The 72,089-nt window shown below is 43.0% G+C and overlaps 2 protein-coding genes across 2 annotated transcripts in view; both read left to right on the forward strand.

Annotated features, from left to right (window-relative positions):
* Positions 1-45,750: 45,750 nt before the first annotated feature.
* PENK (proenkephalin) lies at positions 45,751-49,469 on the forward strand (the record flags this gene model as incomplete). The annotated part of the gene is made up of 2 exons (XM_084260736.1): positions 45,751-45,888; positions 48,804-49,469. The coding sequence occupies 2 exons, from the start codon at positions 45,751-45,753 to the stop codon at positions 49,467-49,469; spliced, it is 804 nt and encodes a 267-aa protein (XP_084116862.1).
* A 15,270-nt stretch (positions 49,470-64,739) lies between these two features.
* The window catches only part of LOC311188769 (epidermal retinol dehydrogenase 2-like), a gene marked incomplete at both ends in the record, with an annotated part of 11,097 nt that continues 3,747 nt past the window's right edge, over positions 64,740-72,089 (forward strand). Inside the window, 3 exons of the mRNA XM_084260273.1 lie at positions 64,740-65,069; positions 70,164-70,295; positions 71,704-71,803. Coding sequence (XP_084116399.1) covers positions 64,740-65,069; positions 70,164-70,295; positions 71,704-71,803 — 562 coding nt within the window. The remainder of the gene's footprint in view (positions 65,070-70,163; positions 70,296-71,703; positions 71,804-72,089) is intronic.

Raw genomic sequence — 72,089 nt, forward strand, 5'->3', positions numbered from 1 at the left:
TCTTACACCCACACTGTAGGTGATGAAACTGGTTAGGTGATCAGGTTTTTCATGCTGCCGTAAGCAATTGTCTGATTTAACATCCAGAGTTCCTAGATCAATTCCCTGTTATTTCTGCAGGCTGCTTTGCACCTTTTCCCCTGCAAAAGCTTAACAAAGTCTCGTTGGCTTCACATTGCATGGCTTCACATTTCTGTTTGTGGCAGAGGATTAGAGGTTTATCTTCACATACAGCAGCTTGTAATCGGTTTTTGTAATCTGATGGCTATTTCACCAGACGTCCATTCATCTAAAAGACTTCCTGATAAACTGTGTGCTTTCCCTGATACATGAAGACTTTCCACGTGATTGAGCTAACTGAGCCACAAGACTAGCCAGTGTAACATGTAGAAAAGCAATTTCATTCTATATTGCCAGGGGACTCCACAAGAGAAAGGTCTGCCAGATGAAGAGCTTTGTCAAGGATTTCCAATTACTGCCTTGGTTCTGATGATGTGTACCACCACCATGCTGGGTGGTACCAACAGGGGCTTCAAAGCAGGTGCTTGGGGAAAACTGAGGATGAAGTAATACATTTACAATTGATAGTGAAAGAAACTTTTTCAAATTAAATGAAGATTGCATTTAAAACATTGGATGCATTTACTTGTCCAGTATGTATATCTTGTCCTTATTTTGGCTGGCTGCTAATCATACTGAGGTAAATCTCACCCTGCATGTAGCCCTCCGGAAACAAGTAGGAATACCCAGCAAGGTGTCACTCACTGCCAGTAGAAGCACCAGCTTTTGAGGAACATTTACATGTCAAAACATTTTCTTTTTGTTGTCAACGAGGGCATTTGCAGTTTTTCCAGGCAGAATGGACAGTCTGTCATCCCAAGGGGAGCACAATCCAGCCTCATCTGGGCTTTGATCTGTGCTGCAGGAGAAACAAAGGGAGAGAGTTGGAGCTGCTTCAATTGCTTCTCCTGCCAGGGGAGGAATGTACCTTGAGATCTGCAAATGGATGCCCAGTCATCTAACATAAGGATTTCCCTTATTCCACAGACTCTGTTGGCAACTTCAGTGACCCTAAATGCAGCCCATTACTACATTGTATGAGATACAAAAGCGACTGAGCAAGTAAGGAAAGACTATGACATAGAACCGTATTTTTGTGGATTATGAGCTGAATAATTAAAGGGTACGGGGATAGTTGCTATCTGGATGCAAATTAAACACCTTTTCTCCAAGAAGTGTAGCTGTGAAGTAGCATACAATCTGCCTGTCTCAGCTCATACAGGTGGCAGGAACATTTTTGAGGGAAAATCCCAAGAACTACCAGTGGGATTTGCAAACTGTTGAGGAAAAGGCCTGTTCAGATCAGTTAATCTGTGCCCAGAATCTATTAGGCAACATCATTTCTTGTTTTGACAGAACTTGATTTCAATTAAGTCATGAAATGAATGCAAAGCCCTATGTTCCATTATCCCTGAACAAATCCACAGCAAATATTTTTAATTAAATTATAAGGAGATTAAAATACCTTAGAGATGGTATAATTATGCCTCAGTGTTTGGCATGCACTTGGGGATTTAACAAAAAGCTGAAAAAAACAGGCAGAAACCTTATTGCTCTGTGATGAAAAAGAAAATACACTTGAAGGCAGATGATGAAGATCTGAAAACCATTAGACAAATCAAATCAGATTGAGAAAATGAAAATTCATAGGGATTCTGCAATGGAGCTGAAAATATAAGATTATGATAAAGCACTTGCTTTCTGCCAACAGCTTTCATTTTTAGCATTTTAATGATATTATTACATGAAGGTTCTCTTCATTATGAGGAAAATATTTAAACACCTAAGCAAAAGTTTCTGAACTTCCAGCTATTTATGGAAAGCTATACTGATAATATACACTCCTGTTATATTTAACACATTTATTAGCTGGATCTAACCTAACTCCTGCCAAGGCAGAAGGTGCACACAGTGGAAGTTGTCCTGGTTGCTTAAGACAGGGCTTTGGTATCCTGCAGGAGTAGTTACATGAACTGTAGCAAACTTTGCAAGTCTACACTTCCAGAAATTTGAAAGTTTACATTTTCCAGTGGGTCAAGACAGAAGACCAAGGACAGACCTTCAGGAGTGTCTGTCTTTATCTGGGTTTTAGTCAAGAGCTTTCCCTTTGGAAAGGGTTTATTGTTAATATTTCTAAGCCTAAACACTTTGGAAGACTGCTTCAATCATAATTTTTCTTTTCAGTCTTTCAATTTAGTTTTAGTTTAGGTCTGAATTCTGTTCCCATAAAGTATAATTAATTTAGGATAGGAGGGATGCCTTTGGTAGTCACAATTTGCAAAGCATTTCTTGACATTATCTTAGCTTACAGGCCTGGGGACCTCAGGTCAGAACCTTTCCTGGGCTCCTGGGGTCCCTTATAGAAGACCCCAGGGATCACTGCCACCCCCACACAGTGTGTACGATGTTGGCTGTAAAGGCCAGGGTCAATGAGAAAAGTAATAGTGTCATCCATTGAACAACAGTGAGCTTTTCAGTCCTTATACAGAGCAAAGTGTGTGTGGGAGACAACGTTTATCTTACCTATGTCAGCACACAGAAACCTAGGAAACTGCCCATTTTTGCCAGTGCTTAGGCAAAGGCCGTGTCCCTGCTGTTTGGCAGGCTCCGCCAGTGCCAGGACCAGATTCTCAGCACCCTCAGCAACAGGGCCACCCAACCCTTACTCACATGCCAGAGGGATGATGAAGGCCATCATGACACATTTCAGCTCTGCAGCCTTCCTGGGAAGAGCACTCTGTACCATCACTGAGCTGCTGGGAGCTGGTGGGACAAACCAGTGCTGTACAGGCTGCCCAGCACTGGCTCAGATAGTTACCACTGGAAAGCCAGGCGCAGCTGATAACCCAGAGGATCTTCTTTCATTCATTCCCACTGTCCTCCACTCATCTTCTGGCAGACAGTTATAAAACCCAGCAAATTCTCCTAATACAAGGTGTGGATGTAGGGTCTTGGGCAGAGCAAATAGCTGGGTGTGGGGGCAAGAGTTACCCTGGAAGTATCTCATGTACAAGGAAGTGAAGCCTGGCAACCTGCGCTGACATTTTTGAGGTTTCTTGCTTTTCTAATAGAATATCACCCACCAGAAATGAATGCTGGGATTTACCCTGAAGACCATGAGTAGCAAAGTTAGTGCACCATGTGTACTGGGAGAGGGAGAAAGAGTGCAGCTCAGGAATACCACAAATGATAATTGTGTTCCAGAGTTCTTCCACATGTATGGTTACAGGAAAAACCTTAGAGAAATCCACCCTGGATTTTAAGATTACAAGTGTTCCATTAAACAATGAGAAATAACCTCAACAGGATAATACCACTGACAAACTGTTAAGTTATTCTTATATTGCATAACTAAATTGCTATTCATAAACAGCAGGAATCATTAAGGGTCTCTGCATGCAGCCCACTGATGTGACTGCTTTGGTCTCACCAATATCATATTTCAAATGTTCATTTCACTGATATTTCTTCTGAAGGTAGAGAAAAATATAATCCTCATCAAAGGTTCCCTTATCGTTGCCAAGGCACAGACACAGCATCAGCTCTATTCTTGCTAAGCTTTAACATAAAATTATCATCTGCAGTGGTACTCGGTGATTAAGTGTCTTAGTGCATCCGTAGCCAAAACCCCCGTGGTCAAACTTATTACGAAATGAGTACCAATAGCTATTAGTACTGCTTTGAAATTATAATCAGTGACTGATGGCTCAAAAGATAACATAAACTCTCCCTGTAGAGTAACTTCAGAATATATTTTTGTAGAGGGGAAAATTATCATTTTTAACTGACATTGAAGCATAGGAACTACTAAGAAAATGTGCTGCATTCGTTCTTTTCACTCTGGGAACTTATTTCTACACCCTCTTTCCATTTAAAACAGGACTGAAACAAATTAACTTACAATTTGAACCTGTTCATGCAGGGCAATGTCAGATGACCATTGCTCTTTCTGGAAAAATTAGAACACGTGTGATCCGAGGAGCAAAGTTACACATGCACATGTTAATGTTTCTGACCCTTTCTGGAAAAATTAGAACACATATGTGATCCAAGGAGCAAAGTTACACATGCACATGTCAATGTTACTGAAAATACAACTGTGACCACAACTGAAGGGATGTCAGGAGAGGTGTTCTGGGAAACAAACAGCCCCAAATCAGCAGTGATCCACATGGCCAGTGTGACTTTTAGATAACAGAAAAAAACCCAGAGCTACAACAGTAGCTGTAAAACAGGGACAAGATGTTATTTTCTTGTGTCCATGCTAGCTCTTCGTGACAAAGAAAGTCTATGTTAATAGAATAATTCAGCACAGAGCCAACTGTGGCCTTAGCATTCATGTAGAGTTTGTGTCCCCACTAAAAAACAAACGGAAAAGAATAAATATCAGCAATGTAACTAATCTTTTCTTAAACCATTGTTTGGTATTTGTAAAAGGATTGACCTAGTTGTGTATAGCATAACTAGAAGAGCTAACACTTTGTTACCAATAGGCGCAGTCTTAATCCTTCTGAAAGCAATATAGGTTTTCTATCATCTTTGGTGGAGATGATTTCAGCCTCCCTCAGGGCTATGCAATGTGCAAGTTACCTAACACAGGCTAAAAGGATAAAATTAAAGTGCATTACCAGAAAGCTGGAATCAAATCATAGCTGATTCTTTGATTACCACTGAAAAGCAACACTTTTGTCCATAGGAGGAAATATTAGTTCCTGTTGCATAGTATTGCTATCCATCTGAGAAATTTTTATTGCATTTTATAAATAAGGGAGTATTTTGAGCTTCACTGTAGTGTATAGTTTCACCAAGAATAATAGATAAAAACACTTTTACAGTTTCTGGTGATGGAAGTATAAAAATAAATCTTTATTATTATTATTACATGTAAAAAATATAATGTCAAAGAATTATTTCCATCTTGATTTAGACACATGTCAAAATCTTGAAAATACTTATAAAAATAATCTTGCCAAAATTCATATAAGATCTGACAAAATTACCTGTCTTAAATAATTTAAAAATAGTTTATTTTGAGTATGTCCTTTAAAGGTTTATCTTACCTTTATCAAAATTGTGCAGTCCAAAATATAGTATCAATAAAACACAGAACTTCCCATTTTTAAGACATCTGAGAAGGATAATCTGGTTATTTTGGAAAATTCTACAAGTGTGAAATACATAAATACTGAAATTTCCTTGTGGAGCATTCTGATTTAAATAAAACAATGTTTTACCATAATGAAACATTACTTCAGAAAATTCCTGAGGGCACATGGAAATGTGGTGATGTAGGGCAGGGAGAGAAACTCAGATGGCAAAAAAAAATCACTTTTCCAGGGCAGAATTCAGTTCAGCCATGGTTGGGAGTGCAAAGTGGTAGGATATCATCACTTCCCGATTAATTTCTGTAGATGTTCAGCACGGCCTACAGATTGGAGTAATATAACATAAGTCATTGGTGATTTTACCCTGGCTGGAGGCCAGGCGCCCACCCAAGTTGGTCTATCATGCCCCTTTTCAGCTGGACAAGGGAGAAAATTTATATTGAGAGGCTTAGGAGTCGAGATAAAGACATGGAGAGATCATTCTGCAATTAGTGTCACAGGCAGAACAGATTCAATACAGAGTAAAGGAAAGAAAACTACACTACACACCCACTGAAATCAGAGTCAGATAATGAGAAGTGCGACCAGATCTTAAAGCACCTTCCCCCACCCCTCCCTTCTTAGCAGACTTCACTTCAGTCATGATTTTGCTCCCTTCTTCCCCCCCTTTTGTTGCAGGGGGAGGGGCAGGGAATGGGGGAATGGGGGTTTCAGTCAGTTCCTCATGAGATGTTCTCCTTAGATGGCAGGGGAAGCATTCCCCACAACCTTCCCCAGCCCCAGAGTGGGGTTCCACCTATGGGAGACAGTCATCCATGAATTTCTCCAGTGTGTGTCCTTTCCCATGGGGCTTCAGCTCTTCACCAACTGCCCCAGCGTGAGGTCACTTCTATGAGGTGCAGTCATAAATCACAGAATGTCTCTCAGTCTCTCAAGCCCAGACTGCTCCAGCCAGTTCCCCCATGGAGTCACAAGTTCCCCCAGCAAACCCACACCAGCATGGATCTCTCTCTCTCACTCATCTCTGTGTCTCTGCGTCTTTCCATGGGCTGCAAGCGCTGGCACAGGCTTCCTCCAACGCGGGTCACAGAGTCTTCCATATGTCTCCACCAGCTCCAGCATGGGGTGTATCCATGGTGGGGGTCTCATCCTTTTCCATGCGCTGTGGGGGGACACCCACTCCACCATGGGTTTCTCCATGGGCTGCAGGGACATCTTTCTCTCTGGCACCTGGGAAGTCTCCTTCCTGCCCCCCTCACTGGCTTTGGTGCCTGTGCAGTTTCTTACATCCTGTCATTCCCTTCTCTGGTGGCAAAAAGCAGCTGCTTGTGGTTTTTTTCTCCTAAATGTGATTCCCAGAGGCACTGTGACCATCGCTGATGGGCTCGGCCTTGGCGAACAGTGGCTGTGGCCTTGAGCCAGCTGGTGTTTGCTCTGTGGGGCCTGCAGAGAGCTTCTGGCTGCTTCTTTCAGAAGCCACCCTGCAGCCCCACATTCTCCACCAGAACCCAGCCACGTAAAACTACAACAGTCACAAAGACCAAGGCCACTTAAAACCAAGACCAATTAATACAAGAGAGAGGGTGCAGCAGTCACTGCATTGGTGCAGAGCATCCTGTCTCATATCTTGGTCTTGTACTTATGATGTCTTCTACTCAGCAAAATAAATCCCCCATTCTTGTTGAGGTTTTAAATTCTTTGCATTTCTGAAACAGAGTTTGAGTAACACTACTTTTCATGGAGCCTATTTTTGAGTCAGGCTCTGAGCAGATGTCTGCAAGAAGATATGATGCATTTTATAGGGACTTAATGACAACAAAGTAGCATAACAGTGCATGGAAGATTTGGAAACTAGGAAGCTAGATGCATGCCTTTATTGTCACACAGTGAAAGACTTTTGTCACAACAAAGCTTTTAGCATCCAGCAGAGAGTTTATGGATAGTCTAATTTCATATTAATCAGGAAAGTGCCTGTTACATTATTGAGTGAAGTGGGGTTCCAAAAATTAACACTGTTTAATTGCCCAGCTTGAATTGTAAACAGTTATCAAATCTGACTGTTAATGTCACAAATCCATCTTTAACGTGGATTATCATGCTTCATCTCGAGCAGGGTAAAAATAAAAGCTGTGTTTGACTGTAGAAGATAAACACTCAGTCAAATGGCTGTGATTTCAGTGCTGTTCATCTGGATAATAGTTCTGCAGATGTTGAAATAAATAAGGAAAATATCAGATTAACAGGGAGTGAAAAGCTGAAGGAACTTGTTCTACAGTTTTCTTGTTAGACTAGTGCTAATCCCATTGATCCAGTTCTCCTGCTGCACTTGAAAGTGGTTGATACTTTTCTCCTTAGGTTTCATAACTTGAAAACATGGAGTTTATGTTTGCTTGTGTGGGCTATTCTCACATAGAGGCATGGCCTTCAGTTTGTGTCTTTTTCTGAACTGGACGACAAGAGATGTGAGATCAGGGCTAAAATGTAGAGCTGATTTTTCAAAAAATAATTACTTGAGTCCACATACTAAGAAGGTACAAATTGTTCTCATTCTTATTTTGAAAAACAGCCTTTGCTGTTTAGCTCAGAATCCCTTCCTTTTAGGGCAATGAAATCTAAACAGGTACTTCCCTTTTCTTAGTTCTCAAGAACAGAGAGAGAAAAGATACATGGAAAAACTACAAGTATTTCAAAACTGTTACAAAATCAACATTCAGAAGCAAATCATGATTTTTTTTCCCAAGTGAAAATGCTTTTGTTGTTGTTGTTGAATATCCTCTTTAAAAAATGTTGACTATATAATTTCTTAAGATCCCAAAAGAAGTGAATTCAAAAATTGCCCCAAGAAAGAGGACAGTATATTATTCAATTCTCACAGTTACTAGTTTGAAGGTTCCTTGTGGCTTAATTAAGATTCTCCTAAATTAGTCAGCAAAAATTTTGCCAAGGGGGCGTGGACCCATGTCACAAGCAAAAATTCCAGCACTCCAAATATTGCTTGAGATGCAATCCAGATTTTGAAACAAGAATACTGTGAAACATTTTTCACATCCCAGATACTTTGTTAATGAAAAAAGGTGAAGTGTGGCATTTTTATTAGAATTGTTTGTGCTTTAAAATCGTACTTGAAAAATGTTAAAAATCTTGGAATAAGTTTAAAACAAAAAAAGAAAAAAAAAAAACAAAACCCAAAAAAACCCAATCCAAACAAAAAACCCATCCCAAACCAGCATCCACGGGATTGTAGGATCCATGAGATGGGTCAGGTTTTGTGAATCAGGTCGTCTATCACTAATGATCAACCCCTTGTACCTCAAACAGGCCAGATTTTTTTGTATCTATGCCAGTTTACAATTCCTATGGATGCTCCTGTCCATGTTCCTGTTAGTCAATCCCAATGTGACACCAGAACCACTTAGGCAAGAGACATAATCATATTACCATGATTTAAGAAAATCCCAGAAGAAGGAAAATGTAAGATAAAATTTGTTAATACTTTATTGAAATAGTAGGTATCATTTGAAGGACAAAATTGCATCTCAATACACTACATCCTAGTTTTTAACTGCTTTCATAAGGGGAAAAATATTGGTTCACCAATGCTTTCCTAATTATCTGCATTACAGGCATCCAAGTTCTTCATATAGCACTGTTGCAATCAAATTAAAAAGGAAAGAATTATGTATATGCTAAATGACATACATATATTTTAAATTACAATAAAAACTGAGGCAAGTACCTACACAGTAATTTTAATATAGCATTTCTGAGTGAATTGGCAGTAAAGAAACAATGACACATGCTTTAGTACAAGATTACAACTTTGATTCTTATCCAGGATCCTCCTTTTTCAAGGGGAAAAAAAGCCATTGAGTATGGCCCAAAGCATGGTCTTTTACTTGCCTGTGGTCACTCAGCTGGGAAGAGGTGGAAGGCTGGTCTTTAAAAATGTTTGTCTGCCTGCTTCAGGACTGCAAAGGGAAAACTTCTCTTTTCCCCCCATAACAGGAGGGTCAAAGAATTTGCTTTCTTTCCAGCTAGGAACAAAAACAATAATGGAAGCTCTTCAAACTAATGTTCAAAAGAGGAAAAGAGAGCCAACAGATTATTAACTTCTCAGCAGGGAAGATGTTATTACAGTCAAAAGACTTCAAAACCCCCTTTCTTATGTGATTCATTAACAGACTTTCAAACCTCTTTGTCCTCCGAAGAAGAGCATATATATTTCTTCAGTGGTGTGTCTTTTGGGGAGTGGAGGCTAAGAGTGCAAAGCCTGCTGGCCAATTATTTGTCTCTAAATATGGCACTTTTGTAAATGTCAGTGCTAGATGGGTATTAAAGTCATCCATCTGTACATGGACTCTGAGCTTTGCTAAGCAATAAAAGAAAATTATATCACTGCACTCTGGGAAAAAAAAAAAAAAGAGGTTTCTAAATCTTTGACATTTCTTCACTACCCAGCACATTAAGCAAATATCCAATGCAGATTCTGCATATTAATGTGACTTCTAATACTGAGTTAATGGCAAATATGAAAATAGAGGGGGAAAAGAAAAAAAATCCATCTCCTTTCCATCCCAAAAACGAGGAACATCTGTCAGAAACTGCATTAATTTTACAATACTACTGTAGTTTCATTTGTGGAACGTTGTTTCCTTTTTTTGGATGCATTTTACTTTCAGATAAAAATATGTCTCCAGGATCAGACTTGGACTGTAAGTGCTTTATTACACTATCTAAAATTATCTTACACTAACAAGCCTGTCATTGTCACTTAACAAAGATATCCTACTAACTTCATTAATAACTCTGTTATTAATTAACAAGCGAGAACACTGATGGAATTAATTTCCTGAGACAGCAAATACCCGCTGAATATTTGCAGCAAGCTCAGGCTCACAGCTATGAAGATTCTTGCTAGAACTTTATTACAAATTACACTGACCCGAGTGAAAAAAAGAAACACGTAAAATGTGCTATAAATACAATCCAGCTATAAATTTAAAATATAAATACATGTAACACACGGGAATGAAGACCATATCATTAATACATTTAAAGAAATCATGATGTAACTAAAATCACACAGAAATACTGACTGCATTCACACAAGCCAATAGAGGAAATCGCTGTATTTATGGTATGCTTAAACATAGCAGATTGATTACCTTAAATACAAAAGTGATGAAAATGCATCCTCTAGAGCTGACTCATTCTTTAAACCATTAATGGCATAACTGCTTGCCTGACACTGTATCCACTGACTAAGAAGACATTTAAAATGTGTGGATATTTTACGCAATAGAAAAAGACAAAGTAGAAAAGAAGTGAATTTTGAGTGACTGTATGCCACAAATAAATCATTCTTCCTGATACCCAGGATAGTATACAATGTTAGCACATTCTGTAGTGCTCAGATGTGTCCCAGTTTTGTTTCCTACAAATAGATAGTTCCTCCTAGAAACCATGTCCAGTACATATAATTTATGATTTTCAAATTAAAAAACAAAAATTAATAAACTGAAACCATAGTCAAATGTATTTATGAGCTCAAAATGTATAATTCCACATAATGAATGTAACCAGACTCCATTTTAAAAGTCTTAATTTAACTTCAATTACATTGCAGAACAGGAACTTTTCTGGTCACTCAGATTTTTTAATGGTACCGTGTACAGTATGGAGACTGATACTTGAATGACCACAATAAGCTCATTTTGGTATTGCTGCACAAGGCTGAACTTGTTTGGTTTATAACATCTCTGTAAATATTTTTTAAACATTCAGGTTTATAATGCAGAAAAAATACTCACTGCTTTGGGGAAACATCCTCTCACTGAGAATTTTGTAATTTCTGAGTCATAGTTAAATCCAAAGGTTTAAACCTTCTCACAAGAAACTTTTAGAGACAAAGGCTAACTTCTGATCAATGGAAATACTATCTTTCAAATTTCCTTTTATTTTGATGCCTTAATTTTTTATATCGTGCATTTAAATTGGATGAAGCCATCATTTCAGAGTCAAAAGTTGAAATGCTTCTTACTGCTCTGGAGACATGAACATTCTCATAAATCTTCCACAGGCTTTTCTTGCAAACAAATCTTCAATGAAATCAAAGTTTCATTTAAAAAGAAGCCTTCCAAGAGCTCCATCCACTGTAAGAAATCAGGCTTGTGAGGTGTTCTTAATTTCTGTTACCTCTCACCTGAAACCTTTTTGTCTGCAGACCATCTCTCATTTAAAACACCCTGAGCAGGCCTTTATGAACCATAAAAATTAGCCACCACCTAAGTAACAACTCTCATAATAAAATAATGTTTATCAGCATGCACATATCCGCCATTATCTGCCCATCACCCAAAATGTCAATTTAGTAGAAACATAAAACTTTTTCCTCCTTCACTTCTTGCTCAGAAATTGCAATATTTGCAGAGCAGCACAGTGTAAGGGTACATTTAGATCCTCACCTGCACCAAAGCGGATCACGGAGCTACACTCAGTACCCTCCACAAGTATGTATTCTTCAATCTAGACAGGCTTATTCTCAGTTACAGTTATTTTTACTCTTTACCTTTCCCTAGGTGCAACACATACCCTGCTCGAAGCCAAACCCATCAGGCAGTTTTGACCCTAATTTTGCCTGGGTTTTAGCTTGTTCCATGTTTTTTTCCACGTTGTGTGAAACACATACCCCATTTGAGATTAAAGTCATGAGAAGAGCAACAGTTGTGCCATTTATTCTCTGAGTCCAGAATTTCAAGCCTTGTATTTCATTACAGCCCTGTGTTGCCATCATTTTGTTCCCAAACAGGGGATGGCTGCACGAGGTGTCTGGCATCAGCTGCGGGCTGCATTGGGCACTCACAGATGGAGTCACAGGCGAATGAGGCGGTTTCATGAAATAGTCTTCTGCCAGTCTACCCATCTCTTTTCACTTACCACATGATGACTACATGGAAATCCAGAAGCAAAATGGACAATTACTTAACATCTGTTTTTCATTTCTCTTGACAAAAAATTTAAGCGCTCTCAGTTTTTAGAAATCTGCAGTGAAGTGAGATTGTGTAAGTCGTTTTCTACAGCTGCTAATCAAACATTAAGCAAGCGTTCGGGAAATCATGAAGGCAGAAGATACTTTCTAAAAAAATAAAAATAAAAAATCAAAATTCACCTTGGCAACAGCCTGCTGCAGCCCCCACAACGCCACACTGCAAGCTCGCTGGAGGCAAACAGGCTGCAGGGCCTGCTACCCTAGCAGGTTCAGAACCAAAGCAGAGAAAAACAACCAAATTTCTGAAGCTCTGTCCTGATTAATCCTTTCCCTTCTCCATTATTCATCTCTGTCTCTTGTTCGCTGGAGAGAGGCAAAAGTGTCTTGTGCAACATGTGGCACATGGAGCCACAGAAAGAGCAGAGAGAGAAGCCTCCCTTCACGCTCTGCACCACGGTCTACACAGACTTCAGAGGCCTTTTCCATGCACTTACAGGAGTACTGTAAAAATAACATCTCAGGAATGAACCACCAGAGTTGTTTCATAATTAGCCTCCAACTATAGATAGCAAGAGGTGAGAGGAGATTCCCTCAGACGCAGGAGCTAAGGGAGCTCCCGCTGGCATCTGTCTCGGAGGTACATATGCTTGCATTATGTGATAAGATTACGGTTGTGTGGCTCAGCTCTCTCCCCTGCCATCAGCCTAGGCCCGCATCACCCCTGAGGTCAATAAACAGATGCAAAAGAGCGTTAGAAAATGGAGGATTTCGTTGGAGGGAAGGCAATAATACAGCCTCGGCACTACTAAATGTTTGATCGCGTTATAGTTTAGAAGCTTTAAAAACTCATCAAACTTAAGTCTGAATTCCTAGTCCCATTAATGTATTCACACAGAGAATACATTAAATTAATTTCTAATATAGTTTTGAGTTTTCCCGTGCCTGTGCTAACAGGACATTGCACAGGGCTACAGCAAACTAGGACGCGTTCTATAAGAAGCCTTTCCTTATCACCTCCAGGCTCAGTGAGAGAGTCAAACTGGGTATTTTGGAAGAAAAAGAGCTAGGGACAAAAATCACACAGTAGCATGCATTGAGCTGAGCACTGGAAAGAAAGAAAGGTACTTTGGGGTAGGTTAAAAAAAACCCTGGAAATAAACCAGTGGAAAAAATAGTTCTAATGTTATAGGAAAATAATATCTAAAGCAATATCTAAAGCAAGTTTGTTTTCTAATCTCATGGTCATCTTTCCTTACAGTGATAAAACTAGTAAAAATTCCCATGGCTCTGCTATTTAACATGCTGATGTGCTGTCAACTAAGTCAAAAGGTCCTACATGTCTGACTGGGTGGGGATGCTGTCCTTCACCCTCTCCAGGCTTTATCTAACTGGGTTGAATCTGGAGGGAAGGGGAGCTGTGGTATGGATGGTGGACCACAAGGCGATGGTGGAGTAGGTCTGCTTTCCTCCAGCTCCCTCCTCAATTATTTCCACATTTGTCTGTGTCAGCAGTTTCTCTCTATACACTCCACAGAAACCTTCATAAGCAGAGGTGTCAGACACACATCAGTGCAGCTTTCCTCCCATCAGAGCACTGCCCTGATGCAGAAGAATGAAGCAGACACACTTTAAATTAGCATGCAGAGAATTAATTTTGTAAAGTTCAGGGGACCTGACTGAGGCACTCTTACACTGTGAAATTATAAATAGAATAAATTTATAAATTATAAATTGAACAGACATTATGCAAACAAATGCACATGAATATTATGTACTTTAAATTATCCAGAAGATGGAAGAGTAACCAAACATCTGCAGAACAGCTGTGATATAGAATCATTAAGGTTGAAAGGGGCTTCCAAGATCATCTAGTCCAACCATCCCCCTACCACCTATATAACTTACTAATATATAGAGACTGTGTCTTCAGCTGGTCACAGAAGCTTACAGGGGGAGATAAAAATATACCATCTAATCATTACCACAACAATAAACAATAATATCTAACAATTCTCAAGGCAGACTGGAAAGAGTGTGGGCCTTCCCTACCAAAGACACTTAGAGGCTAGTCACAGCAGAAAAGGCAAACTTGTGGGGCCAGTTCATCTTTGCACGTAGGCTAAGTGCAAAGGAGCCAGTAAATTTACGTGTGCAAGGTGTAAAACGTGGGTGAAATTAAAAGCAAGGAATTTAAAGAGAGGCATGTATGCCAGAGAAAGAGGAAGAAGAACCACTGGGGCATTACATTTCATTCTCCTGTTTTAATCGTAATCATGCAATAAAGGAGAGCTTGAAAAACAGAGAGCAAAATCAATCTTAATGCGATAGTAAATGTAAAGGAATTTTGATAGCTTATCTAAAAGAGCTTCAAGGTGAAAAAAATCAAATTACCAGTCTCCTGTCAGCTTTGAAACACCCCCCTCTCACTTCTAATATCAACATCCATTATTAAAATCACTGTTCATCGAATCCTGGGATTGAAACTGCTGTGATATCCTTGTATTTGTTCGGTCTGCCAACTGTCTCTGCCTCTATCCATTTTTCTGCACTGACAAAGGATTGAAATGGGTAAGAAAGCTGTTTTCAGGGGGTTTTACAGTATCAAACCCAGCATGGATGGTGAGGGATGCTACACAGTGACATACGGTCACAGCATGCCTGGGGGCTTGAGGCTGGGACTGATGCTTCCTCGCCGTGAACAGGTGCGAGATAAAGAGGCTACAGAAGATTTTAAACCCAAAGGTTGTCAAGTAGAGATTGTACGTGTGGGGCTGTCAGCCCCTCTACTGCCAACACGAAGGTTTCCAAAATCATGACTCAGGCTCTGTGAGTCAGGGGCTGTAAAAGTACAGCTCCACAAGCAGCGTGCTCATGTAACTAACGGTCCTTGCTTCCTCTGGCTGGTTACTCTTTGCCCACTCAGCACCACTGCAAAACTTCTTCTCTACCTAGATATGCTCTGGTACTTCACCTTCAGAGCAGCACTCATGCTGGCCAGCCAGGGGTGACTGACAACTGGATGATAAGAAACAGCTTTAACAACTGCCTCAATTCTTTTTTTCCTTCTTTTAAGGGTTTTTCTATTGCACAGAAGTAGTGAAGAATCACATAGTGTACACATGGTTTGCAAACTTACAGAAAACAAATAAATGATCACTTCTGCTTCCTTTACTTAGGAAACCAAGCTAAGGCTGGTAGAAGTGAAATTCTTTTTCTTTTCCTCTGATTGTGGATATTCTGGTGTTTACTTTTCAGGTTTTTCTCTTTGTCACTAAGACAGCTAAAATGATACACTCCTTTTTGTTATAGGTAAGCTGGGAGACTCACATTTACATCTCTGCCACAAACCAGAGCTTTAATAAACAGCACTCAGAGACTGGTGTTGCAATGGCACACGTTGACAGCACTGCTGTGTTGCATCCCCACAGCTCACCTGCTAAAAAGTACTTTTGCAGAGGAACAATATCATAGGCATGGTGGGGACTGTGAAGGGGATCAAACTTAAGTGCCTGATGCACGGAATGAACTGGGGGAAACTGAATATGTATTTATGCAAGCAGTTGTAAAACTAAGTATTTTATGCAAGTGCAAACTATGCAGCAGGCGCAGAATACGACAGAAATGGAGAAGGAGAGATCTCAAACTAAAAAAAAATGAAAATTGTGCAAAGGAGCACAGGGCTGGTGACCTTTACCATGTACGGCTCAGCCTGCAAAGGCAGCCAGTGCTCTGCAGCAGGAGCTGTCCTTGCAAGACATCCTCTTCAAGACAATGAAAGAAGAGCAAACAGCATCGTGAACCTTTGGTACTTCCACTCATGTCGTCACTTACATGACAGGTTAATTGGGAATATGTGAAAGAGAGTGGGCTCACAAAACAAACATTTGAGTATGGTCAACTGGAAGATAGCAGTACCTGAAAATGCAACCCTGCACTTACCTTTCACTCTTGTTAGGTCCCATCTGTCTTCATACTGTTACTCAGTGAATAATCTGGAGAAATGTACACAGGGATGATTCAAGTAAATCCTTGCCTCCAACTGGTGGCTTCCCTGGGCAGCCTGTTCCAGTACTTGACTACCCTTTCTGTAAAGAAATTCTTCCTCATACCTAACCTAAATCTCCCCTGGTGCAATTTTAAGCTATTTCCTCTCGTCCTATCGCTTGTCACTAGAGTGAAGAGACTGACCTCCACTTCTCCACACCCTCCTTGCAGGTAGTTGTAGAGAGCAATAAGGTCTCCCCTCAACCTCCTTTTCTCAAGATTAAAAAGTCCATTCCCTCAGCCTCTCCTCACAGGACTTGTGCTCCAGACCCTTCAGCAGCTTCGTTGCCCTTCTCTGGATGTGCTCCAGCATCTCAATGTCCTTCATGTAGTGAGGGGCCTGAAACTGGACACAGTACGCAGTACTTGAGACTTTCTGGCTATAAACTTTAGACTGTAGGTGAATAGACCTATAAAAGATAATCCAAAGAAAATAATTGTTGCCATAAACGGGTAGAAACAGATGGATAGTTGTGAAGGCAGTGGGGCTGCATTCACACCAACTCTTTTAATTCCTTTGTTCAGAGATACTGGAATTACCAGTCTTGCTGTTAGAAGTTATGTTCCCTTATGTGTCTGCCTATTTTTAAAAATTTATTATTTAACATCTCTTTAAGGACCAAGACAAACAAAGAAATCTGAACAAAGGTGGATGTTTTCAAGTGCACCTGGACAGAAACCTTGCTGCTATGATCCTGTCTGGTCGCTGTGTGTGGTAAACAGGCAGCACTCTCTTTGTGCAAATCGCTTCTCAGTTATCTCCTTTCATTTCATATATTTGAATTATGTTTTGTTAAAGTGATTTCTAGCAATTTATGCAGATCTTGAAAAGCTGATCTGTGAAAGCCGTGTGATGCCATTTTTATTAGCAGAACCTCTTATCCCTTCATATCATCAGATACTACTATAACTAAAGGTGCCACTTCATTCAAGGTACGCTTCATAAGAAGGATTAAAACACTGTTAGAAACAATGATAACAGACAAGAGCAGCTCTAGGGAATTCCTTCATCACTTAATCCATCCTACAAGTAGTTAAGATTTTTCTGGGTATTTTCTCCATTAAAAAAGTTCTGGGTTTTGCTAGTTAATTATTACTAAAAAGATCCAGAGGCAATTCTGCATAATTGAGGAGGTAAAGATTAAGTACTTAGACATTTGTTTCCAATTTCCACGATGAAATTAACCACTCTCACAGTGCAAATGTCTGGGCACCCACTGGGGTGCCTAAAATGATGGGGTGAAGAGAAGGGGCTCGGCTGATCTCACTGAAGGTAGGAGGGAGCAGACACAGCACGGGAGCACAGGTTGGACCAGCTAGGGCTTGCGTGGGAGGTTACACCTGCATTTCTTTTCCAGTCTGTCTTGGGCCTGGAAGGCAGCACAGCAGCATCCTGTTTCAGTTTTTAAGGCAGAATATGAAAAGCTCTCACTTTGTCTCAAGTGTGCCTAGAGACATTTAGCAGTCTTGCATTTACATGGCATCAGCACTGCAGTCTACAGCAACCCCCTTCTAAAGGTGCACCGGCAACAGAAGCTACACCGCGTGTGTGGTCGAGACAAACAGTGCGGTGGTGTCCGTGTCGGGAGGTAACCTGCAGGCTGGAACAGACCAGGACCTCTGGTCAGAACAGAGACTGATTTTAATCAGCCTTGCCCAGGCTATCACACAGTGAGGGCGTTCTGGACAGGAAATGCCCACATTCCCCAGTGAGCATTAATCTGACTGCTGAGCACGTGAACAAAGCATTTCACCCGCGAAGGTACGAGGGGTGCACCTGCCTACAGGCGGCAATGATCTAAAGGGGGATGTGATGTGCTAAGGACAAGCAGAGAGCAAAGGAGAGTTTACCATCATGCTTTGGCCAGGGGGGTTGGGCCCGATGATCTCTTGAGGTCACTTCCAACCTTCTATGATTCTGTGACAAAATGCGGTAGGTCTCGGCAACCTTCCCCTTCTGCCTTGTATGGTCACCAGCACTGCTGGCTGTCCTACCTCCTTCATAAAGCATCCTGAGCAGTGGATTGAGCAGAAGGAGGCAGATCCCTGGGATGAAAGGGACAACGGTTTGTCCCAGTAAGGCAGGTGGGCTTGGGAAGGCACATCCAACAGTGGAAAGTACCTCCAAGGTCTGTCTGCCTCTCTTATGTGAACGTTCAAAGGAATGTGCAAGGGTTTGAAATAAAACAGCTACACATATTTTTGGGATGCTTGTGTATTTGTTTCACGATGCATTAAAACAGAGTGCCTAAATTCATTTCTTTCATCCTACAGCAGAAAAAGTGCAAACAAATGCATTTGGGCAGTAGGAGGAAAAGGGATTTATATTGAGCTTTACTGGTCCTTAAAGGGCTGAGATTTTGCAAAATCTGAAGGCATCATAGGAAAAGATGGTAACATATCATTTGGCCAATAAATAATTAATAATCTTTTTAACTGAAGATCTAATACAGATCAAAGCAAAAAATCCTGATGTAGAAATGGAACAATTTAATGTGAGTATGAAATACAAACTGTACGTGACCTTTCCAGGGAGTTATTCAAAAGAGAAATTGATGAACATTTCATTTTCATCATGAAAATGGCAATACTCATATTGAATTTCAAGAAAATACCAGGTCACAGTGGGCCTGGACATTGAGTTTTACAAGCCATTCACTCTGCAGATTTTCCCACTCTGCAGTAAACTGTACAATCAAGTGTCAGATAATGCCATATAACTGCAAAGCCTCAGGGAAACGCTGATTATGACTGCTAGTGTCCACATCCCCAAACACAGTAGACTTTTCAATTACACAGATTTGTATTAAACATACAATTGACTTCCCACTGCAGTCTAAGGAGCATTTGCCTACAGTCTGTGGGGAGCTGGCTGACCTTCTTTTTCTGCAGCTGCCAAACTGTATTAATGGATTAAAAATCATACACAAAAGACATTCCCAATAATATTTGTCAGTAAACAACAGCAGTCATGCCACAGAGGTGTTATGCAACTGAGAGTGCAAGCCGTGCTATCATTTCCACATTAACAAGAGTCCCATACACTTCAGTGTCCCAGAACCACAGAACAGAGTGGAAAGCTTTGTTAGCTGACCTTGGTTCTCTATACTTTCTCTCCATCTTCCTTTTTGTTCACACCCCAGTCAAATCAGCAGATTTCCTCACAGCCCACACTAGCACCTGTCTTTCATGAAAAACCTGGTGTAATGTTTACCATTAACATCTTTTCGTTCCTAATATTTTCAGGTTAAATTGAACACATCTAGTCCAATCAGAAGCCAAATCTTTTTTTTCCCATGACCCAGGGTACATGACTTGAACTGGAGCATCACCCCACCTCCCTACTAAACAGAGTGCTACCTACATGCTGGTCCATCACAATGAATTAGTCTGCTCCTTCCTAAGTGAGCCAAGAGACTGACAAAGTTCGAGGCTCTGTCAAAACTACTCCAAAGCCCCATTTCTACATTCCCATGAGAAATGCCCCAGTGTCATCCTATGTGTCTCTACCTACCAAAGCTGGACTGTCTGGAAATGATGCTAAAAAAAGTTTCTTCAGGGTGCTGAGTGACAGAAATCCCATGGGAATTATTACCAGTCTCTGACTGTGCCCAGTCCACAAAGGGACTTTATTAGCCTAGCTGTGACTTCTAAGCAGCAAATTTACCTCAAGCAACCGTTCACATGCAAAATCAATCACCATAAGCACATAGAGCTGAAAGGGGGAAGAGCTTGGGGAATGAATACCAAACTTAAAAGAAAAAAATCCTGCATCACAAGAGTGAGAACAACTGGAGCAGGCAGCCCAGACAGATTATGCCATCTCCATCCCAGAGAGTTTCAAAACTTGACTGAACAAAGTCCTGGGGAACCTGATCCAGCTTTGAGCAGGAGTCTGAACTACATAGCCTCCAGAGATACCTCCCAGCCTACATTTTGCTGTGAATCTTTATTCTCATGTGTATTATTGTCTTGAAGGACACTACCCATGTGGGAGCAAATACGACACATATGTATAAAAATGTATGTTTAACATGTCACATCAAAATGTAACATAACAACTTTATAGTAATCCCCACAATAAATTAAATTTTTACTTTCTGAAGGAAAATCATGTCTTTTCACAGGAAAAAAAAAGTGTTTGTTAGTGGCAGAGAAAAAACAAAATTATGTTTATCCAATGAAATACAGTTTTATGGAATGTGAATCAGGGCAATAATTCATCTTTCTTGCCATTGCTTTTACACATTAGTCACTGACACAAGGTTTTCATCCCTGCAAATTACATCCTCCCGAATCACTACACTGAATCACAGATCTTTCTGATTAGCTGCCTTTATTTAGCCGCCCCATAATCATTTGATTCTCTCCATGCAAGTCAAAAACAGAGCTGTGATCCATCTGTTAAGTTATAGACCATAAGTTCCCATCTGTCATCTATGGACCAGTGGTAGTCCCCAGAGCACTCTCTGCCCATCTGCAGGGAGCTGGCTGCTCTCCTGGTGCTGCCTTCTCCTTATCTCCAGCTGTTAAATCACATTAAAAGATGGGTAAGGAAAAAAAAAACCCACAAAAAACCACAGAAGAAAAAAAAATGGGAATAACATTGATTTTCCATGTAAACAATTGCTTTAGCTGCAAGAAGGAGGTTATACAATTGTGAAAGAGCGGGGAGGAACCTCTGAGCTGCTTGCCTTTCTCAGCAGCAGCTTTGCCAATGCCAGGTCCCTGCCAGTGGCTGCAGCAAGGGCTCTGGAGTGGGGTGGGCTGCAGGGTGCTCCTCTGGAAGCCCAGGACCCGTGTTCCAGTGTCGGCACTGTTAACTGGTTCACTGCTGATTGCTTCGACAGAAATGTCTACCACTTTAGGGAAGAAAGAGCTGATTTCCCTGGATTAGGCTGGATCAGTTGCCCGCCCACCCCCCACCTCCCCAGGCTGTTCATCTGGTCCTGCACCAGAAGCACCAGCTCCCACCACGGCTGAGCGGTCTTGTGACAGCTCTCCCATCTCCACAGCTTACAGCCTGGGGTAGGAAACGTAATTTTTGTTTACTTCAGACTGCTAAGCTGCCATAGTTCTGCAGCTGCTACAGATCCCACTCCTGGAGATGAGGAACTGGTGGGGCATTTCAGACATCCCACTTCACTCTGACCCCACGTACAAGGTGACACTGGTCCCTACTCCTCGTTACATCTGACAGCCGGTGGTGGGGTGGCAGCAGCAACAGCAGCAGCCGGTTCTGTCCTCTCCATCCTCCCACCCCGCTTGCCCAAGGATACAGACCCCACCAACACCACAGCTCCACATGCTGTCCAACCGCCTCACTCACAGCCCAGCGTGTAAGTGAAAGTGCCATCAACTCCGATTTGGTTTAAAATAGCGCATGCCTTTGCACCTGGAGTCCCTGCCAGATGACCTGCTGGGGTAAATGCTTCAGCTATCACATCTGACTGAGATCATGAAACCTATAATATAATCCCAAACTTGTCCCATAAACACCTGAGCCCATGGAACTGTCCCTCAGTCAGGACCCTCCAGACATTACACACAATATTGCTGTTATGGATCCGACTGAAAACTGAGGATGCATGAACGACATAAGTAACCAATATTTACTTTCACCTAAAGAAGGGAAGGTACTGAAGGTACCTTCAATGGTGATGGCCTTGTTACTGAGTTTTACTTACATTTAACTCAACAACATGTCACACTTTAATGTCTGTCAAACACCTCAAAGTGTTCCTGTGCACTATGCCAAAGGAACGCAGGCAAGAGCCACATGGTAAAGGCAAGATTCAGGTGTTTGTGGAGTTGGTGCATGATGTTCATTCTCTTCTGTACAAGAGAAGCTGACCCACACAGGTTAACACCCCATAGCCCTTTGCCCAGCTTTATTTAGTAAAGCAAATGGATTTCTGTAACCAACAGCACACCAAAGAGCATACAGCTCACATCCAACCTGAGTTCAAACAGCTCAGCACAGATTTACTGCTGGGTTTGGTGGGAGCACCCTTACACAGAGCTAGGGCAAACAGTTCATACATGTGGATTAACACAGAGACAGCTCTGCAGCTCCACTGCCAGTCCGAACAGCACCAATAACATCTAAATACAGCCTAACCTGGGAATCCTCTGCCACAAAGTAAAATATCATCCCTTGCTTAACTATCCCCAGAAGTCCTGTTTCAAACCTTTACACCTCATTCTTGGAGCACACTTGCATGTAGTTACTTACTGCCTAGTAAAACCAGACCTACCAACTATATTTGAACAATGCCATGAAGATGAATTTGTTTGTAGGTGTCCACAGCAGTAGCTTCTTGGGACCAAGCTCAGGGTTCTTCATTCTCTTCAAATGTAGCATGCATTTAAGCACTTTGTAGAGCTTAATTCTGGGCTGGTGGGAGTCCAGAATACTCCACACACTAAATATGTTAATCAGTTGACAGTCGGAGCCCTCAGTGTCTCTCAGTTATTCATATGGAACAAAAGGTTGAGCTTTTCATGGACTTCATGCATTGCTAGCCCAGAATCAGCACTTTGCCATCCCCCAAAGCCCAAATCTGAGTTCATCCAAACTTTGGGAAGGATGGATCCAAGCCCTGCATTTCAAGGCCATCTTTAATCTACTGCTAGAAAGGGTTTGTTTTTTAAAAATGCTAATTACCCACTTTCTCATCAACCAATGGAACAAAAAGGAGGAAAAACTATCTGGGTCCTAGGGATATTATCTTCCCTTTCTGTTGGAAATACATACATGATGAACCAATCAGGCTGTGAATGATAAACAACTGCTTTAAATAGATAAGAAGCAAATAGGCAAGGAGACAATAAGGTTATTAAGGGATAATACTGGGAAACTGAGTGACAGATGATTATCTGAACTTCATTTAATTTCAAATTTAGCATTTCTTTTATGCTCACTCCTATAATTTTACTTTTCCCTTTTGTTCACGTTCACTTGCTGCAGAAAAAAAGAAAGGGGGGGGATACATTCAAAATACAGAGTTTGTCATCATCAAAGCAAAAATTAAAGAACTCCCCAAAAACTTAGTACTTGCCACAGGTCTCCAGGGTCAGATGCAAGAGTTTTCATGCAGTTTGCTACCTCCATACTCTGCTCTTGCTCTTCTGACAGAAGCCAGCACTGCCTGAAACAGGATCGGTTTAGTGCAGTCAGTGAATCCAACCCCTACCCTACCTATCCACTGTTGAGACCTGAGCTGGCTCTGTTCCCTGCTGTCCTGGAGCATGGGCTCAGATGACACTTGGCTTTCTACCCTGGCCATACAGGCATCACTTCAGAAGCTTTTGTTTAAGAACACAAACATAAAAAGTCTTACTTTTACTTTATTTTTTTTAATTAATAAGGTGAAACTTACTTATGAGGCATATCAGTTTGTTTTGTTATTCATTTCCCTCAGAATAAACAGGAAATTAGATTAACTGAGACAGTCTTGACTTCATAGGCCTGATGAGTGATGTCCTTTTTTACTCAAGTACATGGGAAGGATGAAATGCTCTTTTGAATGGTTTTGCTAGTTTCTGGGGCACCCAGGCAGACTGGTTGTGCGTCAAAATCATCTCATGGAAGGAGCAGCAGTGCCCCACTCCTGTGGAAGCTGACCAGCAGCTCAACAGCTCTGTTACATACCACTCCCAACAGAGCTGACATCAAACTTTCACCAGAATGCATCCAGTTGTCTCTCCTTGCCATTTGGTGCCCCAAAACCCACGTGGTACCTTCCATCCAAAAACACAGATGCTTCACCTTTGGCCCTAAATACTACTACCTTGAGCAAAAAATAAATCCTCATCATCTCATCTGCTCTTCTATCCTTATCTTTTGCTATGATGTTTGGCAATTCAGGGATGAGTAGCTTACACCTTATTTGAATAAAGTGTCAGCAATTTTCCTATGCATGGTTTCATTCACTTGGCAGTTTTACAGCTGCAAATGCTACTGTGGAGAGAGCGTCCTTGTAAATAGTGCCTGAAAATAATGTCATTTTACCCTCAGAAAGTAGGAGGAAAGTTATGTGGTTCCATTGGTTTCCACATGAATATGCCATTCATGAACCAAAATTTTTTGTGTATATTTTTTTAATCCCTGCTGGAAGGAAAGTATCAAAAATTCTGCTTTTGCACTAAATTAAGGTCAACAGCTCCTGCAGTAGTATCTCTGATTTTATATGAATAGAGCATACAAAGCGACATAATAAGCAGAACTATAGTGCTGGTGTTTCTCATCAAAAGAATAATTCAATATGGAATGACATCAGCATTCTAACTAATATTTCTTCATTGGTTTTAGGCAAAACATCAAAGAAATTTTGTGAACTGATTTTTCATTATATTTAATTGAGGTCCCCAAGAGACATTTTATGACTCTTCAGATCAGGCATTAGCTAGTGGGAAATGTTGGGTAGAAGCTGATAAACTAAACAGTTGCTGCCCGGTGCCATGGAAAACAACTTTTCCTTTCTGGAATACCCAGACTCTGCACATCTTTTATGAGGATTCAAATGATCAGATTCTATGGAGTTTCAGCAGGGTTTTATTGACATTAATGGAAAAACTCAGTACCTTCTTTATTTTGGGCAGGAGGGTGGGGTATGCATTCAGCAGAGATATTTTGCTAATCTTTATTTGATTTTTTTGAACTGTGTAACAGTTCTCAAATTCATCTAAATTCTATATGGCTGTAAACAAATCGTCCCTGTTGTAATACTGGAAAACATGGATAAAAGCAGGAGAGAGCGACTTTTGGGAACACTGCTGCAAATCAGGGGGAATACATGGAGCTTGCCATGTGTTAAGCTCTGGGAGTTTGCATGCAGAAGGATTTCCAACAAAATCCCAGCTATGCAGTTAAGCAAATAATACAGATCTGTTCTAGTCCCAAACTGCATCATCCCAACACCTCTTTGGAGTGACACAGCAACCCCTCCTAGCCTTTATTTCACTGGAACAACTTTACAGACTTAGTTCATGGAAAGTAAAATGCAGGGTAAACATAACCTCATTTTCTTTCTAGGAAGTGTAGTATCTGTGGGTTTGGGGGCACCTTTATCATTGACAACAAATTCTTTTGCAGACAGAACAACAGAGGGTTCCCATGTCCTCAAAATGAGACTGTGGAACAGAATTGAATCTGGATTTGAACTTTTTATCTTTCTATGGTGAGGGAAATAAACAGACTACCACCATGTCTTTCAGAACCTATCAAGTGGGATGGGGCACCAAAGACAAGCAGAACAACTGCTTCAGCAGCAACCTAAAAAAAAAACCCCAAACTGATGTTACCAGGAAGAGCCTGCTGTTTGTTATCCTCTTGAGAAATATGTGCAGAGCACCACACTGCCAGAGATACTGAAAAGAATTGGTAATGCTTTGACATGCCTCTACAGTACAGTGCTTAGGAAACAAGCTCTGTTCTTGCTGCCAGGGCAGCTTGGAATTGCATTTCCAATGATTCATTTTGCCTACTAGAGGAAAAATAAGGTAAAAGCTTATTAGACTAAAACCTGTGCAGAACTAGTATCTAGCATAAAACTGAATTGTGTAACTACATGATGTGCACTAACCTACAGTTTGTGCTATGATGCTACCTCTTCCATCAAATACGACTACAACAATGCAAAGAAAACCAATGCACCCAACCTCCACAGTCACCTAATGCAAAAGAAAAAGGTAATCTGCCCATTCTGTATGCATTTTACTCTTGCCAAAAATGTCTTTGTAAAACAAGCGTACGCCTGAGCTGATATGAAAAACAAATTTGCATTAATTTGTACTTGGTAGCTACCTTCCAAATTAGAGCCAAAGTATGAAGTAGGAGCTTTGCTCATTCACATCTTAATTGAGCAGACAAGGGGGAAGATGGTGACAGTAGCATACAGCAAAGGTAAGGTCTGTGAGGACAAACAGTCTTTTCTTGTGTGTGTAAACTGTGTTCAGTAGTCTTTAAAAATATCTCAGCCCGAAACAAGAAGTCCTCAGCTCCTAAAGATATATACAGCAAGTATTTCAGAAAGCTGATAAACGGTTGCATACTTCTTGTGTCTTGTTAGATTCTTGCACAACCTTTTCCCCTGAACTCCCAGTTACTGTATTTCCTACCAGTATTCATGGCCATTCTCTCTAAAGGTAAATAGAAAAGCCTAAACTAATGACAATGACCTTAGAAATGTAATAAAAGTAAAAATTCACTGTATAAATCAAAGGTTCTTATCTCCTTATCTTTAAAAAATATACAGACCAGATCTGGAAAACTTTCAGAGATGGGTGGAAAGAGGAATCAAGTCATAGACCATTTTCTGTGTGAGGAACTGCTCACACAAACACAGCTAATGTGTTAGAGTTTGGGAAACATAAGATTCATGGAGAATACAACAGAGAGCTGCAAAATCATTCATGATGTGGAAAGGGTGCATAGGGTTTAACAGTTGACCACCTCTTCTCTTACCAGAACTACAGATGAAGCTACTAGGAGTCATCTTCAAAAAGGATTAAGGGGAAGCTGGTGGTCCCACGCATATGGAGTAGTGGATCTGCAGAGCTCCTTGAGAGATGACCCTTGGAATACTAAAAGCTGACAAGGTTTCAAGGGAAGCTGCTCATTTGAGGAGTCCTCTGCTATGGGACACACAGAAACCAGCTCAGGAGATGCCTGTGCTGAAATTAACTAAAGGCAAAGAAAATATAAGAGGGAAGTATTACAAATACTTGGCCTGTTCTTGCACTTTCCCAGACAGTGATGTAATTGGGTACTTATGGACACGGTAGGATCCTGGAACTTGAACTAAATGGATCGTTCATCTAACACAGGTTGGCTCATTTTATTAGGATGAGAGAAGGAAGAGGGAATTTTTCAAAAGGGAAAAAAAAATCACAAAATTAGCTGGGTTTATGCTCATGAATTCTGGTGCTTCGCTTTACCAAAGAGAAAATGCCTCAGTGTCCATCCAGACTGCTGCATTTTTTTTTCTGTCAAAATGTCACAGCTATTCAGGACACTTCTAGTTCAGAGAACCAACATTTCACAACAACAGCTTATTTTCAGCTCCCACTGATTTCAAGGGTTCTGCAGTCATGAAATTCTGACTACAGGATTGCAGAGGTAGGAAGGCAATCAAGTTATTTTCCACAAATGTACTAGAAAATGACTAATTTTTTTTCCTAGACAAAAATTGACACAAAACAGGAGTTATTTCATTAGGAAACTCTACAAATGTCAGGCATTTTCTGGCTACCCTCCTTCAAAGAACGTGTCGTGATCCTGCACTTCAGCGAGCCCAAATCAGAGACTTTCTCAAAACAGCCTTCTCCAAGACTGATTCCTTTCTGTGAAAGGGGCAGTTAAGCAGCACACAGGACTCTGCATGTCCCAGGTTATAAGGCAGATAAAAGAATTGTGTGAAGTATGAGCTACTTGGGGAAAAACAAATATAAATCATAGATCCTCATGTTAACAAGATAACCACCAGCTACCTGGACATGGTGCCAGTGGGTTGGCATAAAATAGAAATGTCGGTGTGCTAGCAAGAAAGAAACAAGACAAATAGTGAGGCTCAGTTCTAATTACTTCATTATTAAAATAACTGCAAAGGGAGACTAGCATGAGTCATTTTCTTTAGGGCCAAATTTTTCTTCCTTTCAGTCACGTTGAGCGATACTGTGCTGCGTGCGTGGTTCTGCAGAAGTCAGTGTGATTCTCATCAAATATTATTCAGTGTTAGTCAGAATATCTGCAGGTGGCTTGTAGAGTTTTGGAGTGAATTTCAAAACTAGCTTGGGGTGAGGAAATACATCGTGGTAAGCATAGAAGCCTTTTCTCCTTCCAGTCCTGGGACCGGAGAGGGCTGATCTCTGCCCCTGCTTTCTGAACTTGCAGATCATCTCCTGGGTTTACCTATGGTATAGATTATCTGTCACACAGAGCAATTCCTCATCCTTCCCTGAGAAACAGAGTGTGATATACCTGATTTTAAGAAATTAGAGGGGAGGGAATGAGGATATTAATGACACTTTTTAAGGGAAATTTGTAATCTGTAGGTTATTTAAACCTTTGGCATATTGCGGAGGCGGGGGGGGGGGGGGGATTAAAATACTGGCTATTTGGTTCAACATAAAGGTTTGTTGGAGTTCTTGTTTATGCTAGAAGCAGGAAGACTGTTTCTCCAGGTATGAAATAAAGTAATTACAGATTATATAGGAAAATCATGTATAATTTATCGATAGGAAAAGGTAGCAAACATTTGTCAGTATGGGAAGAGAGTTATGTCAAAAAGGTCTGATTTCCTTCTTTAAGATAACATTGATAGAACATGTCCACTTCTGGGGCTGATGTTCTCTAAAGGCATTAGGAAAATACAGGGTCTACGAAAACTATTTGAGTTGGAGAAAATCATTTACTGTGAGAGAGGAGACAGATCTCAATAGCTCATTTGAAAAAGTGCATTTAGGAAACATCCGATTACTGTGCAGAAATACTGCCCTGGAAAGAAAACATCAGATAGGAAAGGCTGTGTAATTCTACAGGAGAAGGTTTATAAGGATCAAGAGCTGAATCCCATGCAAAACTAATTTAAATTAAAAACTAGACATCACTTCTTAATTATGGGGAAAGAGGTTAATTAACAGAGAAAAGCTATGAAGTGAAACAGAGTGTTCTCCATCCCTGGATATCCTTAGGACAGCACGCTGCTTCTAAAGCCAAGATGTTGGTAACTGGGAGAAGCTGAATGACCTATGATAACAAGAGGATAAGACTACCTTTAATAGTCAATTCTGGTCTTAAAATCAGCAGCAGACAACATGAATCAAAATTTAGATAGCTAAAAAATGTGGTCAAGAATTACTCTGCAGACTTGATGGAATCCACTCTCACCTAATGCAAGTGTTGCTGTTGGAGTGTCACAGTACTTAGGAGCAAAGTCATAGTCTGAAGAGCAATCTGCTGTAGTAATACAACTCAGGAAAAAAAAAAAAGGCAAAAATGCTTTGGTTATCTTGGTGCTTGAAGAAAATATAAACAACTTCCCAGACATTTTGCAGTACTCACCTTCAGAACAACCAAAAAAAAAGTTAATAACTTGCCTCTTAAAGTCCTTTCAATGGATTGATGCATTTGGGCTGATGGATCTTGATGGAATGATGCACACAGCAATGAGAAAAATACTTGAAATAGAATATGAGCATTTCTAAAACTTTAGGAATTAAAGGAGGACATTTAAATAGATAGTTTTTCCCACATGTGACAAGATGCACGATGGAAAGTCATTTCACAAACCCCAGATTTAATACTTGAGGCTTTTCATGAAAAATAAAGAGTGGTGGGAAATGGCAAATGAAATGCTGGAAATGTAGGCTGGTATTTATGTCACTCGATAATTAATGACAGGTATTCTCCATTGTATTCTGCTTTCCTCATTTAAACCTACTATTTTAAATTCTGAAATACAGAAACTAATGCTTTCAGTTTAAATTAGCAGCTCTAAGGAGCGCTGCTGGTGACGTGTCAACCATACGGCAGAACAATTTAATCAAACATAACCAGTTTTCATCTACACACATGTATCAGCCAAACAAAAGTCCTCTGATTTAATGGTTTGGGCTCCAGTGTTAGACAGAATAGTTCTTTTTCAGGATGCAAAGGTGGGTGATTCAACCAAAATGGAAAGAGGGTTAAAAAGGCAGCTGAACTATAACGAGACTCCTCTCCTTCTGTAAAACTCACCGGAGCTGCATTCACCTTCATTTTAACAACACATTATATATGCACCATTTTCATGGAATTTACTGAAGGGAGGGGGCTCAAGAAGATGCTTATTAGACCTCAGCATTGATTAATACGATGATTTGCTGAAAATAGTATTCTCTAGACTGGTGATAGCTTGAAACACTGTAAATGAGACCTTTTTGTTATTATTAATATTAATCCTTCCTGATATTGGTGGTAAAAGGACATTAGGTGTTCTTCATTCATTGATATTATACCTCATTATAGCAACCTTATTTTCACTCTTCATCATCTGCCAACAAAGAAGATGCCTTTGCTTTTCAGAGCAGCAGAGAGAGAGATGGACTTGCAAAAGAGGCATTTTTATTTGGCATTTTGCAATGGTAAAGACTTATTATGCATGCCTTTAGTCCCATTTATTTATCATCTGCAAAGACTCTGTCTCTTTAAAAGCCATCTAGTATGAACTCACTCTTGGGTACATGGGATTCAAATAAAAATGCAAGAACTTATTGCTTTATTCCCTCTCCCATTATAAAAGTAATGTTAAACAACTTTATGTATGTTGAATAAAGATAATGATGGTAAAAAACATTAGCTGAACATGGGGATATACACACTATTTCTTCAGGGATTCATATACAACAGCCAGCCACAGACTAAATTCACACACAGCTGCACCTCCTCACCTATATACTGCATAGGTGGAAGCAGTTGTGATGTCTGTAACATCAGACAACACAGAATTCAATTGGAATTTGTGGCATATTTGGCATAAACTAGTAAAATTGAAAAAAAATTAACTTAGGTTGGATGAAACCTAAAATCTTCGTAAATTAGAGATGGCAGGGATGCTCCTGAGCCATGGAAGTCCCCAAAAGGATAATAATGCCTATTCTATATGCATTACTCTGTTGGTGTTTATTTACTTCCTTTGTGCCTGCAAGTTGCTGTGCACAGGCTAACATCACTTGGCCCCCATTTCCTTCTGAGCTTCCTACTAAGATTTTTGGAGTATCCTCCACCATTTCAGCATTCCAAATTAGCCAGACGGTTCACTGATGGTGGCTCATTGCTGTCTTGTGTCCCTTAGCAGCCTGAGTTGTGGGTTTTGTACCTTTGTCACCAACCAATCAACTCCAGCTTTATTCCCCGTGCTTTTAGATGACAGAGGCAGGGTTATGCTGCAGACATCCAGGACTGCCTTTTGTTTAAAGACCTACATATGATGAATAAACACAGATTCCTGTCCCTTGAAAGTCACCTTTAAAAGAAGAATAATAAACACTTTTCTGTCACTGAGATTTTTATAATTAGGCAAGACTTTCCAAGATAATGTGCTGCCTAGCTTGCTCTTGACTGAGTTTGAAATCTGGGTTACATACCAAACATTGGTTCCAGTTTACTACAGAGAAAATTGCTTTTTGGTTTAAGGAGCACATATAAGTGATTATGGTGTGAAATCTGAAATGGAGGGCAGTTACCCTTCGTGCACAGAACCCTGTCTTATCAAATCTGTCTTGTAGTATGCCAAGATGGAGGGAGTGATGGATGAGAAATAATTTACTGCTCAGATACTCTTAGTCTGAGGGAGCATTGGCAAAATGCAGCTCCAAATTGTTGATCTGGGTTTATAGAGTTTGTCTTGGATTTAACAAATGTAGGTACATCTTGGGCAAAGCTCTGGTCGATTTAACTGAAATCTATAATCAGACTTTTTTTTTTTGCTTCCTGCTACCTCTCTGCCACTTCTGCTGATGTGAAAAAGTTAAAAATTTTGTGTTACAAAAAGTTGGTATTTTCTGTCTTTGTCCTTGACTAGTAAAAGACATCATTGTCTAACCAGCAGAAATAAAATTTCATATCCATGATGCAACCAACAGCTTCTCAGACATAGATCTCTTGTTTTCATAAACAATTCCTCTGACAGGCAGCTAACATTTTCTGATCATTATCTGCTGCTACCTACGTTTTTAAACCTTGCTTACGGAATTGATTTGGAAACTTCAAGAAATCAAACCAAGCTTTCTCCCTACCAACAGGGAGCACGAGGAGTCATTTGTAACAGAACCAGCAAAGCTGCCGCGTGACAGAGTAAAACACGAGCAACTGAAGGCAACTGGTTTAAAACTGACTTTGAAATACACATAAATACCTGTTTAAATACAAAGGATCGTTTCAGTGGTTTGCATACGTACGTTCATGCCATAAACATGTAACAGCAATGTAGCTGAGTCCAAATGACAGACGGAATCTAAGCCACGTGAATTTTGTGTGCAAGACACTAAAACTCCTTGAAATCTACATGCCCCGGCACTTATAAAGCACGGTCACATAAACTATGATTTGACAACAGCAGAGGCTGGTCGCCTGTTCCACAGCACTGCCTGAGATGCAGCAGTGTAAATGTTAAATGGGAAATGCCATTCAAGAGGACAAAGAAATGGGGATCGCAAGGTTCTGATCTCCTCACGGCTCATGCACAGCCTTGGCTTAAAGCAACGGATAATCCTTATGAGATCTGGTTATGGTACGAACCTGAGATAATGAAGAAATGTCAATTTTTTGCAAAGGTCACCCTCGAAAGGTTCAGCAATCTGAAGAAGGTCTTCAGGTGAGGATCACCTGCCCCATATTTTTAGAGGAGATTAGAGAAAATCGACAAAGCGAAACCAGAAAAGTTCAATGTGTGTAGGAACGCATAGAAGAAGTGAATATTGTATGGAATATAATATCTTGGCATAGAAGAAGTGAATATTATATGGAATAAATAGTTTGATGGTAATGGTATAAATAGGTTGATGAAGAAGGAGGAAATCTGGGTAACATGGCATTAGTAGAAAATTACCAAGACCAATGCATTCATTCCTAAACCACACTGCACGTGGCCCTTGCAGGCATGACGTTGACTAGCTTTTTGCATGCAAGAGGTGCTTGGATGAGAAGTGTTTGGATACAAAAAAAAACAAAAAAAAAAAAAACCAAAAAAACCTGAGTGAAACTGTACTGAATTCCCCCCCCCCCACCCCGCAAAAAAAAAAAATCATCTTTTCTTGATTCTTTTAAGGTAAATTTGGTTTTGTAGATAGCAACAGGATTAACAAGGCCTGCAAGGCTTATCTTCAGTGTATTTATGAGTTTATAGGTATATTCTCTATTGAAATATACTATGCACCAAAGCATCAAAATAGGACATGGAGTGACCTTTCCTAACCATCCTTACTGTGCTGATATTCAGTTCCCCTGCCATGCAATTAAGTCAACGGGGTGAAACTAAATCAAGTAATAGGGGTGCCACCTCTTACCTCATATGCAGATTAATTTTGGGGAACAGTCTGAGCACTTCATTATATTAGAAGATTTTCCTGAAAAGTATAACAGATTTTAGCTCGCTTTAATGTCACTGCTCACAATCATGCATCTATCTCCTCTTCTGACTGCTTTTCTTTATGATAAAGCAGTTATAAATCATTGTCTCTAATGGAATTAAATCAAATGATGCATGGCAACTAAAAAGATCAGTGCCATAAAAACTGACAGGCTGGAAAAATATTAACTCGAGTATACGACATGCAGACAAGGAAAAGTAGTTCTGAACTTCACTGAGAATGCAAAATCACTGTAGCTACATGTATTTGGACCAGAAAAAACACTGGCACAAAATTTCTAAAGGGTGGCACTTTGTGTTCCTTGGCCACAGAATGATTCTTCATGGGATTGAGACATGGGATTTTAGGTGGACGTTAAGTAAAATTCAGCAAGGAGGTTGCTCTGGACAGACAGGGAAAGGTAGAGCACTGAAAATCCCTCATGATTTCATGGGTTACTTTATTAAATGCTGGTACTGTGAGGCCATGCAAGGAGCCCAGATTATCCAGGAGAATACATTACCTGTAACCCTGTCCTCCCTCTCAGAAGAGGTGGAATGGAAAGGAAGAGTAACACGGACAGTTAATATTAGCATGGGTACTCATGCCATGAGTTTCTCTTCTGTAACATATTGTAATTGCTTTCGATTTTAAGTTGATGTTAAAGAAGCAATGATCCATTAAAGTAGCAATTATTTAATGCTGAGATCACTGCATTTCAGATACTATTCCCCCACAACTTTCCTATGTTCTAATTTGTAACTCAGCTCGAACTGCACAATAGACACTAATCACAACTCAAAGTGAAGAGTTTCTTTTCACAAGATGAGGAAGGGAATACATGATTAAAACTGAACCCCTGTTTTAAATAGGCCTCCTGGAGCTGAATGTGATATAGTGACATATAAATTAGCCATAAAACTCTACAAAATTTAAGAGTTTTACAGAATTATATTCATTCTGTGCTTGTAAAAGACATTTGAAAGCACCAGATTAAGCTTGATTTTTTTTTTCCCAGGGAGGAAGGCTTATAGGAAATTTCCCACCCTGTAAAAACATATGCACTGCTCACTTCTGTGTGTGCATCAGTGGACATCAGAGGCTTCTGTGCATTCATAACGGTAACCTTGTGCAGAAGCTCCAAGTCATAATTTAATTAAACTTTTAACTGAAGACATTATTAAGAGGTAAAGTCATCACTTTTCTTCATATTGTTCCATACTACTCATATTTAACTTAGCATTTTATTGCAATAGTTGATAAAACTTATTAAACCATATCTGAAAAATTAAAAATGTACTCATCCTTTAAAAAATTGAAAGTTACATCTTTATCCATTATTCTCAACCCATTTTCCTGAGCAATGTTTCATGTCAAAATAGTTCCCTTTTTTGGACAGATAGTCAATAATACAATTACTGTATGTGGTGGGTTGACCCTGGCGGGGGCCCAGGTGCCCACCAAAGCTCCTCTGTCATGTCCATCCTCAGCTGGACAGGGGGCAGGTACAGATAGCAAAAAAAGCTGGTGGGTTGAGAAAAGGACAGAGATCAGTCAGTAATTACCATCATGGGCAAAACAGACCCAACTTGGGAATGAATTTATTACTAATTAGATCAGGGTGATGAGAAATAAAGCCAAATCTTACAAACACCTTCCCCTCCACCCTCCCCTTCTTCCCAAGCTCAACTTCACTCCCAATGTCTCTCCCTCCTACCCAATCCCACAGTGCAGGGGGATGGGGAATGGGGGCTGCAGTTGGTTCATCACACATTGTCTCTGCTGCTCCTTTCTCCTCAGGGGGACTCTTCACACTCTTTCCCTGATCCAGTGTATGGTCCCTCCCATGGGAGACAGTCCTTCACCAACTTCTCCAAAGTGAGTCCTTCCCATGGGTTGCAATTCTTTATGAACTGCTCCAGCATGGGTCCCTTCAACAGGATGCAGACCTTCTGGACCAGACTGCTGCAGTGAGGGGCCCTCATGAGGGTCACAAGTCCCCCCAGCAAACCTGCTCTAACCTGCACTCCTCTCTCCATAGGGCCACAGGTCCTGCCAGGAGCCTGATCCCGCATGAGCTTCCCAAGGAGTCACAACCTCCCTTGGGCATCTACCTGCTCTGGCATGCAGTCCTTCATGGGCTGCAGGTGGAATCTCTTCCATAATCCTCCATGGGCTGCAGAGGGACAGCCTGTCTCACCATGGTCTTCTCCAGGAGCTGCGGGGGAATCTTTTCTCTGGTGCCTGGAGCACCTCCTCCCTCTCCTTCTTCACTGACCTGGGTGGCTGCAGAGCTGTTCCTCTCAGATATTCTCATTCCTCTCTCTGGCTGCAATTGTTCATCCATCCCATCTGCACCTTTGTTCCTGAGCTTGTACATGGTCTTAACAAAAGAAGAACCAGAAGCTCGACTGCTGAGACCTGACAGATGTTCCAATCTAACAAAACCAGAAAATTACCATGGAGGAAAAAAATATTTGACATATCAGACATATTTAGAAAGCTACCAGTCTGCATATTCTGTCAGTGGTGACACCTGACGTTGGTTCCCTGAGGGCCCCTCCACCACCCACATTTCTGCATTGACTAAGCAGGGGTAAAACAACAGGTCAAAATGACAGTCAGCTCTTGCATTTGGGAATTACTTTATACACCCCATCTTCAAAGGGAAGCAAAGCAGCAGAGTGACAACCTGCAGTTACACCCCCAGCTACTGAAGCCTAAAGCTGAACAACCAAACTCATGGTAATGGTCACCCTTGATAAGAAGCACCCTGACCTCCTTGACAGCCTCCCATTTCCTTCTGTTCTTGTGCAGTGGCATTTTCATCAGTTGACCAGGCAATGCAGATGCCAATTGTTTTTTGCTGCATCGTGTGGTTTGCTATCATTTAAAAGATATTCATTAATATTTATTTTTGCAGTCTTTTGAATAACAAACTTACTGCTTTTCAAAATGGACATTGAAAGCACCACCAGGAAAACACCAATAAAGCAAGCTCCTCCAAATCCTGGCATCGCTCTCTTGGCACATGCATTACATCCAGTTTTAGCACAAAGTACACACCAGACCAAGACTAAATATTCTGGAAATTGCAGCCTGGGATAATCATAAAAAAAACAAGACGATTAGATAAATGAGTCATTTTATCTATTGCCACAAAAAAAATAGCAGAACACGTTAATCAACTTCATCACATGGAAACTTTGTTGCTGCATTTACTCCTCATTTCAGTAAATCACTTATCTGTAGCAATCATGTCCCATGATAAAATTACACCTAATCCTGAAGATTTGGGTGAGGTGACAATGCAGTTACCAGGATGCTCTTGGAAGTGGTGGAGAGTCAGCCTCAGCCACTGACTAGCACTGCTGTCTGCAGGGTAGCAGGGAAAAAACACCAGGCAACAGCAAAACAGTCAGGGGAAGAAAATCAGCTTGAGGAATGTTTTATGACATAAACTAGATTAATCTCATAAAAAACTTCGCAAATGTGACTTTCCCCATTCTACTTCATCCTAGACTCAATTTTTCTTCTCTATGAATTATTTGCTTGCAGAATTCATTCTCTATACTCAAAGTGCTGATGCATTTGATTAAGTTGAAGTACAACTTATTTCTGCTTAAAATTTATTATTTTATTATTGTGAGTACTGCATTATTTTATGTTCTATGTCTTTCTTTTCTAAAATCTTACTGCTCACCAGTCTGTTTACCTTAGATGTGTCTAAACACCTCAGCTGATTAAATCCTAGGGCTGCCATCCAGCGAGATCTGGATAGGCTGGAGAGTGGGACAGGGAGAAGTTTAATGAGATTTAAATTGGGCAAGTGTAGGGTCTTGCATCTGGGGAAGAACAACCCCAGGTACCAGTGTAGATTGGGGACTGGCCTGTTGGAGAGCAGCATAGGTGAGAGGGACCTGGGGGTTCTGGTGGACAGCAGGATGACCATGAGCCAGTAATGTGCCTTCATGACCAAGAAGGCCAATGGCATCCTGGGGTGTATTAGAAGGGGTGTAGTTAGTAAATCAAGAGAGGTCTTCTCCCCCTCTCCTCTGCCCTGATGAAGCTACATCTGGAATATTGTGTCCAGTTCTGGGCCCTCAGTTCAAGAAGGACAGGCAGCTACTTGAAAGAGTCCAGCACAGGGCCACCAAGATGATGGAGTGGAACAGCTTCCTTGTGAGGAGAGGCTGAGAGAGCTGTGTCTCTAGCCTGGAGAAGAGGAGACTGAGGGGTGACCTTATTAATGGTTATAAATATGTAAAGTGCAAGAGCCAGGCTCTTCTCAGTGATGGCCAGGGATGGGACAAGAGGCAATGGGTGCCAGCTGGGGCATAGGAGGTTCCATGTGAACAGAAGGAAACCTTTTTCACTGTGAGGGTGACAGAGCACTGGAACAGGCTGCTCAGAGAGGTTGTGGAGTCTCCTTCTCTGGAGATGTTCAAAACCCACCTGGACGTGTTCTTGTGTGACCTATTGAAGGTGATCCTGCTCTGGCAGGGGGTTGGACTAGATGATCTTTCGAGGTCCCTTCCAACCCCTCATATTCTGTGATTTGTGATACCAGTGCAGAGAAATGACACTCCAAAGGTAGAAAAAAAACACTGAGTTTAAAATATATGATCTCTTAGTCCTGTCCTAGAGGTATAAATACTGTACCTGATACTCTGAATGAACTCAAAGGCTATGAAATAGCATCAGCTGCTTTGTCTAGCAAAATGCTGCCAAGACAGGTATTATCACGTCATAACTGGTAGTATTTGATTTACATTACATTAGAGGGAAATGGTGAATTCAGAAAGCTGGTGGCAGAACTAGAAAAGACCAGACACAGACGGTCAGCTGTGTGACAATGTCATTCTGACCACTTTCATATTAAAAGTAAAGTTTGTATGGTATCTCCACTTTAGCAGTGACTGCCACTCTGATTGTATAAGCTTTCAGACAGACAAAGGAAAAGCCAGGTATCATGATAGCACAGTCATGTAACAATCAAAATTCAAGAAGTATCTTTGGAAGGAGGGAAAGGAGTCAACTACAAGGCAATCTCCTCCAATACATGTACATCACCCCAAAATAATCAAAGCATCTTACCACATCTGTCGTTATCCTTTACAATGCACTGTCACTGAACCTACATTCTCACTCAGTGTGAGAACTCTTCTGCTTCCAAAACCCTTCAGGATCTTCACCGCCTCTGCATAAATTCCATCTTCAGGTTAAACCTGGGCCTCAAATTCACAGCTTCGACTTCATGAATTATTTTCACCAGTCCTGTACAGGAAAAGCAATAAGGGCTCAGCTGGCTGAGGTCGCTTTTTAGTTTCTAGAGTGTTCAATTATGCAGCAGGAGAAATGAAATGACTTTCAAGTATAAAGCAAGCAGCTTTAAAGAAAAGGAATGCAGACTGCTGAACTGAGAATGAAAAGGTCAGAGATCAGTTTCCAGGTTTTTTCACAGAAATACAAAGCACAAAGAGCCACAAACAATGGCCAGTGGAACAGGTCAAATAGATATAAAAGGAAGGAATGTGGTAATTATGTTTCTTATTTAATTTTCAAATGCTTTTAGTATGTTTTATGTCGGCATCTTCTTCCCTGTCCTAGATAGATAACTTAGTTAATTAAACTTCCAGCTTTCACTCCTATGGAAAACACTTTCTGGAACACAACTCACGTAAGGACAATGAAATCATTTATACTGAAAGAAAAATAGTGGACCTTTCACATGGTGCTGTGAGAACCCTCTGCTTCATGCACCTTTCCCACTCCATTTTTTTTTTGTGCAGACAGCATCTGTTTAGTATTTGCAATTCCAGAGGGATTTCAATTGTGGCTGTAGCAACTCCAGAGTGAACTCTACCATAAATGAGCACAAAATTTCTTTTGCAGCTGAGGAATTTAGCCCAGGACCAGACCAAGGTATGTTGTAAGAGCACGAGAGGTTCCACGCTGCCTGTGCCCGGGCTGTGTGCTGCAGCCACAGCAGGCTGCAAGGCAGGCAGATTCCTGGTGTGGACGGGGCAGTTTCTAGCAGAGATATAATGAAGTGAAGTATGACCTCACTGCTATCTGGATCACCTCTGGGGAACCCCTCCATCCACTGCAAGAGTGGAAGAGGGGGAAGCGCACGTTGCTCTTCGCCGCTTTCTCCACTGCCCAAAGACAGCGTGAGGGAGGTTGTGCTCAGGCCATGGTGGGAGCAGAAAGGAGAGAGCTCAATGCTCGGCCATCAAACACTCCCTGTTGGGCTGCTGGAAATCATAGCCACCATCCTCTTAAACTGCATTTCCAAAATGCCCAAAATGCGGGAGTTCAAAGTCACCTCTGCCTGCCCTGCAACACCAAGCTGTGCCCCCCAAAGAGGGCAATGAGCGACCCAGCCTGCCCTTACCCTGCCCACATGTAAAGCGTCAGGCTCTCCTTAGAGCTCTGGTCTGCAAAAACATCTTGTTTTGAATGTTGTGCTGAAGTGTGAACACAGCACTCCCCAGCTGGGCAATAAAATACTAGCAGTGAGAATGTGAGGCTGGGACTGGGGAGGAAGCTCCAAAATTCTGCTGTAGGAATGTGAATAATGGGAAAACAGCCGAAGCCTGTGCTCCAGATACTTTAATTAGACTCTGCATGTTTGTTTTTCTTAATATGACTGAAGTGATCAAAATCTCTCATTTACAATTTTCAGCTAATCCTTCCACATATGCATTAGGCACTGCAATCCTTCTCATAGGTGGAATCTAATACTTCCTTTGTAATTCATGGATGGGTTTTCTTAATTAAAAAAATGAGGATAAATCACTCCACTCGTGTGGAGCAGTTATTGTCTTAAATAATAATCGCTGTGCCTGGATTCCATCACAACGCATTTTGCTACTGAGCACGCTGTTTTCTTCTCATTTTATTGGAAACACCCCTCCCATGGCCCCCGTGGAAATGAGCAACATAATGCTTTTATAATGAATACGGATTTTGTACAGTTTGTTCTCCTTACGCTGCAGCACATTCTACTTTACTGCAGCTCAGGCCCGATCTCAGACATCTTTGAGTGCCTGTAGCTGTGTGCCTGCTGAAGACAGCGAAGCACCCAGTGTAGTGAATCCACATGTAGCTCCACAGAACAGTACAAACTTCTCTGCTTCATTCTCGCCCTGCAGGATACAACTGCAGGGAAACCAATGCACCAAGCGTTGTATTTGTTGTACGCTTATACTGAACGCATGTCACACTCTTATTTCCCTCAGAGAAAATAGTCCAAAAACCCCTCCCGCCCGCCCGAGAAAGCTGCCTGACATCAGCCATGAGACAGGGATGGGAGCTGCCAGTGCTCTTTCAGTGACAAAGATTTGTCCAAGATTAAAAGTTTAGAATTCCAGTTCTTAATATAGGATCGTGTCTGCATCACTGGTATCTCTCCTATTTCTTCATCTTAATATGGTACACTTTGGTGTGTATTAAGGGTTATACAGAGACATGGGAAGTACCGGAACATCTCTGTCCTGTAAAGGTAAATTTTGGGCCACACCATGTCAACCACACATTGAGTATCTCACTGTATGACAGTTCCTCTCTACTTAAACTAGTCATAATTTAATAAAGATACTAAAAAAGTAGCAATGCATACCTTGTGTCTATAGATAATTTGTGTCTCTAAATTACTTTGATGGTAAGTGTGGTATAGGGAAGTCGACCTGCAGTGCCTGTCCCAGAATCACAGAATCACAAGGTTGGAAAAGACCTTTGAGATCATCAGGTCCAACCGTATCTGTCCTCTACTAAACCATATCCCTAAGTACCTGATCTACCCACCTTTTAAATACATCCAGGGGTGGTCACTCAGCCACCTCCCTGGGCAGCCTGTTCCAATGCCTGATAACAGTTTCAGTGAAGAATTTTTTCCTAATGTCTCACCTCTGATATCAGTTTTATATGTCCCCATTAAAAGCCAAGCCCATTTAGGCTGAGCTAAATGTAACCTGACTTTTTGGTCTTAAATGCTGTGACCTTTTGCACTGAGCCGACGAAAATAATCAACATGCTGTTTTACATCCCCTCTTCCTCATTCCAGTTCTATCAGGAAGGCTCTGTGCTGCACAAAGGGTTGTTTGGGCGTGCTGGCAGCGTGTTTATTTCACATTTCCATACATCTATCTTCATTTAATGATTCTGTAGCAGCTCAATTAGCACGGTGAGTATGGCTTGGAAAGGAAAGCTGGTCCCACGGTAAAGATGCTGATGTGAAATGCAAAAGAGAGAGGTTTAGTTCCTAAATCAGCTGCCCACTTTTGGCAAGACTTGGTAAAATTATTCAAATTGTGCTCTCCATCAGTAAAATGAAGATGATTTCATCTTGGCTTCACCTTGTTCTAGCGTAAGTCTGGGAGGCCGGACAAGCTGTAGGACGACAGGGCCCTTGGGGCTACAAGCACGACTGGAACACAAAGCAGGGGGGAGGTTTGGCAAGAATATTTTGCTGACAGAAAAAAAAGCAGTCAGTGTCTGTGGTGATTCTGGGTTATGTAAGTGCCAGAGTTTTTCATCCAAACCAGGATGTTTTTGTTTTAGAGTTAGTAGGGAGCAACAAGTTGCCATCTTCACTGCTGTGAAAAGTGTTCCTTTTCTTTTTTATGCCTCCCTATTTCTTTGTTTCTCAGTCCTCCGTTGCTGAGGAAATATTATCCTCCACCCCTACAGTGAGTAATTTTCCTCATGTAGCTTTTGCTTTGTAGCATTTTGACAAAATTTCCCAAATTGTCTCTTGATTTCATCCTCTCTGCAAAAAATACCTTCCCCACACAAAACTGAGCTCAGGCTGGGAATCACGGAGTTGTCATCAGCTGGCACTGGGGGAAGTGGGGTCTTCAAGAAGTATTTTCTTAATTACTCTTTCCTTGTATTACTGTTCATTCTCTGTAATTATCGGCAGGAAGGAGAGGACTCTGAATAGGGGGCACTGCTACACCTAGTGGGAAAAAGGTAAAATGAGAAGTCCAGCTGGGACTTTCTCCCACCCTGCCATGCCCTGGGGACCCTCATACAACCTCTGTAAGGGTGCAGGATGCAGGATAGAGACCAGAAATAGGGAGCAGGAACCAGCCAAAGACTCAAACGTCAGAGGATACAGAGCAGCAGATGAACCAAAGTGTCAAAGATAACTGTGGCACTTCCAACAGCCATGGCTGGATTTCTTCTGCCCAGCAGTGGCTGTGCACAGATCTCTCTCCTCTGCATCTTACCGTGTCCTTGCACCTGTGCATTTCACACCTGATCTCCTTCCATCTTCTCCTCTTCCCAGGTGCCCACCAGCTTAAAACCAGAAGACTTACCTAGAGTAAAATAAGCCTCTCCATTATTCCTTTTCTACAAAGAATCTACATGCCCTTTATTTGGCCTTTTACACATGCATTACTCTTACTTCATCCTTCATCTTTTCCTGTTAGAGCCTGTATCTTACCCACAGGGATTATCTGCGCCTCTGTACACAGTGAGGTTTTCATCACGACCAGATGAAATACAAGAAGTGACACTAAACAGTGTAATGAAGGACATGGCAGCCTGAGCAGCCGAGTGGGCAGGCTGAGCGTGGACACTCGTGTGCAGAACGATGAAAGCAGGAGCCCAGGGACTTGGGATGCAGGAGGAGCAATCAGGAGGCTACTGGGCTATCTGTTCCATCACACCATGCTGACTATTGGAGTGCAAACCAATAAATGATGGCAGAGCTGAGGGTCAGTAATTGATCCAGAGGGCTAATCTGATGATGTCCATCACAAAAAGCTCTGCTTGTAGAGAGCATCCTTACAGTAAAAGAGGCACCAAATGTGTCACTTCTGGAGTTAGTCAGTGCTTCCCTAACCATCTCAGGAACAAACTTTATGGCATTCCTGCTGATTCAGTGGCACAGCAATTTGATTGTTGCTCCAGATGCAGATCCCTCACATGCTAACGTAAGTATGCCCACTGGGATAATTTTTTAAGATGCCTACCCGTTCTCTTGAGGATTCACTGACAAAGTTGGCTGGTGTTACTACGTAAACAGAGAGCCTGATTCTCGTCTCACATACACTGATTACACTCAGGAGCTATGTCTGTGGCTTGAATGGATGTATTTCTGAAAATCCAGATATTCATTTGAGCGGCTGTAACCTGAGTCAGATAGCTGATGTAAAGACTACCAGGTGGCAGAAACTGCAATTTCCATACAGTTGATGATAGTACTGGATTTTGTGTTAGTTCTGAGGGATAAAGACCTGGCTCTCTCTCAGTCACCAGATATGTGTGTAACATCGATGCACTGTAGCATTAGGAAAGGTACATAAGGTCTGAGGAGATATAAGCTGAGGTGTCTTCCTCCTCCAAGGGAGATAATTATGTATTAATGCCCTAATGAAATTTAAACCAAGATGCTGTGTACTGTTCCTATCACTCAGGCCCAGAAATTACAAACTCCAAGTAAAGAAAATGCAGAGCAAAACGTTCACACGAGAAGGGCCCATCTCAAGACAGAAAGCTAAAGAGCACAACTTGTTCATCTCAGCAAAATGAGGGCTAGGGAGAAAAATCCCACCCCAGAAAAACACCTGGAAGGGGAAAAGTGCTCTTTAAACTGAAGGAAAATGCTGAAAGGGGTTGGGACCCTTTAGAGATCCCTTACAACCCAAACTATTATATGATTCTGTGAAAGCATAGCAAACATACCAGCTAGAAATAATTTGTGGCTGGAAATAGGAGGTGGCTTATGGCAGTCAAAGAAATGCAGCTTAGCACAGCTGGGGCAGAGCCCTCTACGAACAAGAGGTGTCAGTGATCAGCGTCACCACTCTACACCAGCTCCCCAGGATGCCAAACGCAGCAGAGCAGAGAGATGCCCCAGCTACTGGGGTTGAGAACCTCACAGAAGTGCTTCGGGTTTTGTCTCTGTCTGGTTCCTTCCTATTTGTGTTTTGCCGGTCAGGCAAATCTATCCAGACTGGTGAAACTCGACTATTTCAAACCCAAAACCTTGTCTTCTTCCTTGCTTCGGTTAAACCTGCTTCCCCCAAATACGGCGGCCCTCCCCTGAGGCCCAGGGAAGGAGGCAGAAGGTATGCAGCCGGCACCTTTAGCACCCTCAGCACCAGCGGCTTGGGGTTTTGGCAGGGTGGCAGAGAAGGCGACTAAAAAATAAACCCCCAAAACCCCAACAAAACCCCGAAAATCCCCAAACCCAATCCCGCTGCCCGGCGCTGTGCAAACGCTCTGCAGGGAGCCTGCGCCCGTGTCCCGGGGAGCGGGGCTGCGGGCGAGGGGCTGCCGCCAGCCCCGGGGCAACTCGCCCTCCCTGCGTGACTCACGCCGATGTCTCATCCCCGCCCGCCCCCGGTGAAAACTTCCCCCGGTAACTTTCCCGGTACCGGTTCCCCGCTCCACCACCCACCCCCCTTACCCCCACTCCCCGAAGGTAGGGGCACACCCCTTCCCCCCCATCCCAAACCCCGTCGGAGCCACTGACGATGGGGCAGCGGCGCCGGGGGGGGGGATGTCGTAGGTGCTGCGTCAGCGGGAGCCCGACGGCGATTGGGGGAGGCCGCGCTCTCCCCGCGTTCACTAATTATAAAGTGCCGCCGCCGCCGCTGCCCGCACCCGTTCCGCTCCCGCTCCGCAGCGGCGCGTCCGGCGCTGGCAGCAGGGGCTTGGCGTGGCGTGGCGTGGCGTGGCTTGGCGTCCCCCAGAGCCACCCTAACTGAAGCTGTCAGCGGCCCCAGGCTGTGAGTTCCTCCCCCCGCGTTCTTCCTCCTCCCCCCCTACTCTCCACCCCCCCGGGCTTTCTCCAGAGGCTGCACGGCCTCCCTATAAATTATAGCGGCTCCGACGCCGAAGCTCCAGCAAGGCGCAGCTCACTCCCGCGCAACTCCCGGGAGCCCCGAGGGGAGCCTGTATGTGAGTGAACCCCTCTGCTTGCGGGCGGGGACCGGGGGAGGGCCAGGGGGTGGCTCTGCTGGGGCTGGTGCCCGTCGTCGGGGCGTCTACTCGGGGAGCTCCGGTGGGAACCCCTTCCCGAGTGGGGCCGCCGTCCCGTCCGTGCCGCTCCGCCGTGGGTCTCTCCCCCTGAGGCTCGCGCTCTGCGGGAAGGGCGGGATAAAGTGTGTGGGGACGAACACTTTGACGGGACGGGAGCTTCTGGTCGCTTTCGCATCCTCCGGGTCCGCTCCGGCTCCGGACGCAGGTCCGTTGCCTTGGCAGCTGCCAAGCGCCTGCTTTACCGTTAGCACCGGCGCAGGGGCAACCGCCCCGGCTCCGAAAGGCGTCTGAGTTACGGGAGTTGCCCGCGCCCCGGGACTTGCTTTGAAACCGCGGCGGCCGAACAATTTATTTTCGCCCTCTCCTGCCCCGAAGCTGGGGGAGGTGGTGTTGGGGGTGGGGGAAGGCGGCTGCCGGCTGACCTCTGCTTCTTGCAGCCTCATGGCGTTGCTCCTGAGACTCGGCTGCTCGCTGCTGGCCCTCAGCACCTGCCTGCTCCCGAGGGCGCGGGCGGACTGCGGCCGTGACTGCGCAGCCTGCACCTACCGCCTGGGACCCCGCGCCGGCATCCACCCCTTGGTAAGCGGGAGCGGGGCCGGGGGCGCCCTCCGGCCGCTTCACAGCCACGGAGACTCCTCGGTCGGGCCCCTGCCCCGTCTTAAATTTGGGAGGGAGGCAAAGGGGAAAATAGTGGGGGAAGCGGCCGGAGTCACTTGGAAGACCCGGGTGTTCTGGGGGGACTCTGGGGACAGTGCGAAGCGGGCTGGGGGGGACGCTGACACAAACCCAGCGCGCTCCGAGTTTCCCCCCCCCCCCACCCCCCGTCCCTACAGCTGCGTGTGAGTGAGCAGCAGCTTTCGGGGAGGGGGGACACCCCGCGCCGGGCAGCCCCGGGGGGAGGGGAACAAGGGAAAAGTCGGGCGAAACGTTAAGGGGAAAGGGGAGCCCGGCCGCAGAGGGCAGCTCCGCGGGGGAAGGAGAGGCCGCTGCCGGGACCTTCATCCCGGCGCGGCGTGGGGAAGCCGGGCGGGACGGGACGCGGGTCCCGATCCCCGGCTTCCCGTCAGGATGAGCTATCCCCGGGCGGGATGGCTGTCGAGATGCAAAGAGGGAGCTCTGCCTGAAGCGGCACCGAAAGCGGGGTTCAAGCCGGGTTTGAGTAGCAGTTTATTCCCGCTGCTCTCCCTCTTCGCACGGTGCTGCACTGCGTTAGCAACGTGCCTGCGAACAGCCCCTCTGGCACTGTCTCCTCGGACAGGGCATGCCAAGGAAGCTCCCGAATGGAGAAGGGGTTCTTTCTATCTCTTACTTTAATGATATTGAGACTATTTTAAAGTATAGTCACAGAGGCAACTCGGCTTGAAATTTAAGGATCGGGTCAGTGAAAGTCTGGGGTCCCTCAGCCCTCCCTGGAGAAGGTGGGGACTGGGGCTTGCCGAGTCCTCTGCCAGTGGTCCCTGACCCCGAGCGAATGCGTACTGAAGCGTCATGCTCTCAGCACATCTAAATGATCTGAAAAGTTTTGTTCCTATGATGTCAAGCCACTGGGTAACAGTGAGTCCTTCTGCCTTTGGAGTAAGCAGAAGTACTCAGTGATTCCTAATTCTGTCCAGTCCTTCCTTTTGCGTGCTCTGAAATCATGGATGACATCACAGGAACAAAACTTTTCAGATCATTTAGACGTGCTGGTTACCCACAGCAGGTTCGTAAGGGCAGTGCTCTTAGGATGGCTGGCAAAACAGTTCCCTATGCTTTTTTGCTTATGTTAACTTTCAATCAAACTTCAGCTTTAATGTCAATTGGCAGGGGGGTGGAAAGGAGGCTCTTTTGGCTGGAGGGATGCATGCTCTTTGGAGTGTATGTTGTGGATGTCTGTATTGACACTCTCACACCTTCAGTAGTTATTCAAGAAGGAGCCACAGTCACGTTCAGTAACAGCATTTATTAGGTGAACAGGATGAGAAGCTATGTGCCACACCTCATGTTCATTATCCACCTAAACATGTATTTTAGAAACAAAAATTTCTAGATACCAGCAGATAGTATTGTCATAACTGAACTTATCACACGGTATCTGTGTTTATCACTTTGTACCTGGTCATCCACACCTACGAGATGGCATATCTTCATTTGACAACAGAAGGTAATTAAAACTAATTGAGAAGGAGAAAGACCTATTCTTGCTTTGGGACAGAGCAATTTTAAAGGCAGACTGAAGCTGACATCCCACCTTCTTTATAGCATAATTATAATCTATGGCAATACGCAGGTAGTGCCACTTAAATTGTGTTGCAAAATACATAAATCCTTTACATTTTCTTGTGAGCATATAACAAACCACATATAAAATTCTCAGACTAAAATAGCATTCAAGAGACAGGTCAGGTCAGAGATAGGGAGCTGGCCAGTTAGCTGTCAGAGAGAGCTGTCATTTGGTTTAATTTCACACTTTTAAAACATATTGAGATCCTTAGGAAACATTATCCATTGGCAGAATAAGTGCTTCTTTTACTGAAAATACTGCTGATTTCTTCCTTAATTTTTTTATGGAATGAAAACAATGGGCAAGAAGGAAAAAAACCAGATTCACCTTTTTTGCAAACAAAGAGTGTGTCTTCACAAGAAGTAAACTCCCCTCACATAACAGAGAGAATAGTAGTATATAGTTATATATTATTATCTTTACATGGCAGGTTATGAAATATGTACACAGATACTGGGAACATTTTTGTGTCTTAGCCTGAGAATTTCTCTTGACAGTCAGAAGCAATGCAGCTTGGGATTTTTTCCCTCTTTCTCATGGTCAATACTTTCTATGTCAAACTAGCAAAACCAGGGCTTTGATCCTGCCTAAGAGAGCCTGTATTTCTATACCTGTATAGGTACATGTTTGAAAGATCTCTTCCACGCAGAGGAACTACTGATTACAGACAGAAATAGAGCCTTTAAAGCTACACAGTGTATTGAAGATGCTGAGCAGCACAGTGCAGTTGGCTTCTTGGCGATGACAATGCTGTCTAACTTCTTTCCTAGCATTTCTGAACATTCCTTTTAATTACTAAGACTGAACACACTTCTATACTTCTATTATGAAGCAAACCATAGTTGGTGTTTAGCTTCCCAGTAGTAAATAAATAAAATAAATAAATAAAACCAAATCCCAACAACACACCCAAGGTAAGGGAAGAGTGGGAACTGTACACATGGCTTCCTTTGAAGTGGGAACATAGGGGCAGCCTTGATATACAGGACCCATGGTTCATTTTGTCTGGTATTCTGCTTCTTAGAATGGAGACTACCACATCCTTCAGAAAGGGATATAAAGAACTTCAGACATGCACCAAATCAGCTGTTGACCAAGACCAGTCCTTCCAAGCTGCTCACAAAGAGAGGCTTACTCATGGCCTTTTAAAAACAAGTAGCAAAGCTAAGACAAAATAGCAGTGAGGTGCTTGTTACTATGAAATCATTCTCAGTAACGATCCATTTTTCAGGCGTGTACGCTAGAATGTGAAGGAAAGCTGCCCTCTGCCAAAGCCTGGGAGACCTGCAAGGAGCTCCTGCAACTGGCAAAGCTGGATCTTTCCGAGGATGGCAACATTGCTCCAGGAGACAAGAAAGAGCTGGATGAGAACCATTTGCTTGCCAAGAAGTATGGAGGCTTCATGAAAAGATATGGGGGGTTCATGAAGAAAATGGATGAGCTCTATCGGGTAGAACCAGAAGATGAAGCTAATGGAGGAGAAATCCTGGCTAAGAGGTATGGAGGGTTTATGAAGAAAGACTCAGATGATGATGCCCTTGCTAATTCCTCTGACCTGCTGAAGGAGCTTCTAGGAACAGGGGATAACCCTGAAGCGGGGCATTACCGAGAGATAAATGAAAATGACGGGGACGTCAGCAAAAGATACGGAGGCTTCATGAGAAGCATAAAGCGCAGCCCCGAATTGGAAGATGAAGCCAAAGAGCTGCAAAAGAGGTACGGTGGTTTCATGAGAAGAGTGGGCAGGCCAGAATGGTGGCTGGATTACCAGAAACGATACGGAGGGTTTCTTAAGCGCTTCGCCGACTCCATTCTCCCTTCAGAAGAAGATGGGGAAACTTATTCCAAAGAGGTCCCAGAGATGGAAAAGAGATATGGTGGATTTATGAGATTTTAATACCTTTCCCTTCGTCCCTTTTGTCCTAAATGAGAAAGACTGCCTTATTGGTCATAACTTATTGTAACGTGTTGCTTGTACTGTACAGTTTTTTACTGTCCTTGGTTAATGATGCAACTTGCGATTTGTTGTTTCAGGTTCTGTGTTCTTTCAAGTCAAATAAGTAATTTCTGGTTTAGTCAAGTTTCAGTCTGTATTGTAGTTTCCATGCTAGAAGTATTTTGATTACTGTATTCATTTTCTTTAAAGAAGTAGTACATCTACAGTAGCGTTGCGTAACTGTATATACAATAAATTCTTCATCCTAACTGCATCAATTCTGAAATGTTACTTATTTCCTCTGTCACTTAATCAAACATCATCTCATTTTTTTCTTTAAGCAATCAGAGCAGCAACCTCTTTTCTGTAAGTACAGAATTTGTACTGCATAAGCACCAGCTGAAACACATTTTGTCTTTAGTTTTCTCACTTTCTTAGAAAAACAGAATAAATACACTCCAAAGCAAATATAACTGTATTTGCTCTAACTGCTCTCATTTTGACCAGTTGACTGAAAAAAAAGTTCAAAACCTAAATTTATAATTCATTGTTCTTAGCCAAATGCCATTAAAATAATAATCATAAGTGTGTTTGATTTAAAGCACTGAAACCATTTCTCCACAGCACAACACAATGTCACAATTGATTAGTTACACCTTTCATAACCATCCAAGGTAGGATTGACCTTAAAGTTAAAAGCACTAACTCAAAAAGCAGTAAGTCAGTTTGTGCCAAATAAATATGAGCCAAAACTGCATCAAAAAAAACCCCAACCCTTCAAATTCCTAATTTTACAGAGCATCCAATAAATGGCTTTTGACAGCTTTACATTTGATTCCTCAGCTGGTATAAATCACATCGGCACTACTGAAGCACAGGAAACTGCTGGGCAGTCCTTTCTGGTTTAAGAAAAGGCAGTGCAAGCAACGCTGAGAACAAACAGAAAACCCAACACCAACACTGTAGATTCTTTGGCATTTACACAGGAGGCACTTACCTCGAAGGCCAGCTCCCATCCCAGTGTTCACTCCCTTCTGTAACTGGGACTGTCCTCCTAGGTTACTAGCCTGTGAGCTCTCTTCACCCACCTACTGCTGCTAGTTATTGGTTACTTCACACTTAAATTAACATGATGAAAATCACTTTGACCACTGACACTCACTGAAAGTCTCAACCATCAATATCCTTGAAGCTGTTTAGATACCTGATTATAACTGAAATAGTTTATGGGAGCTGGATGCTCGTGACTCTTGCTGTCAGCACCTGCATTTCAGTTTGGCATAGTACTATCTATTGACACAAAGGGCAAATTAAGGGTCTGACTTTTCTTTAACTTCAAGTCCTCGTGACTTTTGAAAATTAAGCTGTGTTTAAATATGCACTTGAAAGCCTCATCACATAAAACTCGTTGTGATGATTTTTGGCTTGGCCCATAGAGAATGATATAGGTGATTTCCAATGGCCAAGATCCTGCCAAAGAGTTGATAAGTGATAAGGTGGTTTGGTTTTCTTCTTTCAATAAAAAGCAGGGCAACTATTTTCCTCTTCCTGCTGTACAGGATTATCAATACCTGAAAGTCAGAAAATACAGATGCCTGCAAAATCTCCATGACCTTTACTGGATTGTATTCCCTATCACATTTCTAGAGAATTCTTCAAGATGCCACCAGTCACAGGAAAAGTCCTCTCACCGTTCTTTCCTTCACAGCACCTGCCCACTAGTGTCTGGCAGACATCAGTGCGGGTCCTGGAACATACCACCTGAGTGGTTTCACCCTCAAGGCCCTCAGGCTGTACATACCACTGATTGTCCTCTGCAGCTCAAACCCAGGCATCAGTAAGTTTCCAATGTTGTCACAGTCTTGCGTGGCTGGGTTCTAATGGAGAAGGGGGGCTGCAGGAATGGCTTCTGCTAGAAGCAGTCAGAAGCTCTCTGCGGGCCCCAGAGAGTAAACATCAGCCAATTCAAGGCCAGAGTCGCTGCTGACCAAGGCCGAGCCCATCAGCGATGGTCACAGCACCTCTGGGAATCACATTTAGGACAAAAAAAAACCCATTAGCAGCTGCATTTTGCCACCAGAGAAGGGAGTGAGATGTAAGAAACTGTGCAGGCACCAAGGCCAGAGAAGAAGTTGGGGCGTGGGGGGTGGGTGTGTCTGTGGATAATGGGGCGCTCCAGGTGCTGGAGAGAGAGATTCCCCCACAGCCCATGGAGAAGACCATGGTGAAGCAGGCTGTCCCCCTGCACCCCATGGATAATGACAGGGAGCAGAGATTCCATCTACTGACCCATGCCAGAGCAGGTTTGCTGGGGGACGTGTGGGGCCAGAGCAGTCTGGGCCTGAAGGCCAGCACCCCATGGAAGGGAGCTGCGCTGAGGCAATTGGTGAGGAGATGATGCCCCAGTAGACAGGACTCGCACTGGAGAGGTTCGTGGAGGACTGTCTCCCATGGGTGGGACCCCACTGTGCAGTAGGGAAAGGGTGTGTGGAATGCCCCCCGCCCCCAGCTAAGAAGGAAATCAACTCAGGAGGAACTGCCTAAAAACCCTCATTCCCTATTCCCTGCCCCTCCCCATGCCACAATGTTGGGGGGGGAAGAAGGGAGCAACTTATGACTGAAGTCAAGACTGCTAAGAAGGGAGGGGTGGTGGGAAGTAAGAGGTGGTTTAAGATCTGGATAAGGAAAGCAGCTTGTGAGGAACTGAATTCCCCCATTCCCCCATTCCCTGCCCCTCCCCGCACCAGGATGGCAGGGAGAAAGGAGTAAAATCATGACTAAAGTGAAGTTTGCTAAGAAGGGAGGGGTGGGGGGGAAGGTGTTTTAAGATCTGGCTGCACTTCTCATTACCCAACTCTGGTGTCACTGGGTGTGTGGTGCAGTGTAATAAATTAAAGAGTTTTTTTCCTTTCTTCTGTGTTGAGTCTGTTTTGCCCATGATGCTAACTGCAGAGGGATCTCTCCCTGTCCCTACCTCAGCTCCTAAGCCTCTCAATATATATTTTCTCCCCTGTCCAGCTGAAAAAGCAAGTGATAGAGCAGCTTTGGTGGGTGTGTGGCCTCTAGCCAGGGCCAAACCACCACGAATGTACAGTCCAGAAAGAACTAAAATGACAATGCAGTTGCATCCTTAATCTTTCACTTCAAAATTTATTCCCTTCTTTTACCTAAAACATACTTACCTCTAATTTACTCAGAGGCCCTTGCCATCTCTCTAGCTAAAACAAACATTGTTGTACTTGATGCAAAAGGTTTACCATTTGTTGCCACTCATCTTTCACATTTAACAAAAATTTGGTGATTTAATGAGGAATAAAAATCCCAAATCTCTAGAGACTTAGAACGTATCTTGCAGAATGAAGTGTTTTGATCTACTAAACCTCCCCATTTATATCAATTTATATAGTAAAAAAGTACTTGATACAGACACCTGACTGGGATATATGCACACAACTGAAAACAGGAGTAAGAGCAAGCAAAGTGAGGAGGAGTGAGTCTCTTCCAAGGTTGAACAGGCAGGTGGCAATGTATGTGGAAGGGAGGTGCAACTTTGATTCTCTGAATTAAATAGCAAAGCTGAATAGTCCTCATTCCTCCCATTATAACTGAAAACCTCTCCAGTCAGATAATTTCTTGCTTTAATAATTATAATTTAAAAGATACGAAATTAGAGTAAGATCTAATTCCTTCTGTTGACATGAAATGTCTTATCTTGCGACTTTCAGTTATACCATCACTCAGGGGCTCTCTAACACTAAATTGTTCTAATGTTCTCAGTAATTAACATTTCAGATGAAATCAGCTCAAAATGGGCCCACGAATCAAGCAAGGTTTCACGAGTCCTCTTTACTAAATCACAAATTAAAACTAAGGTTGAAGAGAGGGTCTAGCGGACTGGCAGATGAAAAAAAGGCATCTCACTCTTGAAAGCTGTGAAAGCATCCCTTAATTTTTCTCTTACAATACATTCCTAGAACTGCCACTTCCTCAGAAGACTGCTGAAACAGCTGTATTGCTTTATAGAAATAAAAGTAGAAAGGAGAAAAGCCTGATGTCTGGAAAGAAAATTAACTGCAAGAGTATACTGAAGGAAGAAATGTCATCCTGAGACCAAAAAACAGATTCTACATTTCCTTTCCCTGGCTTTTATCATTGGCTTGGCATTTTTACATGGCAATCAATATTCCAGAGTATGATCAAATACAGTATCATTGCTCTGAATACCAAGAAAGTACAACAAGAATTGAATATGAGCAATGAATGCCGGAAGGGTCTAGACCAGTCAGAAATTAATGCATTAGGAACAAGAGGAAGAAAAAGATAGTCTAGTTGAAGTTCAGCGAGGATGAGTTAGGAGTTTAAATAGGAACTAATTAGAGAAAGGAAGCAAAAAAATAAGGGATTTCCTGAACCAAATGGAGTTCACATACAGGAGCAGATCATGAGGGAGAGAGAAGCTGATGAATGCAATGATTTCTGAATACCAAACTGCATGCAGCTGGAGTTCTGCCCAAAAACCTAAGCTTAAATCTTGGGATAATGAGGAAAGGTCCTAAAGCCATTCCCACATCTCAGATGAACTTGGCATATTCTATTAGCTGAAATATGCAGAGCATAACTTTGAATTACCTGGGGGCTTTGTCTGGTAAATGAATATGTAGCATGATATACAATAAATATAAATAACTACAAAATTATTATTACGGTAATTATTTCTAAATAATTATAATTTACTTTATAATTGTTTATAACAATATCATAAATACAATGTTGGTAGCTGTTTCAGATAATGTTTCCCAAGATAGAACCTTTATAAAACAGAAACATGTTCTAATTTAATATACTGAAATAAGTATTATTAAACTGTGTTCAACACAGACTCTAAACAAGCACTGGCTCATTTTAATTCTGAAGGGAACTTAATTAACAAGAACCAAAGTTTTCATGTATGGTATATAAGGGCCTCTCTGTCATTAAGGATAGTTTTGGAGGTCTACCTATAAGGCAAAACAATAAATTCACAACACGACTCCTGCAGTTTATGTATGCATCCCAGTGCCACAAAAAGTTTTCTTTCCAGCCTCCTTCCTCAAGCACTACAGAACTCAGCTGGACACAAACCGCAAGATTCCTCCTTATGCCAATAGGAGCATCCTTAAAAGGGAAATGAATGGTTAAGTTCCCTGAGCCCAGGCTGCTTTGAGAAGGAAGGAAATCCTGGTACGAGTTAGGTAGCCTCAGGCCCCATTTTCTTTACAGTGACGTTCTGGGACAGCCCCAAGGACTGCATCCTATTTCTGGCCTTTTAAAGTATGGAAGTCAAATCTAAAAAGTCACTCATAGAGCTGTGTAACGACTTTCCTTCCAGAGCCTAAAAACATCTTTCTCTAGAGCTCCCACCAAGATGGGTGATTCAAGCATCACCAGGGAGATCCCTCTACATGCCTAAGCTTTGCAGTCTGGCCTCTCCCTCCACGAGCAGCTGCTTTGGCAGTGCACAGACTTCATCTCTTCCACTTCCTTTGCAGTCCTACCACCTCGCACAGCAATCCCTTTGTCAGCCTCCCCGCACAGCCTTGGGTGCAATTTCACCACCCACAAAACTGAGGTTTGCTTTCTGACTCAGAAGAGAGAATTGTGTCTATTTAATTGGGGGAATGACTGAGACCTCCAGTTCCAAGTCCTAATCGCGGAGGTTAGGTGGCTATTATTAGATTCTCTGCTTTTAATATTTTGATGATAATCCTCCACTGCCTACGGTATTATAGCATGTTATACATATCATCATTGATTATATCGAAACTGTATCATAACTGTATGTCATAATATCATAACTATATTGTGGTTACAGACCACTACTCCACCCACCCAACCAGGGTAGGGAGCTAACGTGATCATAGCTGTGAGCAGCAAACAGGGTAGCAAAGCCAGCTGTAAAACATTAATCCAAGCATTCAATTACTAATCCCATCAGCCTCATTTAAAGCATTTAAACTGACAGTTGCATATCCAATTAACTGTTGCTATAGAAAATGAAAACACTTAGAGGTATTTGACAGACAAATCTTTACTAGCCCAGCAGGGATTTAGACTGAATTTGTTTAATTAGATTGTGACTTTACCTAAATTGAGCATTTACTGTAATCCTTGCTGAAACTGTGGAATGAAATCTCTGAAGGTTAAACAGTCATCACAAAATCACATCACTCTGCTAAATGATTTGTTAAAAGCACTGCACTACACCGCTTCCTCCAGGAGAAGGCTGGCATGTCCTTGTGCACGGACTGTAAGTGCTACACCTGCCTGCAGCTATCCCTGCCAGTAAGTACACCGGGGCAGACACAGTCTTAGCCTCTTGCCTTTCTGCCATTGCTCCCTTTCTCAATACTGCCTTTTCCAGCCCAACAGCTGACTCCTGGCAAAGACCCTGCTGGCCCTGTATTTTCCTGGGATGTATCAAGCACATCCCAGTCAGTCCAGGGAGGTTTAAGTCCTGCTCTACACTGTGCTGGTGTGGCTTCACCTTGAGTATTGCGTGCAGATTTGGGCACCTCAGTACAAGAGGGACACAAAACTATTGGAGAGTGTCCAGAGGAGGGCAACGAGGATGGTGAAGGGTCTGGAGGGGAAGTCTTATGAGGAGAGGCTGAAGTCCCTTGATTTGTTCATCACGGATAAAAGGAGGCTGAGGGGAGACCTCATCATGGTCTGTGGCTTCCTGACGAGGGGGAGCGAAGGGGCAGACACTGATCTCCTCTCTTTGGTGACCATTGAGAGAAGCCAAGGGAGCGGCATGAAGCTGCAACAGGGGAGGTTTAGGTTTGATGTTAGGAAGAGGTTCTTTACTGAGAGGGTGGTCGTGCACTGGGAAGGGTTCCCTAGGGAAGTGGTCACATCACCGAGCTAGACTGAGTTCAAGAATCATCTGGATGATGCTCTCTATCCCATGCTCTGACTTGTCTGGCCCTGTGTGGAGCCAGGAGTTGGACTTGATGATCCTTATGAGTCCCTTCCAACTCAGAACATTCTGTGATTCCTACTAAATTTTAATGTATGCATTGACTTGCACTCCAAGTCTGCAGCGAGACCTGCATGCAGACCTCTGACCAGAGCTCATCTTGATTCCAATCCATCTAAAATTACAGGATGAAAACTGTTCCTACATTCCTATGAATATCTGCATCTCAGCTCTTAGACTTAATGATTCTGGAACATATTCTAAAACACTTACTTGCTTTTTCTTTCTCTCATGAGCAGAAGACAGTGGCAGCAGCAGAATAAATGGTGAGTTTCTCTCATAAAAGCAGTTAAGGCAGATAAGCCACATAAGCCTTTCTTAGAACATATACACCAGCATTTTTCAATGGTGACATAAAGTATAAATGGGTTTTATGGTGGGACTTCCACATTTCTCTACATTTCCATCTTCATCTCTGCAAATAACTACCTGACAAGGGTGGGAAATGGGGCTGAAATTTCAACTGCACCACATTTCTCCATCTAGAGAAATATTCCATGGAAGAATATTTTTTAATTTAATTTTGTTGTTAATACAGCATAGCTGTCATGCTAGGACAGCTAATGACACCGTTGATGTGACAAAGTCATTCTCAGAAAGCAATTAACTCATTCTTTGCCCATCAGCCAGGAAAAAAGCTGTCAGCTTCCATCTGAGCAGAAGCAGTGGAAACTAGTCAAAGCAAAGGACTTCCATAGGAGCCCGTGCATGCTTAAACTTTGCTTACTGAGCTGCAGATCAACAGACTCGAGGTTAAGGAGGTGTTTCACTCCCAGTTATCTGTGATACTGATGTTTTCTGTAGTAATTGAGACAAACATTATTTAAATCAGGTTCTCAGACTAGTTTAAGAGGTTTGGAAGTAATAGCTCCTCCTTCTGAACTCTTCAGAGATCCCTCAGGGAGACTCAAGGAGTTTCACCATCACTGCATAAAATGAATCTGTTGACAACACCGTGACCATTCATAATGCTAACCACCTGCAAATGCCTTTTAAACATACCAACCTTCACTGTCCCACCATCAATCCCTGTGGGCCCTCAAAAGGCTAAAGCCACCAGAAAGGCCTGGCCAAAAAAAACCCAGATTGGCAGCATAGAATCACAGAATCACAGAATCACCTGGGTTGGAGGAAACCCTTTAGATCATTGAGTCCAACCACAGCCTAACCCTAACCAGTCCACCTCTAGATCATGTCCTTAAGCACTTCATCTACAGACCTTTTAAATACCTCCAGGGATGGTGACTCCACCACCTCCCTGGGCAGCCTGTTCCAAGGCTTGACAACACTTTCAGTAAAGAAGCATGCTGACACACGTACTCCAACTTCTTCATGTAAATGCAAATACCATCATCATTCAGTTTTCTCAATGCCTTAATGAAAAGAGCAATTAAATCACTAGTGAAACTTAACCTGAGGCCATAATAAATAGGCATAGCAGTAGGTAAAGAGAGATGCTTAAAAGAGAATAATTTTATGAATAATGTCCCTCACTACTGAAGACATGTGCCCCTCCAACTCCAGTGCATATTTGAGATCTTCTGTGGCTTGCTGGCACTGTTAGCACACTTCAGCTGTTCTGGTGTCCTGGCTGCACTTCTTCCTGGCATCTTTATTCTCTGTTTGGTGATTCTCAGACTATTTGTTTATTCAAGTTTGTTACATGTGCTGAGTGACACCTTGAGAAAGCTCCAACTACTATAAAAAAACCCTAGCAGTTTGTCTGCCTAAGTGCCCAGCCATCCACCAGCGTGTCCCCTTTGGTCTTCACTGTCTCAAGAGAAAACTTTGTATTTTGTCCTCAGCTCATTTGTCTAAACCTGTCTTCGAGATGTCTGGCCTTTTCATTGTGAAGAGCACAGTCAGTAGTTGCTTTCCCCAAATGACACACATTTCTAGGGATCTGAGGTTCTGCAGCTTAAATTCTTAAGTGTCTTCAGGCACAATAACACCAAGCCCTGTGCTTTGTGCCCCCTGCCTCAGGAATGTGCTTTCCTTGGAGTGAAGCAGCTGAAGCATTGGTGCCCTGCAAAACTTAGACCAGGTATGACTTGCACAATCTATCATAGATACCATGTCTGGATTCTGACAGATCACAAGGAGTACAAACCTGGTGCTGCGTGAGTGTATCCTCCAAGCACCTTCTGAGTCATGGGGTGGTGTTCCAGAACATTAAGCACATGCAGGATTAGATGTGGATGCAGATGAGCAACAGCTTTGAAGATGGATGTGGCATGCACAGGCCTGCCGAGGGATCCCCACATAGCAATGTAGGGTCATGGCAGGATGGCTTAAATTCATTAGATGAGGAATTTTCTTACAGTTTTAAAAGTCTCTCTTAAAGGCCTCTGAGGAATTCAAACCCTCCCATAGCTGCAGTAGCCTATAGCAATCATTTCTCCCGGATCATATCCCAGCAGTTTTCCAACAGCCATCTGATACAACAACTCCTAATTTGCACTTGAACACTTGGACTGGAAATTAATTTGACTGTGTGATGTTGAACCAATTAGAAGAAAAGAAAAAACACAGGAAAGGAGGTCCTCTCTGCTCCCTGCTACTCCTTAGGAAGAAAGCAACTCACACTTTGATTCAGGATGCAAGATTCACGTTTTGTGAGCTAGAACTCATTTTTCTCCTCATTTATGGGGTGTGTGGCTGCTTCCCACATATCCCTGATCAACTTCATGTTGAAGGTAGAATGACAGATTCCCTGAAGAGTGCACCCTCCTCGGTGCTCTGTTGTAGTCCTGAGTTCTGGGCAAAGTTGTTAGAAATAATATACACAGATCCAAGGGATACATTAAGTTTGCACTGCAGGTTTAATTTCCTTTCAATGAACTAATAAAACCACTACTTTGATTTTATTTAGCTTGAGTCTCAGCTATCTGGTGAGATTTCAGACCGACACCTTTGTTCCCCATGGATCACAGAATCACAGAATCATTAAGGTTGGAAAAGACCTCCAAGATCATCTGGGCCAACTGTCCCCTCACCACCTATACCACTAACTAAACCATGTGCTTAAGTCCCTCATGCAACCTTCCCTTGAACACTCCAAGGGACAGTGACTCCACCACCTCCCTGGGCAACCTGTTCCAATGCCTGACCACTCTTTCTGAGAAGAAATTTCTAACCTGGACCTCCCCTGGCACAATTTGCAGCCATTCCCTCTTGTCCTATCTTATCTGTGAGAAGAGGCTGACCCCCAGCTCATCACAACCTCCTTTCAGGTAGTTGTAGAGAGTGATAAGGTCTTCCCTAAGCCTCCTCTTCTCCAGACTAACCAGTCCCAGTTCCCTCAGCTGTTCCTCATAAGACTTGTGTTCTAGATGTTTAATTGGCTTCACTGTCCTTCTCTGGACATGCTCCAGGGCCTTAATGTCTTTCTTGTAGTGAGGGATCCAAAACTGAACACAGTATTTGAGGTGCAGCCTCACCAGAGCTGAATATAGGGAGATAATCACCTCCCTGGTCCTGCTGACTACACTGTTCCTGAGACAAGCCAGGATGCCATTGGCCTTCTTGGCCACCTGGGCACACTGCTGGTTCATGTTCACGTGTCAACCAATACCTCCAGATCCTTTTCCACTCTGCAGCTTTCCAGCCACCCTGCCCCAAGCCTGTCGCACTGCCTGGGGTTGTTATGACCAAAGGGCAGGACCCGGCACTTTGCCATGTTGAACTTCATCCCATAGGTCTATCGATTCAACCTGTCCAGGTCGCCCTGATGGGCCTTCCTACCCTCCAGCAGATTGACACTTCCCCCCATTTTGGTGTCATCTGTGAACTTATGGAGGGTGCACTCAATTCCCTCATCCAAATCATCATCAAACATGTTTTGACACAGACTTACAGAAGATAAGATGAGCTTTCCCTGCCCTTCTGAGAGTTAAAATTAATAAAGAAGGGCTGGGGAGTGAAGGTTGACATAAATTCTGTGTAAAAAGGAACTCCCACATTTCATCTTGTGCCCCATATTGGGTTAAAAGTCAATCACAGGACTAAACTCAGTGTCACAGAGAGACGCTGTAAACTTCTTGCCTGGGTCCTTACAAACCTGTTCTTTTAATAATATCAATTCACTAACATCACTGAAGACTAGTGACCTGCAGAAAGCTACTTTTCCTCAACAGTCCTTCCCAGTGCTAAAGAGTTCACCTCTTGAGGAACTAGGCATATTTGGATTTATATTCTTTTGTGTCTCCAAATATATGAAGACAAATTACTTTACCACATGAGCTGCACGACTACATTCACTGTTAGCACTGAAAGGATATCAAACTGGTTTTGAATGTCTGAAATAAAACTCTTCACAAATTCTGCAGAAATCTAAAGCTTCATTATCATCTGGAGCTTCATCAGAAAATAGTAAAATATCACTTTGTTTGCCCATATTTAAAAAAGCCCTTGTTTGGCACATCTCTTTGTATTGTGCGAATGGCTTATATTGAGCTTTAAAAAGACAAACATGAGCCATTCACCTGCCCAGTAAAATAATTGTTTGTCAAGCACTTTAATAAAGTAATGTCTCTTCTTGGCAGAAGAGTTTTAAGTTTTACACACTGATAATGCATTTGTGCCTTATTACTACATTGATACACACTTAAGAGCCATTTATAAAAAGCTCTGGAATGTAATAATGGCTAGTAATTAACAATGGATATTTAAAATACATATTGCAGCTCAAAAGTCAAAATGCACTTCAGTATTGTCGGCCTCAGCACCTTGCAAGTAAGCTTCTTCACATTCTCAGCAGCAAGATGATGTTGGTGAATGTGTAACCCACCAAAAACATTCTGGAGGTTCAGCTGGCTTGAGAGCAGGAGGGAATTCTCTAACTTTATTACCAATCAAGAGGCCAATAAAATGAGTTATACCTGTGTTTAGTCTGCATGGCTTACAGCAGTTTTGACGACTCAGTGTATGACAACAAACATGTACTCACTGAAGTATTATGTCATCTTTATCTCCTTGGAAACTGCAAGCATGCCAGACTTGCTTGATAGGCTCAGTAGGCTTAATTCCATATGCCTGCTGTACCTTCTTGCAACAGGAAGTATAAACAAAGCATACAGAAGTGCACAGAGATGCCATGGTACCATCTTCAGTTATTCTCAGTTGTGTGATTATTTCTTTTCTTGACCTTGTTAGTGGCATACCTTTAACTTTTAAATTGATCTACCTGTGCATTTGCCCCTTTTCATGCTTTGTTGTCATTAAAACTAACACCAGCCATCCAAAGGGTTTGTTACTAGAACGTCAATAATAAAAATGTATCTCATAGAACTGTGTGTGTGGCTCCTCTGGCTGTAGCATTCTTTCCCTTTTGTCAGGGCAAAGACAGCAGACTATTTCATTCCTGTATTGTTACTACCATTTACTAAATGGAGCTTTTTGTACAAGCCAATTGCAGTTTGGGGCTAGAGACCAGTTGCTGTGCATACCACAGCCAGAAAAGTAAGTTTCTGTCTGACAACAAAATTCATTATTTTGAAACACCGGGACAAAATCGGGACAAAAAAGCCACACATGCACATGAATTCCAAATGCTAAACAAGTCTCTAAAGGACCCACCAAATCTCACTGGTGGGGAGCAGAATGCAACCGATCCCAAATGCACCGTGTGACCCCAAGTCCCATGTCACCACATCCATTCTCTATTTAAAGCTAGCAATGAGCTGTAACCCTCCTCTACCACAACAAAGCCTCTAATTTAGATACTGAAATTATTAATCAGCATTGTCATCTTGTTGACTTATGGAATGATAGCTATCTTCTCAGGTCAGTTCAGTGTAAAAGGAGAGTAGTTATGTGTTTATGTCCTTGCATAAGCATGTGCTTTGGTAAGAGGCTCCTCTTATTATCTTAACAGCTTGCAAAGTTCTGGTTGTAACGCCACTCCTTGCCAACGTGGCTTACCTTGAAATGCTGTCCTCGTAAACAAGCATCTTCTCTGATTTGTTTCATAACCAGGAATTCATCGCTGAATCATTTCACCTTTCCCTTCCCATAATCTGCTGGTTTTGCCATGTAATTACTGATTACAGTGTAAGACACTTGGAGTTACCGTACCCACCTACTTGGCATTGGCTGGCACCTTGTTTGGAACCACAGGTCATTGAAACTTTGAGATCTGTCGTCAGCCTCAATGGGTGTATTTCAGCTTCACCTTTTGCTGGCACCTAAATAAAATATGTGACAGTTGCACATGGAAGTTCTTCACTTCCATACAACCACCAGCACTGACAGCTTAAAGTTCTCCACCATATTACTTGGAGTAAATTGCATTTAATTATATGAAATACCATTATATTTCAGCTGAAATGAAAAAAATCCCCATGATACCCAATAAATTGTAATCTGAATTGTTTATACAACACAGGTATGTGGACCAGAGCACACCATGACTTGATTCAAATTCTTTCCATCTATGACTTGTTGATACACAAGGCAAGACCTTTCCTACCACTTCTTTACAATACGAAGCACAGCAAATAAGTAGTGCTCTCTTCATTTGCATTTTTGCACAAACAGTACATGGAAGATGATGTGGTGACTGAGACAAGCTGAGACAGTAACAGGAGAGGCATGGTCTTATATGGGCCAAAGCAGGACCATGGCTTTCTATTTAACTTTGGGGGAAGAATACTGATCCTGCAGTGGTGTGGGGCTGCGATTTTAAAGATGGACAATGTGTGCACAGAAAACTGAGGAACCACAACTAGCATTTTGGAGATGTGAAATGACAATACTCAGGTGGGTTCACTTGGATGAGGAAACTTTTGTGATCAGCATCTCCCTCTTTATGCCTGTTCCAGCAAGCGGGCAAGCTGGAGAATGACACAGAGTAAGAAGTGTTTAACCTTCTAACCAGAATGAAGCAGCAGCAGAGTAAAGAACAAGCAGTTGCTGTTCAAGTCCTTGGCCAGGCCACTCTTCAAGCCCCAAGCAAGGTGCCAAACCAGGCTGCCACTCTCCTGGCTGGGGCAGGTCGGGGCGGGAGGGAAGGTGTCGCAGCAGCAGGGTGTCCTGACGGGGGGGCAGGGCTTTACACCCAACAAAGGGCTTTGGGAAGCCCCCCAGGGCTGACACCACTTCCCTACGCCCGGCCGGCCTCCCCGCCCGTTCTCACGCACACGCCCGGCGGCGAAGCGCCGCCTGTCCCGGCCCCAACCCCGCAGCTCCCCAGGCCGCCTCCGCCCCCGCACGGAGCAAAACCTGTGGGCCGGGTCGGGGCACCCCGAGGTCGCGAAGGGCAAGCAAGGGGAGGGCAGCGAGCGCCGGCGGTGAGTGCGGGGGGTCCCGCCGCCTGCGGGGACCGGGAGCTGAACGGGGGGCGGCCCGCCGAGGGAGGGGGCGCTCGGCTCTGCTGGGCCAGGGCCAGGAAGAGGTGGGGAGGGGGTCGCAGCCACGGCAGCCGGGAGTCACTCACACCCCCACCACCGAGAGGGCAGCCAGACTGCCGGCGGCGGGGCGGGGCGGCGGCGGGCAGCGGGCTGGGGCCGCAGGTGGGGGGTCCTTCTCCCCAGCCTGGCCGTTCCCGGACGAAATACTGTAAAGGGAGCGGTATGGTCTAAATGCGGGGTAAAATTCGGGGTTCCTAACTCCGGGGCCGCGCCCTTCGGCGTGGCTGGGAATCGGTACGCTGGGTGCCTCCAGTGACAGGGCACTGGAGAATACACGCGGTGTGGATGGGTTCTCACCGCCGGCTTTCTGAAACACGGGATCCCGTTTGCTGCCAAGGGGGACCCCTTCCTTCCTAAGGCTGCTTACCAGGCCAGCGCGCTCAGTCATTTTATTGTCCTGCTAATGGTTTCCATGCTCTTTTCTTCAGCTAATGCCACCTTACTATGAAAACTAAAGCCATTGCCACGACATACCTGTGTTACGTGTATGCATGTGTGTTAATAAACCTTTTAAAGCACAGAGATGGAAGCTGAGGGCCCTGGAACAGAACAGTGGGTCCGTAGGATCCGGCAGAAGACACTTGCTTTGATCCTACCAGGAAGAAGACGGGAGCTTTCACAAAGCGAGTCTTTAGCGATGTATTGTGTACCCTCTGCACAAAAGAACAATGTGAAAGAAAGTAGCTGTTTGAAAGTCAATCGTTGTTCTGTTTAGTTTCAGTCAGTATCTGGGTGCTTTGAAGGGCCAGTAACATACCGTGTTTCTGTGTTTGTGTAGCAGAAGAGCAGTGTTTGTGCCCGAAAATGTTCAACTTCAGAAGCATCCTGAAGACACTACAGTTCCTGAAGTTATTAATTTTTTATCTTTTTGAGAATTTAATCTCACTCATATTTCCCCCATGCAAAAAAACTTTTGCTGGGGAAATAGTGCTTATTACTGGCTCTGCAAATGGGATTGGAAGGCAGATTGCCTTAAAGTTTGCCCCTTTGGGAGCAACCTTGGTTCTTTGGGACATTGATGATGAAGGTAACAAAGAAACAAGCAGATTAGCCCAAAACAATGGAGCTAACCGAGTGTTTGCCTACCACTGTGACTGCAGCAATAGGGAGGAGGTCTATGAGCAGGCAGACAAGGTAAGGTATGGTTTATTGCTTCTGAGTTTTTGTTTCCTTTTAATGATATATGCTATTGAATTTTATTTATTTTTAAGAAACTATGCTGTTCACTAAAGGGGAATAATCCTGTAGGGCATCCACTTTTTCTCTTTGACAAGTAGCTTCTAGATGGAACTTACGTTTAAAATAACTGAGCTTAATCTGTTCTTAACCATTTCCAGTGTTTATTATGAGATGGTAACTTCTTTTATGTTAAGAGCATGGTAAAACATGCAGCAGAGGTTAGTTCCATATGTAAGCTTGTTTAGGCTTTAGAATTTCTTTAAGGTACCAATAAAGGTACCCAGTAGAAATTGTAAGGGGGGGGGGTGTCCTTTTCTTTTTCCACTTGTTTAGAAAACTGTGGTTCTTTAAGGGTGATGTGGGGTGCCATAGTTTCAGAAATACCATCAGGACATGGCTGGTCTCCAGTCAAATTGATGATTCAGCTTCAGTTTGGTTCCATATGGTAAATAAGGTAGAGAAGATCTCCATTTTAAATGAGACTCTACTGTGCTGACCTACCTAAGGTTTGTAAACTATTGTCCAGAAATTGGACATTAAATTATTATTTCACACTTAAAGTATGAAATTATTAGCCAGTATAACCTCCCTTATAATCCAGTTAGCCACTCTGCAGTTTTATCCAAGGATAAATCCTTCTTCTGCTAAATTCTCAGTCGATACACTTAGATACATGACTCTTGGGTCACGTCTTTGGCATTCTGTGTCCAAAGGCATACATCAAAGAAACCAGCTAAAATGTTTTGTGACACATGAATGTTGACAGGTTGTTGTGGAATAGCCTTGAAATGTAATGTTAATTTTCTGTGAGTTGTTGTTGTTGGGGGGGTGTCTTTGTTTTGTGGCTGTTGCTTTTCATTTTAACCAAAACAGATTAATTATTTCTGAACATGTCTGTGAGAGTTCAAAATAAATGCTTTTCCTCAAGAAATGGTCCTGATGAAAAGTATTTCTCAAAGGTAAGTTAGATTTAGGATCTGTAAGTGTCTGAAACTGCATTTCTCATGCTTGCAGTGAATAAGGTATTATTTTGCCCACACTTGTTAGCATCCCTTGGGGACCAGCCAACTAGCAGCGCACAGAAAGAAAAATTCCATTTGGGGCCATTGGTGATAGATGTTAAGAACCATAAATGGCATCATAGTACTAATTGGACGGTGATGGCAAGGGCATATTACACCTTTATAGTATGTCTGCAGAGCTGAGCAAGTTGCTGAGTGTTATGACCTGTGCTGACCCAATACGCAGTGTTCAATGAGGAAGATCTTTGCCTATTACTTGGGCAGTACAGATAATGTGATCCTCGCTGTGTAAGACATTGATTATGGCTCCTGTAACTGTGGAGTAAGAATCCCAGTAATTTCAACAATCTCAACATCTGTTATCACTTCCCAGCAAGATGAAAAATCACTGAGCAACTTGTGGCCAGTACTTCAAATGTAACACTTGATCTCTATTTGCAGGGATATGAAAAATAAAATGGCAGTTCTTCTAGAACCCTCTTCCTGCAAGAAAAAAAAAAAAAACCCAAACCATCACTTTAGAATTTACCAAGGTCAAATGTCTTTAAAAAATAACATTTTAAAATGGCATTGAATTCCTATTCCCATAGATGCTGTCTGCTCCTTTCAGAGACATGCACCAAAACGATTAGTTGAAGCTTTTGCAAGTAATCTCCCTGTTACTTCCTTGTTGATGCTGAACATTTTGAAATTATTTGTTTGTTCTTCATTTAGCAGAGCCTCAAATGTTTGGTTTGTGCACTCAAGTAATTCTCAGTCTCCAAACACATTACCCAGATCAGTCACAGGGCTCCAGCCAGCCGAATTTGCTGTGCCCATGTCAGCAAAGAGTGTTCCAAACTGCACAGACTGACCTGCAAGCAGAAGCTCAAAGAGCTGTTTCAAGTTCAGGAGTTGACATTGAGGTGTTAGTTATTGTTAACCAATATCTTTGTAGGTGTTTGGATGAATTAAACTCTGGAGCCTGAAATATTTTCTAGAGCAGGAATTTCTCAGCCAGGGTTGTCTTCTACTCTTGGAAATACTTGCAACTTTTTGATTGGTAATAGGAAAAAGTCTTGAACTTGGACACAGAATATAAAGAAATAGCAGAAAAGTTAAATTAATTGCTTATATTTGGTTTATTTGCTGTGGGAAAACTTAGGTATTTTCCCAGAATGGAAGCTTTCTTTCTAGGAAGCAAATCAGATCATCTAAGTCCCTAAAGAAGAGGATTTAGAATAAACTGATGAAGTGAGTAGCCGCCAATTTTCAGGATCAGGCAGTATCCATCTGGGACTTCTGAAGGAGATCCGATATGGATCTCATAAGCTAGAAATGCTGGAGGGGGGGAGATGATGTGCTACAACAGGTGTCCAAGGAATGCAGAGCAGCAAATATGCCAGATTTAAAGAGCACTTGAAAGGACATCAAGAAGCTACAAACCTGTGATACAGAAAATTGGTGGAAATGATAATAAAGAAAAGACACCTGGAGATATGTATATTGGGGAATAATCAGCTTCAGGTTTTTGTAACTGGAAGTCAGGCTTCCCACACTTTTTTTTTTGGGGGGGGGGGGGTAGTGAATAAACAGCTCGGATGAAGCCAGGTTAAAAAGAAATGCAGCTGTGTTTTCATGTACAGAAAAAGAGGATCGACACAGTGGTGAGAAGGTACAAGTGGGGAGAAAGTACAGCTACATCCCACAAAGGGAGAGTTGGGTAATCCTGCCGTACTCAGCAGTGTCTAGATGCACGTTCATTTGTGTGGGTGGAAAGCTGTGTGGAAGTATGTGAGCTCTGCTCACAGGAGAGTGAACATTAAGGTTCCCTGAGAGAGCCAGAGGAAGGTCAGATGTTGGGCTATCGGATCCAAGCACCTATTTCCAAATTACCAGGCAGAAGCTAGTCTGTGTTTTGTGATTTTGTAATTGGTCTGTAGTTTTTGAGACAGCAAATAACTGTTTGCCTCTAGCACGGAAATCTCTGCAGCAAGCCTGGTAAGATCCGTGCTATAAGTAAATCTTGACCATCTGCTTTGACATAAATGCAAATCACAGAATACATATTTTCATAACAAACTCAAGTTGAGTTAATGGTGATTTTGGCCTTCTCTCCAAGTGATATTGTCTGTTTCATGGTACATGCTCCTGTACTCAAAAGATTGGTATCCCCAGGGATCTGTGCTGAATTCTGCCCTATTCAGTATAAGCGAACCGGAAAAGGGGTTGAGCAGACTTTGCTGAGGAATACAGAGCCTCACAATACCAGAAATGGGGGACAAGAAATGTTCAGGTTGCAATTACAGCATCCTCACTGCACACAGAAAAGCTTTGTAACTCACCTTAGGTTCCTGTGGAAACCCAGAGTACTCTGAAGTTGAGGAATTGATTAGATAAGTTCTTGGGGGTGAAAAGTCAGTCTGACCTCAGTCCTGGGGAAGATCATGGAGAGGGTCATCTTGGGAGCTATCATGCAGAACATGCATGATGGCCAGGGGATCAGGCCTAGTCAACATGGGTTTACAAAAGGTAGATCCTGTCAAACTAACCTGATCACCTTCCATGACAAGGTGACCCACTTATGGACAAGGGGAAGGCTGTGGATGTGGTCTACCTGGACTTCAGTAAAGCCTTTGACACAGTTTCTCACAGCATTCTGACTGAGAAACTGGCTGTCACTGGACTTGACAGGTGGACCTTCAGCTGGGTTAAAAACTGGCTGGATGGACGGGCCCAAAGGGTGGTGGTGAATGGAGCTAAATCCAGCTGGAGGCCGGTCACAAGTGGCGTCCCCCAGGGCTCAGCCCTGGGTCCAGTCTTGTTCAACATCATTATCAGTGACCTCAATGAAGGGATTGAATGCTTCCTCAGTAAGTTTGCAGATGACACTAAGCTGGGATGAAGTGTTGATCTGCCTGAGGGTAGGGAGGCTCTTCAGAGGGATCTGAACAGACTGGACCGATGGGCTGAGACCAATGGGATGTGTAGAGTGCTGCACATGGGACATAACAACCCCATGCAGCGCTACAGGCTTGGGGAGCTGGAGTTCTCCTGGCTGGAGAGCTGTCAGGAAGAGAAGGACCTGGGGGTGTTGGTTGACTGCAGGCTGAATATGAGTCAGCAGTGTGCCCAGGCGGCCAAGAAGGCCAATGGCATCTTGGCTTGTATCAAAGCAGTGTGGCCAGTAGGTCTAGGGAGGTAATTGTGCCCTTGTACTCGGCATTGGTGAGGCCACACCTCGAGTACTGTGTCCAGTTCTGGACTCCTCAGCATAAGAAGGACATTGAGGTCCTCGAGTGAGTGCAGAGAAGGGCAACCAGGCTGGTGAAGGGGCTGGAGGGAAAATCATATGAGGAACGGCTGAGGGAGCTGGGGATGTTTAGCTTGGAGAAGAGGAGGCTGAGGGGAGACCTTATCATCACCTGCAACTACCTGAAGGGAGGTTGTAGAGAGGTGGACAATGGTCTCTTCAGCCAGGTGACAGAAGATAGAACAAGGGGAAATGGCATGAAGCTGTGGCAGGGCAGGTTTAGATTGGATATTAGAAAAAAATTCCGTACTGAAAGAGTTGTCAGGGCCTGGAACAGGCTGCCCAGGCAGGTGGTTGAGTCACCTTCCCTGGATGTGTTCAAAAAAAGGGTTGATGAGGTACTTAGGGATATAGTTTAGCATAGGATGGGAATGGTTGGACTTGATGATCTTCAAAGGTCTTTTCCAACCATGTGATTCTGTGAAACAAAAAAGGCATTGGGATATATCAGATACAAAGACATGGATACCTCATGTGTCTCAGGAAGATCCTAAGCTGCAGAGTGTGAAATGCTGAGTGCTGCGCTGGAGGAGACCTCAGTGTCCTGGTCCTTATTTTACTGCTTTTAGCCAAGAGACGGGGCTGTGGGGGCTGATACAATACAACAGTTCTTATATACTGACATTTCCAGTAGACAATCATGCTAAACATTGCTAAACATTTTCATACATGAAGCACAAGAGGCAAGGATGCCTTCTAAAACTTTCTGGTTTGTTTGTTTTTTTTCTAATACAGGTGAGAAAAGAAGTTGGGGATGTTACTATTCTAATCAACAATGCTGGCATACTGCTTGGGAAAAAGTTCTGTGACATTCCAGATGCAGATTTTGAAAAGACCTTAGGAGTCAACTTCTTCTCTCAAGTCTGGGTAATGTTGTTTATTTTTCTCTCCTGGAAGGTACAGGCAGGTGGGTTTAGTGTGAAAATCACCATGGTGGCACCTGCCTGGGGAACTCAGATTGGAATAGGGGTGGAAGGGGCCTTGAATTTCTTTAGTCACCCTAGAACTGAAGGCAGGTGGAACCTGGTGTCCCCATTACATCTCAGTAACGTTAACACAGGCCTGCCCAGGCACTCTGTTAAACCCAAAGTTTGTGCAGCCACCCAATGAAATGTGCTCTGTCGGTACCAGCTGTGGCTGAAGGTAGTGCCGACGTGAGGGCACGTGACTTTCCTACTCCCCATGTTTGGTGGCATCAGTGTGTGTTGTCTGACAGGCTTGTAGCATTCGGGGAGGCACAACCATGTTGGGTGTGTTGGTGTCAGTCCTCAGGTCATGGTGTCAGTCTTCAGGTCATGCTTTTAGTCCTAGTCACCCTCTGCTTACTGTATATAGAAAACTAATCTAGATAGTATTATCTTTGCTTTTTTGCCCTACCTCTGACACAGTGTGTTGCATATGGGATCTCAGTTGACCTTCAGGAGGTTTTTTTGTTGTGAGGGATCATTACTCTTGCCTGCTTTTGCATTTGTTGTTTATATGCCCGAGTGAGCAGCCTGCATCAGGGAAAAATGTAGCACTATTGCAAATCCTTCTCTAAATGGCATTTCTCACCAGGAAATCATTGCAGACAGAAGTGTTCTAATCATTTCCCAGGCCACAGAGCATCATTCTTCCAAATACTTGAAGCAGAGGGAGATGTTTTTCCTAGCAGGTCTGAATGGACAGAGGGCAGGTGGACAGTCACCATGGGCCCTCAACCAAAAAAACCCATGTACCCTGCACACACATTTGGAGTCAAATAGTGACTGCAGCACACCTCAGCTATCAAAAAATGTTGTTACTGCTCTTGTGTCTTCTCTTCCCCCCTCATGAAACGCTAGCATCACCCTTATATATATGTGTGTGTGTGTATATATATACACACAGTTAGTATCGACCACAGTGGTGGTGTGGGGGCCCGGAGCTGTCAGGCTGGTAACAAACAGGGCCCACAGAGCTGAACTCCCCTTGATGTGTTGACTTCTAGCTCCCTCTTGTGTACCAAATCTTTGGCATAGTCAGCGGGCTCAAACCGTGAGGAGCCAGGAGGTGGAGAAACTGCAAACTTTGCTGCTTTTAATAGTAAGATTTCAGTGCTAACAGGTCTTAAGAGAGAGGGCAGTCATTCAAAGAGACACAGCCTCTCGGCTGTAAATTCTTACAGAGGTGGAAAGTCAGCTGCGTGTCTTGTGTATTGAAGCCCCAAAAAGCAAATTGGGTTCTAAAGCCTGGTCTGGAACGCAACATTTTTGGCGTGTGTAGGTATAATGTGGATTGTTTACATGTCTCTCAGACTTGCAAGGCCTTTCTTCCAGCCATGATGGCCTGTAACCGTGGACACCTGGTTAGCACAGCCAGTGCAGCCGGACTGTTGGGAGTGCACAGAATGTCAGGTTAGTATCGCCAAGGGCTAATTTTGAATCAATTCAAAATAATAATATATAAGTACCAATACCTTTTCTTGGAGTTCTCATGAATGCTTGGCTTAAGCAGTTCATACTGGCATGTTAAACGCTCAGGAAAGGTGGTGGTGTGTTGAAGAGGATGGCGGTGGTGGCGTGTTGCCTGAGTGGTACAGGGAGCTCTGCAGGTTTTACTGTCGGACCGCAGCCCATCTTACCTCCACAGAAGGACAATATGTCTTATACACATGCAGTAGGAGAGAGCCCAGGTTGTCTA

Source organism: Gallinula chloropus (assembly GCF_964237585.1).
Source record: "Gallinula chloropus genome assembly, chromosome: 2".
Lineage (NCBI taxonomy): Eukaryota > Metazoa > Chordata > Aves > Gruiformes > Rallidae > Gallinula > Gallinula chloropus.